Source organism: Diadema antillarum, unplaced genomic scaffold (assembly GCF_040938485.1).
Source record: "Diadema antillarum isolate AM-2024a unplaced genomic scaffold, OU_Dant_1.0 scf00000107, whole genome shotgun sequence".
Lineage (NCBI taxonomy): Eukaryota > Metazoa > Echinodermata > Echinoidea > Diadematoida > Diadematidae > Diadema > Diadema antillarum.
In genome coordinates, this window is record NW_027270996.1 from 1,849,918 (window position 1) to 1,922,006 (window position 72,089).

The following is a 72,089-nucleotide window of genomic DNA, read 5'->3' on the forward strand; positions in this document are numbered from 1 at the left end:
GTTAGTAAACCATGGCCTGATTTAATCCAGCAGAGCATTACTAGCTGCATTGCCGCATTTTACTATCATCATGTTCGTATAGCAATTTTTACTAACCGTGCTCGACTAGTTTAATGCTAGTCAGGCCAGGAATTGACCCATTTAGGTTGTGTGTGTACATAAAAGCAAATAAATGACATGAAAATGTAGCCATGCATATAAACCAATTCCACATATACCGTGTTTCAAGTTCACCAACTATATGAACTACATTATACTGTATTGTGTAGCGTACTGAACATTTTACAGATCAACGTTATCACAGCACAGCAACATCATATTTCTCTTTAGCCCTTTTTACACTTGTGTTTCTTAACCCCGTACTTTCTCTGACCCAAAACTATCGTTAGTCCCGCACCATTTTTTTCAGCTTTTTACACTCGCCAATTAGTCCCGTACTAAGCTCTTTTCCGGGGCTAAGGAGAAAATCGACCTTTTTACACTCGTATTTCTTAGTCCGGTACTTTCCAAACGACATGAATATTCATGATTACGCTGTGCACTGTACACGTACACGTACGCACCGGCAGCACTTGATTACCTCGTTTCTGATTGGTCAGTGGGGGTCGGACTTCGTCTCCGTCGCTTAAGCCCGGATTATATTTTCGTTCTGTTTACACTCACTTGCTTGGCACCGCAATTGCGGTGCTAACCCTGCTATTTTGCAGGGCCAGATAGTACCGGACTTTCGGTGGGGCTAGCCCACTTTGGCAAAAACAAGTGTAAACAGAAAGTGGGCTAAGGAAAGTCCCGTACCAACGGTGGGGCTAAGGCCCCCCCCCCCCCTTAGCCCCACCGTTGGTACGGGACTAAGCACAAATTTGCAAGTGTAAAAGGCCCTTTTGATAGTCATGGGCGTACCTTAATCCACTAAGTGACATTGCTTTGATATGTGCAGTTGTGGCAAAAAAAAAGAAATGTGTGGAGTGTTTACCATTTCAAAACTGCTTGAACAATGCTGTGGTATTTTAGGTGAGAGACCGACATTTACTTATTTCGGAATTAGATCAATGCAGACATGAGATATACCGAACACAGGTGAAGCTTACATAAAAACAAGCAAACGAAATGCAAATACATGCATTTAAACCAATTCCACACAGTGTTTTAAGTTTACCCTTTACATGAAATAATAATATACAGTATTGTGTAGCGTATGGAACATACTTTATGATTATGATCAACAGTATACTATCACAGCACAACGCACACCTCACAGCACTATGCACCTTCATCACTACATAGTATGAATTATATCGTGAATGACGATATATAGTCGTATTTTTAAGATAGTGTCATTTTATGTCGTACGTTTATATCTGATGCAATCTTCCTCGTCAGGCTCTGCTTACGAAGATGGTCCCTGCAATTTATGGTATAAAGTTTCATTCTTTCACCAAACAGCCGCGAATTGGAAGCGGTGGCGTTGTAAAAAAAAAAGAAAGAAAAAAAAAGAGTTATCAAATTCACGTTTTGAGTCTATTTAAAGTTTCATTGTAACTATACAAACTCAAGGTCGAAAAGGTAATGACGTTATCACCGCACACAAAAATACCAGTGGTTAGTAAACACAAAACTGTCACATCTTGGTCAATTATTTAGCAACTGCAGACTCTTTCCCCCTAAAAAATAAGGAAAAAAAAAAACATTCTCGGCAGGTTATTACTGGACTACAAGGATTCTATGTGGAAGACACATCTTATTGTTGAAAACAAATTTGAACTTTGAACTTTTAACTTTGTTATCTATTTTATGTCAAAACAAGAGTTTTAGTGAAGGTGAGGGGACTTTATTTCCTCTACTAGTCGGAATCATGCGATATGAAAAATTAATGACAGGTATCACTGATTTCAATTGAAGAAAAATTGGCAAACTTTACATTCCAAAAATCTATTGTTATGAGTATTATTGATATTATCAATAGTAATATAGTAATAGTATGGTAATAATAATAATAATAATAATAATGATAATAACAATGATAATAATACTAATAATACAATACATTTATAAGGCGCTTAATACAGATGTTTCTAAGCGCACACTTTACCAAAAAAAAAATAATATTTATACCAGAATAATACACAAATACCAAAATACAGGTACAAAAATGCAAAAAAAAAAAAAATAGATACAGTGTATAATTATGATAGATAATGAAAATCAAAATCAATGTGTACCTCCATCGACCGACCCACAACCGGACTATTCCAAAGGACTAATACTATTATTATTATTAGTAGTAGTAGTATTATCAATATCAATTTCATCATTATCATCATCATCAGCAGCTTTATCATCATCATCACCGTCATCATCACTCATTCGAGACTTTTCAATTTTCCCCTCCTAGACTTCCTCAACCACACAATCGAAAAGTCCCTATTATTCTTTGAAAGTCGCTTTTGTCTGAACAGGAAGTGAAAAATCGACCTCAAGGCCTCACCACGTAAGTGTTTGGTTTTTTGTGTGTTTGACCACTTCAGTGGGAATTTTCCCTACTCTTTACGATAGTTATATAGTGTATCAAGTGCGATATTTTACATGCGTGGGTAGGTTATGACTCTCACACACATCCTGATATCATATTATTGCTTTGTATGGAAACAGGAAAGTCAGAGAAGTAAATCAGGGGAAACCATGGGGAACATTATAGGACACGTAACAAGATTAATGAATTTTAGAAATCAAATTGACAAATCGCACGTGATCTCGGTTTTGAGCAAATTTCCATTTGTTTTGTGCAAAAATAACACAATAACAAAAATAATTTTACTTTTCATTTTTCCCGAATATTCGGGCACAGACATGACGGACAAAACTTATCCGGTGGTGAGGATATGCAAAAGTAAGTCTGAAGCGAAATTTCCTGTAGAGTAAAATGCTGATAGATGATATTTTTCTAATGTACCAATTGAATGGAAAGCTACCATTTACTTTATTTATTTTATCTTATTATTTTTTTTTTTATTGTGTGTCCATCTTTTTTTACAAAAAAAAATCACTAGTCTTCTTCTAAAACTTGTCTGCTCTCATACAAAAGCAATTCAGTATCGCATAAATTTCCATTTAAAGTCTGCTCGGAAAGACTTTATAGCAATAAGGATAATGTCTTGCTATCAAAAGGGCGCTACTACCGGGCTGGGACTCGAACCCGCCTCATGCATCCACGGATCCAAGCTTATCCGCTATAGGCCTTAATCGCTCAGCCACGGCAGGTCGTTTGAAATGGAACCTCGACCGTTCTGTTTCTCATACTTTGTTCTATTGAAAATTATTTGAACTTTTAACACGTGGAATTGCATTCATATAATCATTTTAACAAGCTGTGCAGTCTTGATGCTTTTGCAAAATTATCACTGGCACCATATCTATACGTAGGACCCTATTTACATGTTTTGATAGAGCTGCATTCCTGTTATATTTATCATTACTTGGGAATGTACCCACAAGGGCAATAAAGTGTAACAACGGTGACAAATCGGAAACAGTATACTGAGTAATTTTATTAAGTAATCCACTGATTGACACTGCTGAGTAAAATGAAAGTGATGCCACTTTCTTATTTTTGGTTTTGTTTATGTTTTTCTCTCAAAATAAATGTACTTTCTCTTTAATTAGGCCATTGGCATGTGAGATAACTGTCATCGTACCTATCCTTCGTCAAGCAGAAAGTTGAAACCATCGTTATATAACACCAACCATGCATGACTCGGTCATTTAAATTTTGTATAAGTGCTTAAAGGGACTTTACGGATGTGACGTCACAACCACGTGACCAAACAGGTTATACATCGCGTAAGGCTAATAATAATTTATGTCATTGATGAATATCAGTTCTCGTGTTCATATCAACTCGTGATTTATGAGCAAATTTAGCTAATTCAACTTTTTTTTCCAATTTCAATCTTTTTCTGCAACATTTATTTGCAAGAATACAATTATACAAACGAAAATATTCAAGCATAACAGAGAAATTTTGGTAAAATAAAACTCCCTAAGGAAAATCATTTTTTACAAACGCTTTCTTCACACTTGATCACTCTCACTCAACTTGTTGTATTGCAATTTTCCCCACATATCATCAATTTCATCACAAGGAAACGGGAAAACAGTTAATTGGAAAATATTTTCTTTGGCTACAAAAATATTATCATAATTATACACATGTGATTTGTTTTACATGTATTCTTAAAAATCGTGATTTCCAGCAATTTCCAGCAAATTTCCTGCATTTAGAGTTTCCGCTTTATATTGCGATATCATTTTGTTGTTGTTGGTAGTAGTAGTAGTACTAGTAGTAGTAGTAGTTGTTGTAGTAGTTGTAGGATGTACTGTGAACTGTTTTGGAAAATTATGCGATACAACGGAGGCATATTAATTACAAGGACATTTTTAGTTGATTTATTTATATATCAATATGCTTATATCATTCATTGTAACTGTCGCTGAAACAAGTAACTGTGATGTGTGATGTGTTTACATTGTCATGATTGTTGTAAAAATGTAATGGAAACAATTTTTTTTTAACGTCCCATCATAGATCAATAAAGATGAATCTATAAAAATCTGGATATTTCTTTGATATATATTAAGGTTTGTGATCATATACATCCAAGAATGACATCTGCCACGTTTTCCTCAACCGCTAATTTAGCTGCCAAAATAACATGGTGACTGCTTCCCTCCGACCATCCAGACAGTGAAAGAGTTCTCAAAACAGGGTCCTTCAAGAGGCTCATCGTGTTTTCTATCTTTGTTTACCAGAGGGCTAAAATGAGCTTGCAATTATAAGCAACGAAAAGGATGAATTCATTGGTTTCACCGTGGATGCTGATGTTGCCTGCCGTGCGCAGTTACCGCTATTTCAATTCCAACGCTATTCCCCATCTCTCCCTGTTTCTCTTGCGCGCACGGACTTTCTCTCCCGTCTTTTATTTTTCTAACCGTTTAACCTTTCTGAACTCTTTCCATGCAACCCTTTTTGCATTACACCTTGGATGTTCTGCATGATTTTTGTTACCATCACGGCGGGGAAGGTTTCTACACGACCAGACCATAGTAGACCATGGAGCTAGCGTTGTAGTTCTATAGATGGACCATACTACAGAGATCTCTGTATTTTCATAAAGAGGAGTGTGAGAAATCGAGGGAATCATGCTGAGAGAGAGAGGGGGGGGGGGGAACAATACAGTACAATGGAGAAAGGAATTGAAGTCATTGCATCTGTAGGCAGGAATGAAAAAAAAAGGAGGTAATAAAGAAATGGAAAGGAATCATATAGAATGAAGGGTCCCTCCGTTTATCGTCCCTCCGTCCCTCCGTTTTTCGCAAGTGCACATGATATTTCACTTCATTTCATTTTACTTCAGGCATTATGATGTATCTTTACTGTAGGTATACAAGTGCATGTATTCTTTACACTCTTAAATTCACATTGTTTTGTTGATACTATTTCTATCACTGAAGAAAGTGAGATTATATGTTATGTTATTCTTGTTGTCGAAAACGGAACTGAATTTGAATTTGAAGGCAGAAAAAGAGGGTAAAAAACGAACTTTACGGGGAACAGCATTGAAGCAAAAATATGGACAGGAAGAGAATTGAAAAGGAGAAAGAAAACAAAGTAAGTACATGAAAAACTGTTTCTCCTAGGGAGAGATTGGAGGAAGCACGCATAATCATCTATCATCATCACATTAGACGTGCACATGGAAGTTAAATAAGTAAGGAACTTAGCAAGGAATGAAAGAAGGAGAGTGGAAAAGAGATGAACAACAGTAAGGACAAAAAAAGAAGAAAAGAGACTGTTGACAGAAAAATTGCACGGACAGGAAATAAAACGACATGTTGGATAATGAAAAAAATAAGCGAGATAAGGTTAAAAAAAAGCACGCAAGAAATAAAGCAAAGCAAGATTGTAGGGGACAAGGTAAGAAGAGATGCGGCAATAACGGAATATGTAATTTACATACACACACACACACACACACACACATATATATATATATATATATATATATATATATATATATATACATATATATATATATATATATATATATATATACATATATATATATATATATATATATATATATATATATATATACGTAAGCAGAGTGTGAACTGCAATATGGCTGACAGTGCTCAACTACTAGCATATAGGAGCTCATGTAGTACAATATACATGTATATTAGGATAGTTGCTGACGAGGCTTCGGCCGAAACAAACTGTCCAGCTAAGTCACTAATAAAGCAACGCCTTCCATCCTTATATATATGTATATATATATATATATATATATATATATATACAGAGGGAGATGGAGTGAAACAATGACAACACAACTCTGTTCAGGGAAAAGCCGAAGTATAATTATAGAGAGCGATTCTGTCTCTTCGTATTATGTCTAACGGTCACGAGGGCGACGGATGACAATGATACACTAAAAAAAAAAAAATCGATAACAATCGTGACAGACAATAACAAGTTATATAAACTTTTGGAAAAAAAAAACAAAGAAAATATTCCATGAAAGATTGATGGAAGGGAAAGGAGACCAAACCAAAATGGAAATACCACAATGGGAAATTTTAACCTCCCTGGAAATTCCAAGTATGAAGCTAAAGTATTTCAAACTTATTATTTCAACAACAACAGAATCAACAAAAAAAGAACATTTCGTAAAGTCAGTGTCGCAATTGAGCAAACTTCAATTGCGAGGGGCATTGAAGGGCAATGATATCAGCACCATGTCGTTGGGAAACAATTCTTGTTAATCACATCAGGTGATTTTAAAATTAGCATGTAATGCAAATACACCGCGTGGCAACAATGAAATTCGGGAAAAATTATTTAATGGAATATTCTCCCAAACACTTCTTACAATGTATTCAACTTAATTATTTAAGTTCTCCTGCGGAAATACGCATTCAATAATGTGATGATTGATTGCCGAGTATTTTATACATCACTGCATGGTGTCTTCCCTTTCACTCATAACTTTTTTTGTTTGATTTTCTTTCTCTCTGACCGACTAAAAAAACGTCTCAAGGGCTATTTTTTAGGCGTGCCTGAGCGCTCTAGCAGCTTTAAAGGGATCGTATAGTTTTGGTTGAGACCTAATTTGAGGTTTCTAACATTTTTGGTGAGATAATGAGAAACCTCGTATGAAATATGAAAGAGCATGTAATTCTATGAGGAATTTAACGTTTATTTGATGAAAATTGCTTTTGAAATGGCTGAGATATCCAAAAAACAGTAATTCTAATAAAGTGTGGGACCCACACTTTATTACGATTGCTTTGTTTTACTTTGTTTTGAATGTTTCAGTCATTCCAAACCCGATTTTCATCAAATAAACTTTGAATTCCTCTTGATTTGATTTGATTTTGATTCGATTTTATTGGTTCCTTCATTATATCATTGCTCATGCAGATACATACACATACATCATTGATGGTACCATACATATAAATGGACTCGATATACATAAACATAATTGCTAACAAGGTAAGTTTCTTCATTACCTTTAGAATATACAGCAATACAGTTTCTTCATTGCCTTTACAATGTACAACAGAACATATCAGTGATTCAATGAATAACACAGAAGGGCTACAGCTGAAGAATTGCTTGATTTGCATGCAGCCCTCGTACATGTATGCTCTGTACTATACTATCATAAGTGTTATCTTGGTATCTCACAAAAAGTTAAAAGCCCAATTCTCATCTCTTCCAATACTGTACCATCCCTTTAATTATTGATATTGTTGTTATCGTTGTTATTGTTGTTATTGTTATCTTTATTATTGTCATTATTTTCATCATTATTGTTATTCTTGTCATTATCTATATCATTATCATTTAGTAATATTATCATCATTCATCGATCATTATCATACTATTACCATTAATGTTGTTATCATTGATATTCACACATTATTTTTTCCTAATTCTAGCGGCATACCTGCAGTTAAATGCATTTGACAATACAACTGTTTTTTCGCTCCCCGTTACCCGCTATATACGCTGCATAATAAGATAATGTTTTAACGCTGATTCTGTTACCTTTTCAGCCCCCCCCCCCCCCACCACAAAGATGAAATTACAAAACGAACTTTCCCTTTTAACAGTTTAAAGCGTTAATATGTATATGTTATATTCGTTTTCTAAAACCATGTTTCCTACATTTCATGCATACATCTAAAGTAAAAACAGTATTATGATATTAATTCCTTCACTTAACTTTGTATGCGCCATGCTTTTCAACCCTCCTAACCCAATTTGAGCTCAAACATCGCCAAGTGAGGTATAATCCAATCGCTTTTCGTCGGGCTCACGTCGTGCTTCGTCCGTAAACGTTGCACATTTCCTCCTTTTATTTTCATTTTCTCCCAGGGTCTCATTTTCAGTAGGCCTACTAAAGGTGGTCACGATTGTTGCCGACGACAAATATGACTTAGTCATGTTGGTTCTACAAATCAGCTCCACATCTAGATGACATACAACCTAGTTGTATTGCATGTCCATGTTCTTGATAATGTATTATTTTATCAATGGCATTGAGGGTGAGTGTACGTTATAAGTACAAATAATGATTAAGTCAAAGTGATATACCCTGGCAGAAACTTGGCGTTCTTATCTTCCCCTTCCGAATTCGTGACCAGATCTTCACCAAACTTGCATGATTCATTAAAAGGGTAAGTGATGTAATAATCATAATTTATTTTTCCCTTTTCATTTATTACACTCAGAGATACTTTTTTAAAGACTGTCTAGATAATAAACAAGTTGTATGCTTGCATCAGTCAACATAATTCCAATGAACAAAACATCCCCTGGGGTGTTCCACAAGGATCGATTCGACGATCCCTAAATTGTTTGGCTTTTGTATGTGGGGATGACCTTGCATTACAAAACCGCACAAAAAATTACACGCCCCGATTCTATGTGAGGACTCAAAATAGGTGCAATGGGAAAACCTGGCCCGTCCTCATATTTTTTTTTTTTCTGAAAGAACAATTCTTCTTTCACATCATACTAAAGTTTGGAATCATAAAGCGAATTGGACATTGTGGGGGTTTTGCAGATTTTCTAGAACACTGTTTGAAGAATATGGTGATTAGGTATGTCTCACAGGCCCCGTTTCATTTCTTTAAAATCCTTCACACACTCTTCACTTTTAACTCTAATAAACTTTGAAGGGACGATGCTACTTCATAGCAAGTGAGTATTAGTCATGAATAGTATTTGCTAATAAAGTGTGCACAGTTAAAGGGTGTGTACAGTTCTGGTCGAGGTGAGGATTTAGCCTTTAACATTTTGCGAGACATTCACAAATCACTCTATGAGATGTCAAAGAGCATGCAGTTCTAAGGGGTATCAATAGTTTATTTGATGAAAATCGGTTTTGAAGTGGCCGAGATATCCAAAAACAAGGTGAAACAAAGATATCCTAATGATGTTGTGGCATGTAGTCTTTTATTATTATCACTTTTTTGGATATCTCAGCCATTCGAAAACCAATTTTCATCAAATAAACGTTGAATCCTTCTTAAAATTACGTGCTCTTTCATATTTCATAAGAGGTTTCTCATTATCTCACTAAGGAATGTAAAAAACATGAATCCCCAACTCAACCAGTACTGTACAGCCCCTTTAAAGCTTAGTCTGATAATCCTTTCACTGAGGTTGTTATGGAGATTTACTGGCTGTTTTTTTTTTTTTTTGCTTCTTTTTTTGTTGTTGTTTTTGTTTGTTTGTCTGTTTGTTTGTTTTGTTTTTGTTTTTGATGTTGTTGTTTGTTTGTTTGTTTTTTTGGTGGTTTTTTTTTGGCTTTTTTTGGGGGGGTCTTTTTTTGGGTTTTTTGTTTTGTTTTGTTTTGTTTTGTTTTGTTTTTTTGTTTTTTTTGTGTGTTTTTTTTTGTTTTTGTTTTTGTTTTTTTGTTTTTTTGGGGGGGGGGGGTCCCATTCATTGTATAGCGGAGCTTTTTGCGACATAAGCACTTGAAAAGACCCTAACTTCAGAACCTCTTTTCTCAGTTAACAACCAGAGTGTATACTCTCTTAAAAAATCGAGTGAAAATATTCACTCTTGAAGGAGTGAATAGGCCTATACAAAAAAGAGTGAATTTAGAGTGAAATTGGAGTGAATTTTTAGTGAAAATGTTCATTTTCACTCATTTTGGAGTGACCTCAGGGATCACTCGAAGATTTTGGAGTGATACCTGAGGTCACTCTAAAACGAGTGAAAATGATCATTTTCACTTAAAATTCACTCCAATACTCGATCACTTTAAATTCACTCTTTTTTGCATTCACTCCTTCAAGAGTGAATATTTTCACTCGATTAAAATGTTGCGTTAAATTATCGGTGTGCAAAATCATTTGTTCATGTGGAGTAATAACACAAACTCAAGCTGAAGCTGAATTTTCATTTATTTCGTTTATAGAGGGCGGTGGTGTGGCTCAGTCTGCATGTAGCGCGTCTACCTCGCAATCAAGTGGATCGGGTTCGATTTCATTACATTGGCCCGAATTCACGAAGGTGGTACAATAGAAACCATGGTTTAAACCATGGACAAAAACCATGGAGCGCCAAGTGTCGCATGGAATATTTCGTTACTTATGAAATCAGTCATTTCGTCGATGAAATGATTATTTTGTAGCGAATTTACAACATTTTGTAATTAAATGAACATTTCGTCCACGAAATTATAATTTTGTTAACGAAACGGTCATTTTGTCAACGAAATGACCAATTTGGTAACGAAATATTCTTTGCGACACTTGGCGCTCAGTGGTTTTTGTCCATGGCTTAACCCATGGTTTCATTTTTTTTTTTTTGTACCATCTTCTCGATTTTGGGCCATTGAGTCTAGCTGGGCAGTGTTATGTGTAATCAGGAAGGCGGGAATTCTATTCCCACCTCCCTGATGTATCATGCCATCGCCTCTATAGTATAAGAGGCCAGAACACTCTGTCACCCAGATAGCACAGTAAAATGGAGATCCGATGTGTAAGGGAGTCACGACTCACGCACGCAAAAGAGTATTCATCGTTATTTCATTTTACAAAAACACATGCACGCACAGAGAGAAAAGACCCATCCAAAGTCAATCACTGAATCATACTGTGCAAAATGTACGGACAAAAAATAAATGAAGCTATATGCGAATCGTTACGAATTATGAGACAAAAACTTGCTCATAGAAACTCGAAAAAATGTTATTAATTATTATTGTTATCTACACGTATACTTGTAAGTCGTTCGCTCTATTCTGTTTTCCTATTTGCATGCGGAAACAACCTTGAAGACACAACGATAAAAAGTGCAGAGGGGTCAGGGAGCGACTTGAATTGCTTAAAGGCTTTATCTTGAGATAGTTCACTGCGACATGATGACGTCATCTGATGATGTTGCGCATGCTGCAGTTTCTTAAAGAGGAAATTCAGTCCAAATAGAAGTTAGTCTGATAAAAAAGAGTAAAATCTTTGACTTGAATCTAATGAAAAATAAGGAAGTTACATGACAATTTGAAGTTTTGCTAATTTCTGCAAAACAGTTCTTGCATAGTGGAAATGAATATGCAAATGGGTGAGCTAACCATGTCATACCCTCACAATATTATTGATCATGCACACACAAAAAAATGACCAAAATTCAATGTTTCTGTCATTGAAATCTGAAACATGATATTATACAAGATTGAATAACTTCAGAATAGTGATCAGTTAGATACGAGGATTTGACCCCCTGGCATAATTGCGTTTGAATGAAAAACTGGAAATTTCAAAATTGTATGTATACAAACAATATGGTAAGTAGTGGGGGAATGACAAGCTCACTTTGCCATTTGCATATTCATATTGACTGTTCAAGAACTGTTTCCCCAAAACTAGCGAAACTTCAAAATGTCATACCTTCCTTATATTTCATCCGATTTCGATCAAAAGTATACCGCTGAAGTCGTAATATTTTACTCTTTCTTATCGGACTAACTTATATTTGGACTGGATGTCCCCTTTAAAGCACGTCCAACTCCAGGATCGGGTACGCATCGTCGGATTTCATGGTCACTTCCATTCTAGGACGGGGATGACGGCCTTGATTTTAAATTGCGCGCCAATCCAGTTGGGAGGAGGCGGAGCCATGACGTCATGACGGGGCGTGGTGAACGACGCTCACTGAAAAACAGTTACGTGGGTTATGATACAGTGGGCGTAATGACTGAACCACAACAATTTGGCACGGCTCGAGAACGAGGATGGGATCTTCTTTCACAATCACAAAAGTCCCTTTTATTCTCCCTGATCTGTCCAGAAAGCATTTCAATTGACATTCAAACTGTACTGACACTGGTCCAATACTTCTAGCCATTCGCACCGGAACATCAGAACAAAAACTTAACAAAGACGAAGAGTAATATGAAATGTAATGAACATTCAAATTTAATAGGCTGATAACTTGTTACATGGTTGCAACACGGTTGGTGTTTGTATCGTGTAACACGTTTCCTGTCATTGGCATATCAACATCGCGGCGAATTGGGAGAGATGTTTTCTCTCCTTTTCTCTCTTTATCTCTTTCATGTTTCCATTATTTCCCCCATTTTAACATCATCTATCACATACCGCATACTTTACGGTTGTGCGGAAGCTAATGAGACATTCTGATCCCAATAGATCTTGCCCTTTAATTCAATTTGTCCTTCCTAGACAAACCGATAAAGTACAAAAACAAGCAGTATAACTCTTAAAGATTTACGCATTCCATCAATCACGCATTGCTGCAACTCTCTCTTCACTTACCACCATAGTTATTGATTTTGTGTTCTGTCCAAAAGATGTAGTATGACAGAACCGCAGCATTCATTCTAGATTCCATCACTAGCGGCAGGAAATTATTATAATGTCTTTTTATTTTGTTTAGCTAGCGTGCTTATAACTCCCTCAAAGTTGGCAAAGGATGGTTAGAAGTAGTCTCCTCAAAGTTGGCAAAGGATGGTTCGAAGCAGTCTGGTTTTCAGACACTTTGCCAATTGCAGCCCGTTCCAAGAAATCACCTCACTGAAGGCAAAGACAGCTCAATCTGCTTGCTGTACCTGTTTTGGTCATAAGAGGGCGTTAATATTCTGGGAAGCAAAATAGTCCACGCAGTTGGTCTGGAATCCAGAATAGGCTCGAAAGCGTGGCATGGCGATGCCAAACATCTGCGAGACGTTACATCCATGAAATGATATACCTTAACGTACTTCTTGTACTGCAAATACGTGGATTATGTGTATATCAATCGACGATTAAAAAAACAACAACAAACACCCAAAAGGACATTTTTGTATGCAGCAATTAAAATAATTCACCTTGGAATTGGCCTTATCATTATTGCGTCCCTTTGAAAGTTTGGGTGGTGGAGTGTTTTATCCCATCCATATCTGTCTTTGTTTCTGTACTGTGTAAAAATGTCAGTTACGTCACTATTTAGGACAGCCCTCGTAAATTAACGACATCACATGTCAAGATAATACCATTGTATCCATTCTCGCTACATCCAAGCAATTATGTCTTGGTTATTTATTTATTTATTTTTTTTTTTTGCATTTTTGACTTCCGATGTCAAAACCGCCAATCATCTTTCTCTCCACAACGTAATTATCCCCCTGTGACATTGTGGAAATGAAGAAGTATCGTCCACAACCAGGATCTGAACATAATAGGAGGCAACCTGAACGGTTGAAGATCAGTATACTGTATCATATCGGGTGATGGTCAGTTTATCGGGCGATGATCAGTATGTCAAACCGCGGACTCAAATCTTGGCCAGCCATGTTATATCTTGGTTTGATACCGCAAACACCACTTAGAGTTTAAGTTTACATAACTTGAAACGTTTCACAGCACTTAACGGTCAGCCGCTGTCTATACCTCGTCCCTTGTGATGCGGATGTCCCACCATCCACGGAAAGTATGGGAACCATGAGACGTACAAAAAAACTGACCCGGGTGTACACACTCGATCTACCTAGGCATAACATTTAATTGGAGACGCGATCGAAGTGTGCGCGTCGCTATCAAGTTACCAAGTATATGATATTCCAAGAGTGCGTCTTGTGTTCTACCTTGGTCCTGACCACTTTGGAAAGCATTCCCATTGGTGCTGTTGTAGTACTTGGCTGATGCAATTAAACCGCGACATGTGATGTCTGGGAGAACCTTGATGAGATTTTTCTATCCCCGATCTGGCATCCATTCATAACAATTCTATGCGAAGAGATGCACGGAATATTAGTGGGGTTTTAACATACTGACCTCAAATAAAGTCAAGATAGTAAGAGTGGAAGTGGCACTGGACTTTCAAGACACCAGACTCACCGTTTTGTTCCAAGAAAAAAAAAATAAGAATGAAAAACCATGCACGTGCCACTAAATGAAGAACTTACACAATATTGAATCCAAAAGGAATGATGATAATCTATGTCTCATTTGCTCGTCCACAACGTGGTCACTATCATTATTACAATTAGTGATGTGAGAAGCCCACACCGAAATGATGCATTTGGAACTGTGCTATGCGTTCAAGGCTTAAGTATTCGGAAATAGAGTGAACTACGTAATAATGCAGAGAGGTATTGTCTAAAGGCCTGCATATTGGGAACTTTTAGCAGATATCAGACAAGATGCAAGTAATAACTTGGATGTATGTACTCACTTAAATGGCAAAACGTTGTATATAGGTCCGACCAGGGAGGTGGAAAAGCTCTTTCGCAGTCCACCTTCCTGGTCCTATAACGCATTCTAATCACAATGAATGCACAATACACAAAGTCCATTGTCATAGTCAGATCAGTATAGTTTTTAGGTCTACCTATAACCATTCAATTTTATTAGGAAAGCATGTTAAGCACAACCAGTTTAAACTTGTCCTTCAGCAATAAAAGAAAGAGATAAACATATAAACGCTAGTTTACCACATATACATAAAAAAAGAAATGACAAAGCACGAAATAATCAAACTGAAAATGCTGAAAGAAAAATAAAACAACACAATGAAACCACTTGGTTGGGTTTTTACGCAAGGAGTATAGAGAGTGAAAGTTCCTTGAAGTGAAGTGAGTGAAAGATTTGAGTTGGTCTGCTACTGTTAGGTGCTTTTTTTTTTAAAAGAGATAAGTGTATAACACTCTTTGTTAGCACGAGCTGAAGACCCCGCTTCTTCATTTCGCAGAATGCAGAATTTGCACGTGCAAAAACAAGCGGGAATTGTAGCCTTTAATCAAGACTCTTAGGAATTTGATTCCTCATCCACAATTGCCACTTATACTGAAGGATCCTCGGCACTCACAGACCAAGCCAAGAAGAAAAACAAGCTCCAGTAAGACTATCCTATCGAAGTAAGACTATGCGATGCTGAGAGAGGCGAGACGTAGTAGTGTTCAGCGGGTGCTATCAAAAAAAAATGATATTCACAATCAACTTGCAATCACCTTTAAATAATGGAAGTGTCCATCATCGTCACAGGTTTATGCAATATTGACTACTCTTGGTACACTTTGGTCCTCTCCATAAATATTGTGGGAGGCAAGGGAGTTTGACACATTCATGACGGAACGGCACAGCTCCAAACTTTCCTGACAGATTCCAGGCCAGCCAGGAACAAGATGAGGTGTTTGATAATGATAGCTATCGGTCTTAGTTTTGTTTGCATCGGTACGGGTGATCAAGAGAAGGGTAAGTAGTTGTTAGTTTCATCAATATTCAATTTGGGCCTCTTCCCTCTCCTTCTTTCATTTTATTTTCTTCTTCTTCTTCGTTTATTTCTCTCTCTCATCCCCGAATATTCTCCGATTCCTTCACAAAGAAAACACTATCATGTGTGTGTGTGTTTTTTTTTTTTTCCTGATCCACCAGGAACATCGCCCATAATACAAAAGTGTTGATCCTGGAAGAATTATTATGATATCGACTTTTTGGCTGTGCTCAATATCACACTCGATACTCTCTCTCTCTCTCTCTCTCTCTCTCTCTATATATATATATATATACATATATATACATATAAATTAATTATATTTATATGATATATATATATATATATATACATATATATATATATAAATCACATTTATATAATTTATATTTTATTTTGATTTACATCTGCTTCAAAATATAATCTACCATTGACGTGACAAAGCCCTATGGGCGAACATTCGTCAAAACTAAGTCTCACGGAGCTTTCATATTGAACTACTGTTGTGAATATATCTTATATATTATAGATATAATCAGTTTGTTTGTAGGGTACATAGGTCTATCATATTTGCTTTTGTCAACATATCAAGACAGTCATTTTTTGTTTGTTAATGAAGCTGGTATTATGTAGCTTGAGCTTGAATGAAGTTCAAGCATGCAACTGAAATTAATTTAATTTATGTGCAAGTAAAATCATTTGATTCAAAGCGTGTTGTTTTAGAGTAAAAAGATATTGTCATTGCATTCATTCACCTCCTATATTTTCAGTATTATTGATAAATTAATCCAACTACCCATGACTTTCTGAATTTTGACAATTAGTATTTTGTTGTTTTCTTCTTGAGGAACTTCGTAAGAATATATAACTTTAGAACTTTATAAAGTGAAGACAACACGAATGTGTGTGTTTGATATGTGAAATAAGCAATTTTTTGTTCAGGTTGACCATAGTAAACAGAGTAAGATTAAACAGACAGAACTAGAGTCATATAATCCTATAGTTCGGTATGGATAAAAATTAACAAACAAAGAAATAGTAAGATCGGTCGATCATCGCCTCACAGCTCACCTATGATTATGTTGATGTTCCACATATAGTAACATTGCAGAAACCACGTGTACATTAGATTTAGCAACTAAACCCCAACTATGACGAGCAATAATTTCTTACATATTACAACTACACAACCACTTAATGCAAGTACCATATATTCATACATACATTATGATCATTATAGAAAAGGGGGCATGGCATATAATCACGTGCAGGTAAATTGCCCATTGTTGAGACGGCGAAACGTCATCAGTGAATCACAACCACGAAAGCCCTATAAGGTTTCCTGACAATTAATGGTTTTCTGGGTTTTTTTTTTCTGATTAAACTTCTTTGTCACTCACCAAGCATCCTTTGCTTAATATTTTTTTCCCAGTAAATCCTCACATTGGTCGTACTTAATAAAATGTATATACGTAGGTAAATATATGCACATGTACATATATCATATATCTTGTATATCATTAGCTTTATCATTATCATTATTAGCATTATCTTTTTTTATTCAAGGGCATGACATGGAATCACAGGCAGGTAAATTGTCACCTGTAAAGACAACGAATTCATCACATGAGTTTATTTGTATCGGCTAATGTGATCAATGGCATTTTGCTGTTGTGAACATTTGAAATACAAAAATTCCATCAGTCTTTTAAATTTACTCTTTCATTTTGGAAAACGCAGTTTGCAAAGGTGGTTTGTGACCATTCCCACAGACATGGAGAGAAATATGATATCAGTTGTTTTTCGTTTAAGTTGGCAATGTTTGGACAAACCGTCCTTCAAATCAAAACACCTATAAAGCACACAAACGCGCACACTCGCTCTCACTTTCCCTTTCTATCGCTTTCTCTCACTCTTTTTTTTCATTTCTTTTTTATTTATTCATATCATATCCTCTGTTTCTCTGCTTAAAGTATCTCTTTTTACTATACCAATCGCATGCTTTGCTTCTAAGACATATCCAATATCAAAGATTGTGGTAATTTGACGCTTGAAATCTTAAGTGAGTTTATTTTTTTTCCCATAACACCAACAGACCTGGAGCATAGCAGGAGAAAGAGATCAATGTATGAACTTGGCACAATGGTTGCCTGCGCCACCGGACTGTCCCCGATGGCCTACGCCGACTACGGCTGCTGGTGCGGCCGAGGAGGACGAGGAGAGGCAGTCGATGATATCGACGGGTAAGATGAGAACATCGGCTCAGCCTTTTTTTATTAAATTTCATTTTTCATTTCTTATAATTCATTTCCAACAACAGTGATACAGCAAATAGACATTTGAATACTCATGATAACACAAAATCAGTACAACATTGTAACCAAGGGCAATACCTTGATTCATCGTAACAGCCCTCTCCACACAATGGCTTCCTCTTATTGTATGGCCATTATTGGTTGGGTTACTTTTCTTTCTTTCTTTCTTTTTTCGTGGGGGTCGATTTATTCGACAATGACTAGGGACATTCATACAAAATACACGTGTCTATGATTTATGATAACTCAACTTTTCATGTATAGAAAAAAATTGTAGTATGTTCTCAATTAGATGTGGTCTGTTTTTATTTCATCTGCGCACTAAGGTCTTTTGCTATCCTTAAATATGCAAAGAATAAATGTCTTACCTGGTAAGGCAGAGGTATATCAACAACATGGGAACTTTCAGACACGTCTTGTCTCTCAGAAGTAAAAGCGCTTCATGGAGTGTGCACTTTTGGTTTGTTCATCTGTTCGATTTGTGTCTGTGGATTGCACTATTGAGACTCCAAGTTGAGAGTTGGTATTGTAAATTCCAGGGGAGAGCTCACACCTCATTGAAGATTGTTTGAATGATGAAAATGGAATGAACATTTCATTGCGAAGCTATCACGGGTGCTCGAAACAAAATTCAAGAAATATAATCAGAAACGAAGTGAGCAATCACCACGAGGAGAGCAGGAAGTGATCAAGAATGACACCACTATAAATGGCGACCATGCGTGATGCCGTGACCTGGCCTTGGTCATTTGTGTCATTTTGGTTATTAGTTCAGCATACCCAGACTTTTATACTGTAGTTCCCGTTTTGAATTTTTTTCTTTCTTTTCGGGGGTGGGGAATCATTAGTTATTATTAGGACAGCAACCTCTGACCAACAAACCGGTGGAGATCTTATCTAAACCAGAGAATAAAAGTCAGATGAATTAGGTAATAAAGAAAGTTTCCCCATTCTTGTTTTTTAAAAGAAATCAGTCAGATTTGTTGCAATTAAAACTCAAATTATCTGAAACGGGGATGTCATCTCACCTCACAAGTCTCTGATTGAACTGTCCACATATCTTCACAAGATTTTTTTTACAATATTGTGAAATATAAAAGAGTCATATGATCCGTTTCTTTATATTATTACACCCTGTTGATAACATGGAAACGATGATTATTAAAATACAATGTAGAAAGAACTAAGCTGACAATTCATATTAAACTCTAGGTTAAAATCATCAATAAAAACATGATATATATATATATGTATATATATATATATATATACAGTTTTAAAGTAATAATATCATCGCCCTTTACAGTTTCATCCTATATTCAGCTAACATACATATTGAAATACGTGAAATTCAACAATTCCATTACTTTCTCATTTCGTATTTAACGTTGATTGAATCATTTTTCATCAGTCTTTTCATCCACTTCTCATCCCCTTTGAATAATTTCACGTATTGTATCGTCTCACTAGTAGTGTTCATGTTTCTCCTCCCACTCTACTTACTGTACTCTAGGAAAATAGTACTATTGCGTTGAATTATGACGTCACTCGATGAACAAACGTTTGTGGGTCTATAACCCTCTAGCCGTTTGCGCTAGCGTGTGTTCGTAATGTGTCACCACCACACGTCCTTTGCCTATTTTTAGAAATATTTTTAGCCTCAAATTGGTGGTACCACACATTATATATATATATACATATACATATATTATACGATACACTTGTGATTAAGAAAGATATGCCGTAAAACTAGAAGGAACGGTGAGATTCCCTTCAAGTTTAGCAGCAGTCCATCAGTGAAAAATTTCATTGGATGAGTAGAAAGCATAGCATGAAATTAGGAATCTTAATGGTGAATACACATGGAGCATGATATTTTATAACTCTCGATGTTGTGTCCTTTTACGTGTTCCGTGCTCCAGATTGACATCCGCAACATTCGGGGGTGGGGGGGGGGGAGAAGTATGGGTACTAACGTGAAAAAGAACTGACGGAAAAGGGACTATTATGACGAAAACTTTTGACAAGTTTCTAACTCAAGGTATACACAGGCTTCGGAATTCTGATAGGCTGTAATTAAGAGATAAAATTTCTGATTTTTAAACAAAATTCCCATTCTTTCTTTTTTTCCGTTATTAAAGTTGCCTTTAATTAAAGTTTTGACACTTCAAACGGTCACATTAAAGCAGCACGGAAGAATACGAAATCGCAGGATAATCATAATTATCCTATGTGTTTGCTATCAATATGTTCATATGTCGACAGGCGTTTATGTTTTCAAGTTTCACGTTCAAGTTCTCAAGTTCTGCATCTCAACATAGTCAATGACATAATACGCTGAATGTACATGAAAGTAAAGAAATAACAACATAAGAAGTCAATAAAAAAGGGATACATTACACTTTTGATGGGGATTGCAGAAATAGGCACTTTGGTGAAAAAAAAAAATAAAGAATATTGGTGGTGGAGGGAGATGGGGTAGCCACTGATGTTTATCTTATATTCGACAGCAACTTTTCTCTGCGGTGATTATGACATACACGAAATAAGAGAATATGTTCTAATCTGTTAAAAGGTACGATATACCTTTGGGAGCAGTGATTTAAGAATGTTTGAGTTATCACATTTGATACATAATGTGTCTAGGTCAGTTGTGTCACAGAACATCCTACTATATATTTAAAAAAATTACAATAAAACGTAAAATATAGGGAGATATCACTATTTTTCTCAATAAACCATAACTGTGGACGGTTTAGTCTATAGGAACAATTTTTTTATATCTATTGTTCACTGTTACATATTTTACCAATACTTAACATTGATTGTCCTAACTAAATTTTTTACAATGGTTGTTTATAATGTCTAACTCACATTTAAGAACTATTTTGAAGCGCTAAAGCTGGGTTTTTGTTTCATCTGCAAATGGTAAGTAATGTCTTCAAGTGGAGCGTTGACGAAGGGAAAAAGTAATGGTTATGGTAAAGTTACTACTGGATCGATAGTTTCACAGTAATCATGGTTGGTGTACATGTAATTACCAACATTACCATTAATCACGGCTTAAGTTATACAATGATGTCATTAAAGTTGTCATCCAGTACTGTCACGTGATCTTTCCCTTCAATTGTTATATATATATACATATATCTGTATATATATATATATATATATACATATATATATATATATATACATATATATATATATATATATAAAATATATATATATATACATATATATATATAACATATATATATATATATATATATATATGTATATATATACATATATATAGTGCGAGAGATAGTTCCCTTCCCAAACGTACGCGGTGCCTCATTGTGGGTAGCGTATACTGAAAGAAATTAGACTGAGGCGGACGTTGAGGCCGCCTCAGTCTATTTTCTTTCAGTATATATATATATATATATATATATGTGTGTGTGTGTATATATTATTTGTATATACATATTATAACAATATTCATTTTCATTCATTCATTTTTCCATTTCCAACAGATATATATATAATGGCAATATATAGGCCTATATGCAATGTTCATAATATATATACACACATAAATATATATATACATATATATATATATATATATATTGCTGTGAACAAAGTAGACTTAATCAGTTAGGAGGCATGCTAAGGCGTCAGTCGAATCTGTTCTTGTAATTCCTCTTTTCTCCCGCTATGTCCAGGTGTTGTCGAAGTCACGACCTCTGTTATCAAAGGCTACGTGAACAAAGGATTTGCCGCCGATGGCAGCTTTACCTTCTTCCGTACGGCTTTCAAAAAACGTGCTCACACACGGGCACTCCAGTTTTAGAGTGCAGTAAGTATCTCAGTGATCCTCACGTCCTAAGTAGACACGACCACTCGCACATAACGAAAACTTTATGGGCCTTGCCCATATAAGTTGTGTGTGTGTGCGCGCACACATGCACACACACCCACGCACATAGATATAACATTAAGAGACGGTGCATTTGCATGTGCGTCCCCCAAACTGTTGAATTACTTACCATGAAAAGCTAGGAAATCCCCAATTAAAGCACCATGGATTGAATTAAAACTCGTAACATATCTTTCATTATTTCACTGTCAACTATTGTTTAAGTTTATTTGGAAGTCTTCACGTGCAGTTATATAAATGGACATAGGTTCTGCTCTTTACTTAATGATAAGTCATTATCATTATTATCATTATTATTATTATTATTACTATTATTATTATTATTATTATTATTATCATTACTTTATTCTATTTAATTTTCATTTTATTTCCGGCCAAAGCATAATATGACAATTGCATATAAACAAATTAAGTACAATGTAACTTGTACATATCCAAATGAAATTCCAATACACGTCATTTGTTTACATGAATCAATAAACATACTTTGGTTGAAGATATACTTGGACAAAATGTGACTGAATCACAACAAAGAAAAGGTCGGAAATGGAGGGGACTGCTAAAAAGCCAAGCTTGTAGATCGCAGTCCCCTCGTGAGTCGTGAAAATTACAGTAATAATGCAACGAGACAATTTGACATAATCCTCGGGGAAACATAACATGAAACGAGTTCGCACACAAACGCACACACAGACAGAACCAAAGCTGCTCTCTTACATACGCGTGGAAAGAATAAACAGGAGGTCAAAGGCAAGAAGGGGACAGGAAGACAGAGGAAAGGGAAAAGGAGGAAGAGTTCAAGGGTCGATGCCAGGGCACATGAGACTTTGGTCTTACCGAGAAGTGGACTATATATGAATGATATATTATAACGGTTATGAAATAAATTGAACAAAGTAAAGACGTTAGCAGCAAAGAAATCAGTTAGCAGCTTTCAAAATGCAAATTCCCAGTGATAAGAATTAATAAATATCTTCTTTAATTACAAGGTGAAAGTGTTGAAACTTATAGATTCTTTTATGCTGCTGTCAAGGGAATTCCAGAATTTAGGTCCAGCGAAGGAGAATATAGACTTTGCAAAAATCGTCCTAAACAGTGGTAAATGGAATTCATTGGTTTGTCTAGTGGGGTATGAATGTACAGTTTTGTTTTGAATAAACATGGAGTCAAACGCAAAAGGAAGGGAATGATTAATTAATTTATACATAAACTGACCTAAATTCAAACAATACAAATCCTTTATTTTTAAGATATTATCTTAATAAAACAAGTCATTAGTATGACATCTCCACGATTCTCTACAAATAATACGAAGAGCTTTTTTCTGCAATAATAATATTCTTTCTAGATATGAGGAGTAAATGTTGCCCCAGGCGAGAATGCCATAGTTCAGATAAGGTAAAATTAAAGATGAATATAACATTAATAAAACATTTTTGGGAAAATGAAATTTAACTTTATTGATTATGCCGACATTTATAGAAATTATACGGCAAATTGAATCAATATGAAAATTCCAGGTGAGCTTATTATCAAGAATCAAACCTAAAAATCTAATTGAATAAACTTCTTCTCCGGCTATATCATCCAAATAAATGTTCTGAGATAACTTTTCCAAAGAATTATTGAAAAGCATACATTGTGGGTTTTTTTTTAAGATTAATTGACAATTTGTTGGCTCTAGTCCAATTAAGTAACTTTTTTATCTCGATATTCATAGTATCGATCAAAAACACAGGATCAGAACTAGAAAAGAGCACATTTGTATCATCAGCAAATAATTTAAAAGGAAAGAATACTTGAGGAATTTTTAATATCATTGATGTAAAGAACAAATAAAAGTGAACCAAGTAAACTTCCATGCGGTACACCACAAGTGATATCATGCATAACAGATTTATGACCATAAATATAAACAAATTGTTTGCGATTGGTAAGGTAATTCCTGAACCACTCCAAGGCCATGCCTCGAATACCATAATGGGGTAATTCTTAAAGGAGTATTTTGTGGTCAATAGTATCGAAGGCCTTTCGAGAAGTCCAGGAACACACCTATAGTATGATGAAATTTATCAATGGCTCTGGAGACTTTATCTATAAGAAAATAAGGACTACATGAGATGTGTTGTGTTCTTGCCGGAAACCAAACTGATTATTAGAAATAATTTTATGTTTATTAAGAAAATCCAAAAGTCTAAAATGTACAACTTTTTCCAGTAATTTAGAGATAGTGGATAACAAAGATATTGGTCTATAATTACTGATGTCTTATTATTTGTATATTATTATTACCATGCATCATGAGATCAAAGAGAACATTCATTCAATGCTGTGTTTACGGAAACCTTTTCATTAATATTTGATCAAAGTTTCATTAATATTAATTGGTCAAAACTGGGGCAATTATGGAATTTGATATTATGGAATTTGATGCCCAATTTGTTTGGGTTGTTGTTCTTTTCGAAACATGGTATCGGTTACAATAACTTCATGCAGCTTATCAGTACCCAGTTCATGAAAGCATAGTGAGCTTTAGTTTTATTTTTGTTTTAAGTTTTCATCAATTGTAATCCTCACAGACAGTCATCAACGCTAATTTGTTTTTTTATCTCCAGAACATGATGTGGAAGATACAATTTCTTCTACTCTTGAATTCTGATAAAGTGCATGTAAATGATAATTATCTGTATATACATTCTATATAACTCATACTATGAAAATAATTTGTCTGCGTTATATATTATATACAATATATATATATATATATATATATATATATATATATATATATATATTATACATATATCTCTGAATAGAAATATAGAAATAATTATGATGAAGATCTGTAAGCAAGCAAGTGGTGGGTTTGTAAGGCCATAACATCAAGACATCATGCATGATTTGCATAGTGACTAACGATACATCTGCGTTTTTAAATGTCATCACATTCTTATGTCCACATTTGTTTTCACTGAAGTACTGTTTTAATTGCTTACTCTCTGTTTCGCTTTGTCTGTTAAACCGCCCCCCCCCCCCCCCGCTTTCCCTCTCCCTCGATCTCTCTCTCTCTAATATCTTTCTCTTTTTCTTTCTTTCAGCCGGTCGCCGAAGATGTGCGTTCGAATTGTGCCAATGCGATCGAACTTTCGCCCTGTGCGTTCGGGAGCATAGAGAATCGTTTAGTCCCGAGTACAAACATTACAACCAGCGAAGCTGCCTCTAAACTTATTGTGATTGCAACTTCTACTGCTGTTGTTTTTTTTTTCGCTTTATATGTCTATGTCTCTATAATCTGTGTCTTTCTCTCCTACTCACTCTTTCACTCTTTTTTTTTCTCTCTTTTTTTTATCTTCAGCATTCCATCCTTAGGTGTATGTGACATTGTAACAATGATTTGTAAATGTATGAAAAGGTGCTACGCCGATTTCGGCCATTGTAAAACTCAGGTTCCAGGTATAGACTGGATATGTGTGAGCGCTTATGATTGCCATTAAATGTATTGTTAGATGCGATTATAGGTACTTGTACCTGATTGGTATTAATGAATACTGTTTGCGGCGTCATTCAAATACCAATGCTTACTTCGTGAACTTAAAAATAATGATCATACTCAATGTTAGTGTAGGCTTCGTAGTAGTCATAACCTGTTGTGTGTTGCCCATAATATATAGTATTTGGAATTTCTCGGGTAGTACAATGAATTGAGTACAATCTAAGGGGTCTAGGGCAATTACCCCCTGGGCAATTACCCCGGACCGTTCCCCTGGCCCTAAACCTAACCCTAACCCTAATCTTAACTCTTACCTTACCACTAACCAGTATTTAGCCGGGGGGTAATTGCCCTCTGGGGGTAATTGCCCGGATACGCAATCTAAGTGATGTTACAGCTTGAGATCTACGCCTTTTGTACGGATTTATGTATGAGACATTCTCAAAATAAATGCGAAAGAAACTGTGAACTCTTTTTTTGGTATGTTTTCTTTACGGTGTCAAGTGCTAATGATGAAATCACGTATAATCAAATACTTTCTAATCTTGATTTTGTATTTCGTTAAATGTTGGTGTAGGTCCTCCCAATGTCATTTTAGTACATTTTGGACAAGTATGTATCAACACCGATAATACAGGATATAAGATAAATGAAATCGTAGTCGATTATCTTATCTTATCTAACATTAGATTCTTTGGAAATAAAATGTAAATCATATATATACAAACATGTCGACATTAATGTGAGCTTAGTCACATTTTGAAGACAGAATAAATGCAGCTTGCTGTCGATTTTAAGTGGTGATTAATGATGGCAACAGTAAAGAAATGATAAAGTAACATTAGCCTTAATGTGAAATTACATATTGGAATTTATAACAAGGTTCGGAGTTTTGAAACATCACCCACTTAGAAGTACACCTGATTTTTTTTTGTAAAAAGCAAAACAAAACAAAAAAGCCTCATAAGCTATTTTCATTGTACACCTCATAATAACGTCAAATTTTCCACAGCAAGTAGGATAGTCACACATAATGAATAGCTTGTTAGTATGACTTATGATTATATTCAGTTTTTCAACGATTTTGTTTCGTCGGAGAGTCAATTGTGTAGACATAATACTCAGCACACCTTTGCAACGTTTTCCTTTTTTTTGTCTCAATCTAAAAAAAAAGTCGAAGAATTCCAACTTGTTTTGAAATTAATCTGCTAGCTTGTACAGCGAATATTTATCAAGAGGTATACATATACATATACATATACATATATATATCATATCATATATATATATATATATATATACACGTAAATATGTATATGAAATATTGTTAAACACATCGTGAGATTATGCAATTGACATTCCCCCTTATATCTTCCACACCACTCACATGGTAGACCTCAATCAAATTCCGCGTAGCCCTACACGATCATGATGCTACTGCCACCCAGGAGATACTAAGTACAAGCGATATTACTTTGCCCCTATATAGACCGATTCGGTTTCAAACCACTGTAACTTTATGCCGGTCAAAACGGGGGGGGGGGGAGGGGGGGGGCTTCCAAAATAAGAAAAAAAAAGATGATTAAATTTGTACTGCAATGACTCAGGTGAGGTGTATTGATATGTCAGTGCATTAATCAACTATTATTTTTCAGTGGCGGATCCAGGGAGGACCGCAACCGGCGCACGCCCCCCCCCCCCTTTATCTTTTGTTGAAACAAAAGAAATAGAAAGAAAAAATGGGGGGAGGGGGGCGTGCGCCCCCCCCCCCTTTAATTTTGTAAACGCGCCCCCTCTTTACGGAATTCCTGGATCCGCCCCTGTTTTTGGCATGTTGAAGCCCCCCGTTATGACTGAAATTGATGTCAGCATTAAAAAAAAGCATCCAAACCCAACAGGCATAAACATACATACATACATACATACATACATACAAACATACATACAAACACAATATCACAGCGGAAGAATGTCATTCGACATGTTTTATCGAAAGGCACTTTCATTCTTCATCAGTGTCATTGTAAAGTGTCATTCCATACCGTGTTTAAGAACACAAGACCACGCGAATCTTTCCCTTTATCCTATATACCATTTTTTTTTAATTGATAGTTATTACAATATTATGCTACGGCATTCATGAAAGCGTTAAATTTAGTACCATCTTTAGGTTGCGTTTAATAAATACAGAAACATCTGTGAAAGAGGTGGAAGTCATCATCAGATTTTGGGAAGATTCTGTAGGTTAGACAATCTGAACAGCTACATAATGTTCTAACAAATTCATAGAATGTACAAATTCTCTGAGCTATACCTCGACCCAACTCTCATTTCTCCCAATTTCAATAGAATGATAACGATTGAAAGGTACCATAATTCTACCCTGTGTTGTGTTGTTATAAGAAATATTTGTTGTGGAATGCATTCTGGTATCTGACAGCACGCTTCATCATGGGATAGTAATATATATTTATAGTTGTATACATCGGTATATAAGCATATGAAGAGTTTGTATGCAAAAAGCGATAAGTCCATATTTGTCAAATAGAGATATTTGCCATTAAAGGTCAAGAAAAATAAAGAGAATAATAAGAAAAATTTTGCTTCTTTTGACCATAACTTAAAAATGTACCTTTATATGTAGTGACCAATACATCATTTAAAAGGTATTATTTTGTACTTTATGACAGAGACCGTACTTCAAAATCTTCGAAAATGGACTTATCGGTTTTTGCAAACAAACTCTTCATATTATCCATTCAACTTGGCTTGAGCAGCACTGGTCAAATTTCTAAGACCACAAGCAGATTCAGTCTGAAGAGGCAGTCCCGTGTGCTTCACGTGCTGGATATTATTTGAATTTGGCGGACATACAACACCTGCGAATCGCCGCCATGCAGTACGCGATAAAAGAAAAGGAGGCCAAATTACTGTGTTATCTGTTGTTGGATCCACTCAACTGCACAAACCCGGATGTGGGTGGCCAACACATCTGTTGCACGTACAATTTACATTTCACGTTGTTTGGGGTTACAAAGTATATCAAAACATGCACTAAGAGCTTTAATGCACCGAGAGTTTTTAGGAAGTCCATAATGACATTGTTTACCCGATCAGTTGTCATCGAAGTTTTTCCTTGTGATGTGTTTTTTTTTCCTGTCCCCATACACCTTTGAGATGAAACAACATACACACAGATGTAGATATATCAGAAACTACAAATTTAATAGTAACAAATAGATGTTAATTGGTTCGCTTCAATCAATAACCACAAAACTTTAATGATAACAATGATATGAATGATAGTCATAGTGCAAACTACAATGACGACAACTACAATGATAGCTTTTATTTATCATAAACAACAATCTTAAAGGGATGGTATGGTATTGGTAGAATAGAGGATTGGGTTTTTACCAAGAAACCACTGATGAAAGAGTACAGAGCATACCATCCTAAGAGGAATTCAAAGTCTCTTTGATGAAAATTGGTTTTGAAATGGCTGAGATATCAAAAAATAGAGTAAAACAAAGCGATCATAATAAAAGGTGGGTTCCACCTTGTATTAGGATCGCCGTTTTTGGGTATCTCGGCCACTTCAAAACTAATTTTCATCAAATCAACGTTGAATTCCTTTTGGAATTACATGCTCCTTCACATTATTTTCATGAGAGGTTTCTCATCTCACCAAGAAATGTTAGAAACCTGAAGTTAGTTCTCAACCAAAACTATACGAATTTGATTTTGAAAAATTTTGGTTCTGTGCCTCGACACAGTAAAGAATGAGATTTTTTTTTTTTTTTTTTTTTACATCTGAAATACTATCATTAGGGCTCGAGCCATATCATGTTCATGCAATTCTACGGTCAGCTCTATAAAGACCCATTTCGAATACAGGCGGGCGAAAAACTTCATCGTTCTTTCAGCTTTCTACGCAAGTATATTACTTAAGTTGACTTGATGAGGAAATGATAAGGACCGCACTTGTAATTGAACCGAATTCAGTGATCCGAAAGTTGTAGCATACAGGTGTTCTTGGAGCCGAGATTCCACTGCATTTTATGGGTATGGAACCGAGAGTGACCTGTGTTATCCCAGGCACTAGTGTGTAATTCGACCCAAAAGTGAGAACGTGTCGGTGGACTGAATTACGATTCGATATTTTGTTTCACATTATTTGTCTACTATGAAACCATTGCAATGTGATCCCAGCCGGAGTGAACAGAACCTTACGAAAAAAGAAGAGAGACGCTATGTAGCCAGTATTTTCGGTTTCTGAATTGGAAATGCGATGTTGGTTTGTGGTGTAACCTGGTTTGGTCTATCTGTTTGTTTTTTCTTTTTCCTTCTTTTTCTCCAGATAAACGTATTCAAGGAAACTAGAAAGCTTACACAATTCGACATAAAATTTGTCAATTTCGTTACATCAGTACTATGTTAAATAGACACTCTTGCCCATGATATAACATAAAGAACAGTAGCAATATTGCATTATGTAATCATAAATAGGAGAACGAGAAAGCAATTCAGGAGACGGCCATCTTAAATTTGGTGGGGTCCACGTAATACATAAAAAAAAAGATTATTATTATTATTATTATTATTATTATGCATTCGGCAATTCAATATACAATATACAATACAAGCTGACATAAAATACAAACAGAAAATCGTAAATACATGATATAAAAATTGTGGTGGTTCCAGGTTCATGCTGCTGGTTGCCAGGGGAGGGAAAGGCAAACTTAATCACCGAGGCTCGAGACCTTCCTCCCCGACCAGTGCATGCACCCAGAATCAGCTATGTCAATGTAAAACATATGAAAGAGATAGGACATGTATTCACTAAGATACAGGATGAAACATTTATAACCTTTGACCCTGGTTTACATACCCAAAATAGTGTCTAATCAAAAAAGTTGTTATTTTATGAAATAATGTATGTGACATGAACTAAACATGTGCAAAATTTGAGGGTGATAGAAACTGTTTTTCTTGAGTTATTGCAAAGAAAGTTGCAAAAAGAAAGAAACATCTCAATACATTACAGATAAACTTGTGATGAAAATTGTGATTGTGTGAAAATAGGTGTTGGATTGCGTGGTTTAGATGGAATTGCCTTATCATGTTTTTGATAAATACATGTGGGAATACTTATACGTGCGACAGTGCAAGATAGTGTAAATTCTGCGTGTTCTAAGTAGGCATATCTGTGTTGTAAAATTTAGCGCATGTGTAACCGTGATAATAATGATAATGATAATAATGATGATAATAATAATAATAATAATAATAATAATAATAATAATAATAACAATGAGGTCTTATTGCTCTACCAGAGGGCTCTGCCATTATCATTATTATTATCATCATCATCATCATCATCATCATTATCAATATCATTATACCCTATCGTTGCCAGGTACCCATATACACCAACAAGGGTCGAGAGAATGGCCGGCGGAACCGTGGGGGCCGTGGGGGCTCGGGCCCCCGCACTTTTTGTGCACCATACAAAGGAATACATAAGGTGTCATCACTTTGGGCCCCCAGGCCCCCAGACTTTTTTTAACCCGGAAGTACGTAAGTGGCACTTAATAGAAATAGATAGAGATCTTGAAGTGTGAGCGCGGTAAGGTTATGTTTTTCCACTAAAGGCCTTTTTTTTTTTTTTTTTTTTTTTTTTTGCTTGTCAGCTGAAGAAACCCGGAAATGGAAGGGGAGAGATGAACTGAGGACCTTTTGTTTCTTTTTATTTTTTATTTTTTTTGCTTGTTAGCTCATGAAACCCGGAAGTGGGCCCCCACACTTTATGAAAACGCCCCGACGGCCCTTGAGAGGGACATGGTGAGTAAAATCATCTTGTCCATTTACGCGTCCTCCAATTGTGAGTCAGGAATCTTAGCCACTGTGCAAACGCGCCCCCACATATAATAGTATATGAATAATGGGCAGGTGAGAGGGCGTTAGCGGAGATGCAGCACACTCTCGTCTTATTTGCAATGGTGTAACATCCACGAGGAGCAGCCAAATGCATGTAACATTCTGAATACCGGAGAGTGAGCTGTATCTCCACTAACATCACGAACTTAAACATGTGCATTACTTGTTTTATAAAATGGTTCTATGATCTATCAATTTTCATTCACCTTCATTGGTAAATATCAGTCAGCTACGTGCAAAACTTGCTCCAATGACAAGATGTCAAAAGAAATGTTGCAAATAGGCTGAACACGAACTTACAGTATTAACATAATTAACAAAGGAAGTGATTGAGCGCACGCTTGTGTCTGTTTGAGTTATGCGCACTGCTTACAAGAAAGAACGCCCTCTTACACAGGTAAGAGGGTGTTAGTGGAGAGCACAATTGTGTAACATACACAAGGCGCAGCCGAGTGCATGTTGCATAACATTGTGAAAACCCGAGAGTACCTTACATCTCCACTAACGTCACTAACTATAAACCTGTGCATTATTTGCTTTATAAAATTAATGGTTCAATGAACCATTTCTCATTTGGCATACCTTCATGGGTAAATATCAGTCAGATCCTACACGTAGAACATTCTCAAAAGTGAAGAAGAAATGTTCCGAACAGACAGAACACGAACTTGAAACTTGTTTACAATAAATAGGTGATTGCGTGCACGCATGTAACGGATTGAGTGCTAAAGTTTGCAATTGTGACGTCAGTGAGCACGGCAAGCCATTGTCACGCGCGTATCATGAGCCGACTGCGGTCGTTCCCGATTGCTCTCAGCTGATCATCCATATCCATATCACCATTTCATAGTAGACGACAGCTGCTGCCATTTTATAACTTTGATAAGGAGAAAAGGGACAATGTCTGAAATCGGTATAACATTTCTATCACAGTTGTGGAGTGCAATGGCCGACACTCTTACCCAAGAAAAATCATTTGCCTCTAAGACGCTATATAATTATGTACTCCCCCCATGTATAGTTAACACATGGTACACACTGTTTTTCAAGTAAAAATTGCGAGTTCTTATATTTACAGTACTGAGTATACAGCTTCTGGCATTCTTTATCCCAACATAAAGGTCAAGGTATAAAGGTAAAGTTGCCCTTCGCCTGACAACCCTACTCGTTGGGAGACCAAAACGCAGCATAATATTCAAAGATGTCCAGAGCATTACTTTTGCCCCTTAGGAGCGGTACCAAAGCAACATGCAGAATATACAGCTATGATATCATGAGAGAGATGCAGGTTTTGCATAATCGAATGGACCTCCTCAACGGACTTAATAATATAATCAGGGTGAAAGAAGAAGAAAAAGAAAAAAAAAAGAGAGCCAGTTATACAAAAATCTTTTTTTGTACTGATCTATTTTTAGTACTGATCATAATAGGCATGAACATGTTGTAATCCCTGGCTGGCTGTGTATATTTTCAACGACACGCATGTCAAATTTCACGTATTTCTTTGTACATTTTGTTGGAAAAAAATGAAAACAAAGTTTAAATCATTGAAGACAGAAATAACACAGATAAGCTACTGTCATCAATACATTAACATAGTAGACATGTATAGCTGTCTTGCTGAATCACTCTTTGATCTGTAATACCACGAGTAGAATTATCGTAATCAAATACAGACGTCTCCACACGCTTCGCTCATTCATCTTGGAATTGATAATCTACTAGTTAGACTTCGGCGATTTCGACATTTTGATAGATAGTGTTCTGTGCTGGTGGAGGGGGATGCACCTCTGGCCACTCCGACGGTGAGGGCGCTGCCTCCGGTCCTCCACCACTGTAGCCAACGGCGACATTACCATAGAATGGTTCATCGCTGGTCGTCTCCGGAGAGCCGGACGGCTCGTAGTCGATTGCGCGCAGGTATCCCGCCACGACATCGTGGATGAAAGCATACTCTTCCTGCGGTATTAAAGACAATAATGCGCAATAGCTTAAAATCTTCTTGCTTTGTCTGCGCTCATCAGTCAACGAACAGTTGCGAAAGCCAGACTGCACGGGTATAATGCAATGGCAACAAAGAAACGTGCGATACGTTTCTTCTTGGCGATTTTACACTGCAGTATTTTAAACTGCAAAGTTTGAACATTGCAAATTTCAGTGCAGCAATACACAATTATCTCATTTAGAATATTCATTTTTTTTATGCAAAAGGTGCGTGTGTGCATGTAAGTCTGACGTAACAATCATCCTGTTTTTACAGTTCATAAGCAATATAATACACTCGCCTCGGTTTGAACGAAGTGGGTCCGATCAGCTCTCAGCATCTTTACTGTATGGAAGACGTCCACTGTTGTTCCCTCTGATACCTGGGCGAGGCACTCCATGGTAACACAGAACGCCCCCGTGCGACCAACACCACTCCTGTGTAACACAAATTAGATGGGATGTCGATTAACCCTCTGCGTGTCATATCAATCCACATTACCCGTCCACAAGTTTGCGTTAGCTATTTTTCATTTCATTTCATTCCACTTTACTTCATTTCCACAAATAACATACAATACAAATGACAATTGCATGTACAATGTGACTTTTCAATATTTAAGTGAAATTAACGCAGATCATTTTTATAGTACGCGATCAATGGAACTTAAACGTGATGACATCATCATATTCACTTGTTTGCATATCCATTTTTGACTGTTAGAGAGCTGTTTGGTGAAAATTAGCTAAACTTCACATAATTTCATATCTTCTCTAATTTTAATGCGATTTTGATCAATATTCAATTTCCGCTGCTATGCTTATGTCATGAATATAGTCATATTTATGTACGTAACATGACATGTTATGGGCCCAAGGAAAAAAATGGTGGCACTCAACACGTCACACATATCATCAGTGACACCAAACAAATCACCACCAGACTTTCTTTGAGTAACAGCAACTAACATCTTTATTCTCGTCCTCAAGGGCCATGTCTCTCTCGAAAAACCCTCGAGGTTTTCTGCGTCACGTGGGCTGAACATGTTAGGGCCTATACTAATTTACATGATTTATGTACATATTCATAACAGCATTAAAAAATTCACTTTTTCTTTTCAGACTAACTCCGTCCTGTTCTGCCTCCTACCTCCAGGTGACCCTCATCCCACCCCCCCCCCCCCCCACACACACACACACTCCTTAACCATCATTACATTCCGACTACACATTCTGCATAGTTGAACACTCACAAGCAGTGCACCAGAAGGGGTAGGTTACCATCGACCTCGGATTGTCTTTTGGCATCTCCAATGAGTCTCAAGAGGGCGTCCTCTGCCTCTCTTCTCCCCGTGGTGGCCTGCGCGCGCATATCGGTGGGCCAACCGCGAAACTGAAACTGCCGGACCACGTGGTTGACCTGCGATGAAAAGGGATATATGACTCTGCAGTCAGATTTACTATTTTGTTGACATGGTTAGAGGCTGCAGGCGGTCGACTGGCGCCCACGTAGTCAGTTGCATTTCCTGATTGTGTCAGGTTCATAACCATTTGCACGTGTCGTCATGTTTCAAGAGGAAGAATAATCCATCAGCTTCGATATTATCATTTCATTCTGCATGCCATCATGATACTGAATTCAGGCAAGTATAAAATTATGACAAAGAAGATGAAAGGTAACAAACATTATTGGAGCATGAATGATTGTGATTGATTAGGAATAAATTTTTTTTTTTTTTTGGGGGGGGGAGGGTTGCTGTTGCTTTTTTGTTTGTTTGTTTGTTTGTTTGTTTGTTTGTTTTCCGAATAGGCTGCATTCCTACACCATTCCTGAGGCAGCCGTCTGTTTCAAAGTCAACAGAAATTACTAAAAGAGGACATGATATACACGTAGTTTTTTACAGTATCGTTTTATCAAAGCTTACAGAGGTGAGCTAAATGCTTGTTTATGTCTATACAGATGGAATCGAATAGCTGTGAGGGATATATCAATAGATTGATCAATTGATTGATTGATTGATTGATTGATAGGTAGATAAATCAATAAATCAATAAATTAGTTGAGAGAGAGAGAGTGATAAAAGACCTTTCTACAAAGGTTACCTCTGATGACGTCGACTGGACATTAATGGTTCTAACAACCATGTCATCATATTCCGTTTCATCCAGCGTCGAAACTGCGTAGGATCCGAAGGACACCGCGTCTTGATCCTCGTCGGGCCAATACTTTGCACAGCTCTGGGGGGAAAACAAAATGTAGGTTGCTTCAAAATAGGGCCACATAGTATACAGAATTAACATAGAGGATGCACTACGACCATAGATTCTCGATCGTAAGGTCCCTTGTTTGAGTCTATACTGACTGTACTGCAGCGGTTGTACATTTAAAGGGATAGTATAGTTTTGGTTGAGACGGAATTTAGATTTAAACTTTTTGGGAGATAATTAGAAATCACTTATGAAATACTGCAGAGCATACATTTCTAAGAGGAATACAAAGTTTATTTTATGAGAATCGGTTTTTCAAATGGCTGAGATATCAAAAAATTTTTGATATGATATCGAAGGCGGGGAGGAGACTCTTCATTCTCTGCCGTCTGCGTAGGTGTAGTGTGAGCCGGGCTGACCTGGTAACTGTATACATATCTTATATTCGCCCTCTTCTTGAGTATGCGTCACCTCTCTGGGCACCTAACATAACCAAAGGACAGGCTAATGCCTTGGAAAGAGTTCAGAAACGCGTTTGTCGCATCATCCTAGGCAATGAGTACACCTCATATGAAAACGCTCTCAGTGAATTACAAATCCCACGTTTAACGTCCCGGTATGAGCAGCTCCTCCATTCATTCGGACGTGGTCTTCTCCATTCCCCCCGCCATAGAGACTTCTTGCCACCTCCACGGAATCAGATCTCCACACGTCAACTTCGCAATTCTCATGCCCTGAACACTCCTTTTTGCAGAACTGAACGTTATCGTAGATCCACTCTTCCATCTGTAGTTCGCCTTCTTAACAAACAATAAGTTTTTTTTTTTTTTAATGGTATTTAGTTTGTTATAGTTGTTGTATGTATGTTGTATGTGAAAGTTGAAAGACTGGTTTTTTCCTATCTTCTTTCACACATGTTTGTTGTATATACTCCCTATGTTTCTTTTTTCTTTTCAAATTTCTTTCCCTCAACCACAACACCAGTCACTGATTTATGAAAAGGTCATCTTTGTTTATCTATAGAAGCCTTTTAGGCTTAACTTTCTTTCTCTCTTTTTTCCTTTTTCCTTTTTTTTCCTACCTTTTTATCAGACTGCATTTTAAGGCGCATTTCTCTCACTCTTCATGACTTATAAGATACATTGAAATGTTGGTACATACAAGCATACAATTATGAGTATATATGACAGTGCAATTTTGAATCTATTGTGGAATCACATGTTTATAAATTTTGTCAATGGCATTTTCGTAATTGTTTTATATATTTGTATGTGAAAGCTGCAAGATTTGATGTCCCCAATTTTCTTCCACACGTGTTTCCTGTTCTTTCTATTTTTATACTCTTTTTCCTTTTTAACTACAAAACCAGTAACTGATTTAGGAAAAGGTTGCTTTTTTTTTGTCTAAAAGCCTTTTAGGCTTTATTTCTCCCTCCCACCCTTTTTATCAGACTGCATTTTAAGGTACATTTCTTTTTATGACGCATGATGGTATATGGATATCTTGATACATACAACTATAATTATATTACGAGGAATATGAAAGTGCAATTTTGAATCTATTGTATACATGTAATCATATGATTTTATTCTGGTAATACATGTATGTGGAAAGAAATGAAGTGTAATTCTTATATAGATTCTGTTATGATATAATATAGTAAAATATAAATGCAACATTTGATGAATTATACTATGTTAGGTGCTTTTGGTGTTTAATAATGTCATTTATTTTTTTTCAATATTTTGGTAATTTTAGCTCGAGGGTTGGTGAAAAGTTTTGTAATTGCTGTGTAATAACGTCTCCTCATTTTTGTACACCCCTGCATATGTATTTTTGTTGTTGTTGCTTAGATTAAGGGTTTTTATAGATATTCATAATCCAGAGTTTTAAAAGAAAGTGATTGTATTGAGTAGTTTTTTTTTCTCCGTTGTTGTACTGTATACATGTATGTAAGTTTTTGTTGTTTTAGATTAACAGTGGTGTGATTTTTATGTATAATTTCTCAATATGTTTATTGTAAACACCTTCAAATGTTATTTGTGAAGCACTGTGATTTTTATCTATATACACACTGTACATGTAATCTGTAAACTGAATGTATTTCAGCCTTTGGGCTGCCAATTTCAGGAACAATAAACCTTATCAATTCAATTCAATTAAAAAAAAACAAAATAAGGCAATATTGTCCTAATACAAGGTGGGTTCCGCCTTTTATCACGACCTCTTTGTTTTTTTTTTTGACATCTCAGCCATTCCAAAAAAAAAAATACTTATCAAATAAACTTTAAATTTCTCTTAGAATTGTATGCTCTTTCATATTCATGAGAGGTTTCTCATTATCTCACAAAAAAAGTTGGAGACTTGAAGCCCCATCGGAACCAAAACCATACCATCTCTTCAAACGGGAAAGACACTTCATCCTCATTACTTAGTCCTTTCTGTGAGGCCTGGAAGCCGACCGACGCCTCCATGTCAGCATACTCATAAGTATATATATATATTTTTTTTTCTCATGACCACCAAAATAATTCCAAGAACACAGAAGTTACCACTGGAAATGTGACTTGCCTCAGGTAGCAAACGATAGCTGTAGGAATCTGTTTTTTATTTCAAAATCAGGCACAGTCCCTATACGGACCGCTTCCAAGTTTTGTTGAGGTCTATTACGTGCAAAATTTGCTATCAGCACCGTGGCTGCCGTGACATTTTTTTGGACAGTTTAAAATTCTTACACGGCATCCACGGCAATTACGGCCTGTCACGTTAGCCCACTCCGTCCCCCCCCCCCCCCCGCGTTGTCTCACGTCCATCCCGTTTTGTCCAAGGTGACCTGAAACGTGACGTGATTGCCGTGGCCGCCGGGAACATGATGTAAACGTCAAATGAGTTTACGACGCGTTATCACAAGTATGTTTATAAGTTTTCGGAATAATGTAATGAAGGAATTATACATCCTGCTTGAATCAGACAAAGGGTAATCAATATTGAATCCTTTGGATCTATGTTACGCCTATGCCTCTGGTTTACTGCGTCGTTGATGACGTCACAACCTTTCTAAAAGGAAGAAGACATACCTCGTCTATATCATTCAGCATGATGACGCACGTGGGCGTATAGGTTAGTAGCATAGACAAGAAGGCGGTCACCGTGTTTGGGAGCGGCATCTGCGTGGTGATGAAACTGTAGTGGGCGCCCTATGTTTGAAGACACATGTATGTGATTAATGTAAACACGATCCGGCGCCACAGGAAACGATAATCACAAGGCAGGACAGAAAACAAACAAACACACACACACAGACAAAATGGCAAACAGTGAAAATGTATTCTGCGCAATATCAAGCGTAAGATATATGTTACAAACTTTAAAGGGATTGTATAGTTTTGGTTGAGACCTAATTTCAGGTTTCTAACATTTTTGGTGAGATAATGAGAAACCTCTTAAGAAATATTAAAGAGCATGTAATTCCACGAGGAATTTAACGTTTATTTGATGAAAATTCGTTTTGAAATGGCTGAGGTATCCAAAACAGAGCGATTCTAATAAAGTGTGCACGGACCCACATTTTATTATGATCGCTTTGTTTTACTTCGTTTTTGAATGTTTCAGTTATTCTAAACCCGATTTTCATCAGATAAACTCCTCTTGGCATGCTCTGTACTATTTCATAAGTGTTTTCTTGGTATCTCACAAAAAGTTAAAAGCCCAATTCTCATCTCCACCAAGACTGTACGATCCCTTTAAATGATGCGCTATCATTTTCATGGTCGTGCTCAGCGAAATTCCAAAATCGTCGTTGAACTTTCAACTTTTACAATCATACATGATATTTATCGATATGGGTGTAAACATCGGATTAATTAACACTTGAGGTTTAGATTTTGAAACATTCTGTGACGCCTTTAAAAAGGGGAATACCATAAAAGGGGAAATATACATTCCTGCTGATGTAAAACATGACACAAGTATAGGTAATCGTGCGATTTATTGTATTTCAAATTTGAGAATCACTTTGAATTAAAGTGATGTGAAAATGGTGAACAAATCTATGAAGAATTGAAATCCTCCAGTGAGAAAATGGCATTACTACTGACAAGGGTGCAACTATTCATGCAGGAAAGTGCCGTATCTACCATTACTGATACTATAAGAGCATGAGAGCCTGTAAAATGCAATACACGCTGTGTACACATAAACAGCTAACAGTGCAACTCTTTAAATCCAATCCATATCTAATATTAGATAAAAATTAACCAAAACTACATATTGAACAAATACGATATGAGGAGAGTCTCAAAATGAGAGTATGAAGTCTCCTGACAGAAATCGGCAACGGATAAAGTATAGGAAGGCGGAATTTTGTTTCCGCCTTTACCACAGTGACGTAACAATTATTTGTATCTCTGTTGATAATTTACCTGTATCTCTTTTACAATGTTGTTCTGTTCATCGCATTGTGGAACTGATTTCCTGACATCTGTGTATACGAGCGTTTCATTGTATTTCTAAAATGAAATAAATCAACTTGAACTTGAACTTGAACTTGAACTTGTACTTGAACTGTGAAGCAGAAATGTGACACGCATCCCCGTAAACAAACCTGAACGAAGCTGGCATTGATGTAGTCCTCATCTGGATCGTTGAGCATCACTCGGTTTCTCTGGACTAAACACACACAAAAAGTGGAGGAAATGTCAATATTAACCTTCTAGAGACTGGAGTCCCCTCTAACACAGTGTCTTGGGCAGGTATCAACAGGAAGTGCGAGTTATATGAAAATCTGTTCGTCCTCAACAGCTTAGTTGGATGTGAACAAAATCAAAAACAAGAAACTAATGAAGGAAAGGAGGGAAGTACAGGAAAAAGAACAGCCCGCAAATCACAAGTAATATTAACTGCATATTAACTTCATGGCCCACGTACAAAAACCCGTTATGGTGACCGAGCCTTCTCTTCCATTGCTCCCACTCTTTGGAACAAACTCCCTCTTTATATTCAGAATGCCTCATCTGTCGAATCATTTAAAATTCTTCTTAAAACTTACCTGTTTAATCAGCTGTAATTTCTTTTTTTCTGGAGGCGCACACAGTTATCAATTATTGTACCATTGTATCACATGTATTTTTCTTTTCTTTTCTTTTCTTTCTTCTTCTTTTGTTACTGTTAACGTTAATTTTGTTAATGTTATTGTGTTTTCTAGTCTATTTGTATGAGTAGCAAAGTGCGCTTAGAAACGTCAGTATGAAGCGCCATATAAATGCAATTATTATTATTATTAGTATTATCCCAGCCTTATGTACAAAACAACAGTTCATGCCTGTCTAATGTGGGAGCTTTATCACGTTTTCTACAATGAATTAATCAATATCGGAGATATTTACTGAGATAGCGAAGTCACGGTTAGAGACGAATTTTGCACTGGTTTGTATAATCAAAACTATACACGATAACAGGAATTTTGTGTTATCACTGCATAAACTATAAACGGAAGAAGAATATAGGATAATATGAGCAGAACTTTAAATGTTTGATTCCTCGTCGATATTACTGTAAAAATAGGAATAAAGCTTTGTGGAATCATAAGGTATCGATAATATTTATCTATAACACGCATATTAGGGCAGCTTCGAGATGCAGTCACTTACGTGGTAGAAGGTTGCCGTATCGATTCTTTGGCTGGTTTTCCGCCATCTTTCCCGACCGAACATCAGTCTCAGGTGGCTCCGGGCACAGGATCTGTAGATTCTGTAAAGCGCATGAGATCACAAGGAGAACCGCAGGAGTTGGTTCACTCATCTTCTTAGACTGATTTCGTATTTCATTTTATACTTTATAGGTTTATGTTTACTTTGTTTCTGGGTTGTTTCTTTAAAGGTGATGGCTAGTAACTGGTCAGTGGGAATGATGGGGGATGATTGTTCCAATCATTGTAGGATTCATTTAAGAGTACATTATACACTATGTATATCATTCTACTGTTGTGTGAAAATTATTTGCTTCAGACTGGTCTAATATTCAAGTAATGTGCAGTTCAATGTTTCCAGGTTAGCATGCCTGTACAGTGACGGGGCGATTAAACTGCGCATTACTTGAAAATGAGACCACTCTGAAGCAAATAATTTTCACACAAAAATAGATATATAATGTACTCTTAAATGAATCCCACAAGGATTGGAACAATCATGTTCCAGCATTCCCACTGATCAGTTACTAGCCATCCCCTTTAATTGACGGAGTCTTACGAAAAATGATTTATTTTGTCAGTCTGTCTATCCACATATCCAAATGTGTGTATGTATGTATAATTGTTATGTATGTATGTATGAATGCATGCAGGTACAGCTGTATATATATATATGAGCTGAGCATTGTTGAATGGGTCTTCAGGAGCCTTTCCAATATGACACGTTTTACATGAGTGACTATTGTTATTATTAACTATAATCACTCACCTCAAACTGCCTGGCGAGGAGCGAACGATTGGTGGCGCCTTCTGCGGGAATCTCCTGGAGTTCGCGGATGCGGTCGACGAACTGAGAGAGAGGAATCTCGGTGTCTTCCCAAAGAAGATCTTCCAGGACCGCCTCATACAGGAAGGCATATTGCTCCTAGAAGACAAGACGATACAATTGAAGAGTTTGTTTGCAAAAACCGATAAGTCCATATTTGCCACATGGAGATATTTGCGATTAAAGGTCGAGAAAAACAAAGAGAATAATAAGAAATTTTTGCTTCTTTTGACCGTAACTTCAAAAATGTACCTTAATATGTAGTGACCAATATATCATTTAAAAGGTATTATTTTGTACTTAATGACAGAAACTGTACTTCAAACTCTTCAAAAATGGACTTATCAGTTTTTGCGAACAAACTTTTCAATTGTAACGTGTTTTCATCTTTTAACTTGAAGGTTGGATGTCGTGTGCATAAATGCACGAAATATAACATCCACTGACGTTGCTTCTTCAATAAATTTCAGATTTCCACTTATTCTGATTTCGCTTGTTGCCAAAAATCACACAGCCATGGAAAGGTCGAAAGCTTGGCAAATTTAAGTGCCGTGGAAGCAAGGTCATTGGATTTTAACTATATAGGCCTATAAGCCCATATAATGTTTATGAGTTTATACATTGCAGCAGTCGTACACTGTCTGTATACATTGTACATGCATAATCTTAATATGCAACATCTGTGTGGGCAGGCTTGTATATGTCCGCACCACTGATTTTGATGTCTAAAAACGTAACGCACGTAACGCATGTTACACACAGGCTAGTTTACACCAATAACCATTAGAGGCAAACAACAATAAACAAACAAACGTAAAAAAAAGAAGAAAAATATGTAACGAACCGGGGTCTGAACCATGTGAGGGCGTTTTTCTCTCATCGAAGCCACGAAGTTGTAGACTTCCACCATCCCAGTCTGCTTGGCGCGAGACACGATACTATCGATACCGATCACCACTCCAGTTCGTCCGACTCCAGCACTGCATGCATGAGAAACGACCATTAATGCATGGTCGAAGCATAATAGTCATTTTGGGGTAGTTTTGTTTCCCTTTATGAGACATAATTTTATTATCCCTGTGTGTAACAATCAATGCATGATGTACTCCGTAGTCTATGGTATTTCATGTTGCTGTAACATCCGGGGCAACCTCTCTAGTCAAGGTCTGCGAATGAAGAATGTCCTCGTATTTCTAATTATTTTCTCAAAACTTTATTCGAAGTCTTTGCTCTGTTAGAGCACATTCAATATGATATGATTTTTATATTTTTACTTTATGCACTTTCCCTGCGACAGTGTTCCATACAATGTATAACAATGCATATTATCATTCATTTCGATATTATTATGGGAGGATTTTTTTTTTACTTTGTTATAGTATTTTGAAAATGGAATGCAGGGATAAAAGTGAACTTTACTTTTATAAATTGTCACTTTTCCGCCGCGTCTCTTTTCTTGCGTTTGTTTGTAATACTGTAGTACCCTTTGCCTATACACACAAACACACACATACATACATTATTATTATTATTATTATTACTATTATTTATAGTGCGCTTTTCCCACAAGGCCCAAAGCGCTTACAATCAATTCAAAACATGTACGACAGTATGTATAATTGGATAAATGTTATATATACAGCTACGAACTAGTTGCTACTGAAAAGATGTGTTTTCAAGGCTTTTTTGAACACACTGACTGATCGGATGGAGACTGTCTAACGGTAAGTGGTAAATTGTTCCAGTGCTTTGAAGCAGACACAGTAAATGTCCTATCACCGGCTAAGGTGCGAGTAACAGAGTATGTGAGACGAAGCGGATCACTAGATGACCTCAAATTTCTAGTAGGTGTATATAAAATCAAACAGGCGTCTAAATATTTCGGAGCTTGATCGTTAAGGATTTTATAAACAAACAAAACTAATTTGAAAATTATCCGTTGCTTCAAAGGAAGCCAGTGCAACGACTTCAGAAGTGGCTGAGATGGGTAGTCCCTAGAAACCTGAAACACTAATCGGGCTGCCCAATTTTGAAGTCGCTGCACACGATCCAGTTGAGTTGAAGGAATGGAAGAGAGAAGCCCGTTACAATAATCTATACGGGATAGAACTAAAGAACGCACTGCGTTATGACATGCAGATTGATCAATAAATCTCCTAATCCTAGCAATATTTCTTAAATAAAACGTAACAGTACTACAAATTTGAGAAATATGTTGAGACATTGACATTCGACAATCAAAAATAACACCAAGATTTCTTATTGTTTCTGAGGGGCTAATTAGTGTGCAACCAACATTGAGCTGAATGTTTGAAAGACCGCGCAGATTGTGGGCTGAAGCTGCTACAAAAAACTCAGTCTTCGAATCATTCAGTTTCAACTTATTTGCTACCATCCATTTCTTAATATCTAAAATACACATTTCAAGTTTAGTGATGGCATTAAAAGAAGCTCCTGGAGTCTTCGGGTCATAAGAAATATATAACTGTATATCATCAGCATAAAAATGATAATTAACATCATAATGTTGGGCTATCTCGCCAACTGGAAGAGTATAAATTGAGTATCCTATGGGTCCTACTATTGATCCCTGGGGAAGTCCAAACTCTAACACAGTGGGGTTTGACAAATTACCGGCAATGTCAACTTGAGAAGACCATCCCAAAAGGTATGACTGAAACCAGGACAAAACTGTTGACCTAACACCTGTTCGTTTATATAAACGGGAAAGAAAAATTTGATGATCAATCGTGTCAAATGCGGCTGACAGATCTAAAAGAACAGCAAAAACAACCTTGTTTGAATCAATGGCAAACATAATATCATTTTTCACTTTTACTAAAGCTGACTCAGTACTGTGCAGAGACCTGTAAGCAGATTGAAAAGAATCAAAAAGATTGTTAGACTCAATGTGATGAACTAACTGTTTACAAACTGCTTTCTCAATAAGTTTACCTAGAAATGTTAAATTTGACACTGGTCTATAATTCTTAAATTCGTTTTGGTCCAGGCTGGGTTTCTTCAAAAGTGGTTTTACTATTGCCGAGTGTGCTCCTTTGGGAAAAACACCTGTGGAAAGAGATTGATTGACTATGTTTGTAAGCAATGGTAATACATGATTGAGGTTCTCTTTCAGGAGCCATGTTGGAATGGGATCAAGTTGACAAGATTTAGTAGCAGATGACATAATGATTCTGGATAAATCTGATTGTGTAAGCAACTGAAAATTCTCAAAAAGAGGAATATTTACGTTTACAGTATCACAAAATTGGTTTACAGTGATTCTGTTGCACGCATCTACTTCATCTCTAATTTTTCTTATCTTTCCGACAAAAAACAAAGAAAATTGATTCGCTAATATGGATGCAGAATCATACATGGGGAGATAACTTGCTTTCTTATTCAAAAGTGAGTGGATAATGCGATATACCTCCTTGACAGTGCATGAACTCAACTTGTCTTTCAAAAATTTCTCTTTAGAGACATTAATAAGCCGACATACATCTTTATTTGCTGCAATGAACAGTTTACGATCTGAATCAAGTCTTGTTTTCCGCCATTTTCGTTCTGCTTTACGACGAAGTTGGCGAGCTACAAGTGTGTATGGACTCATTAAACCAAGGCATACGTGATTTCAAAGGGCGAGATTTTGTCTCAGATGGAGCATAGGTATCGAGTACCTTAGTAACTCCAGAAACATACCAATCAAACAAGGACTCGCTATCTAATCCTGCGGGTTGAGACGACACTAATTCCTGCAAAGCATTAGCAAATTGAACTTTATCAATTTTGCGATAATTGCGTAATGAAGAAGTAATAGAAATTAACTCTGATTTCTGTTTAGCCAGTGAGAAACGGATCATATGATGATCAGAGATACATGTTTCAAATATATTACAATCTGATATTACTAAATCATCTCGGGTAAAAACTAAATCTAAGGTGTGACCCAGATTATGAGTTGGACCTTGGACGTGTTGGATAAGCCCAGCAGATGCTGTACTATTATTCATATGAAGCACATCGCTTTTAGACATGTCTTCCCAATGGATATTAAAGTCTCCTAATAACACCAATTTCCCCGGATACAAGGATATCTCACTTACAAATTCATCAAATTCGTTCAGAAACTTAGAAGATGTGAGTCTATTTACTGAAGAGGGTGGTGGTCTATACACAATGAAAAAATTGACCGAACATGACAAATCAGTAATGTGTGCCCACTCAAAAGTGGAAAAAGACAGAACAGAATTTTTCATCATCAACTTAAGAGTAGACTTGTACAATACACCAATTCCACCCCCACGTGTACTTGTATTTCGTGGTGAATTTATAAAAGAATACCCTCTAGGAGTCAACTCCCCAATTATCACATCATCCTGGGGGTTAAGCCACGTTTCTGTGATAAACATGATATCGAAGTCATGTTCGTGAACATATTCAGCAATGCATATTGTTTTGTTTCTAACAGAATGTACATTCCATAAACAGACATTACAATTGGACTCTACAAAAGAATTACTTAAATTTGGCACGACTTTAAGATTGTCGACGTTCATCCCTCTCAGTTTCTTGTAGGTCAGTTTCCTACATGATGAGGTGATCACTGGTATATGTGACAATGAAGGGGCACTTAGTATTGTGCTCACTCGTGTCCGTGTCTTAACATTCTTCCGACGTCCCCATCTCTTCCCTCGAAGATGTGTCTGAACACCTAGCTCTTTGATTCTTCTCCATACATTCTCATTGAGCATGCCCCTGTTCTTGCCTGTTCTATGAAGAAAATTGGGCAAATCATTAGTCACTGTCTCCAGACTCAAATGTCTCCATGCAGGGTTGCACAGCAGTAGAATCTCCCTGTTGTATACAATGCGTTCCCCAGTACCAAGTCTATTGTAGGATGTAGAATGTATCGGAGTGCGACAGCTCAAGTGAGAATACTCAGCTGTTGGTCCTGGGTTAGGGGCGACATCTCCGGCTTTCAGTAAATTGAGCTGAAATGTTGCAGAGGAATTCCTGTACTATGGCAGCCGGTATTTAAAGTATTTACAATGAAGAAAGGGCTCTCTATTCCCTGAATACCCTTGTACACGTACATGATAGTTTGTGGTTGAGACTTGACAAACAGATACAATGTGAATGATGAGCCAAAGTCTCAATAGATCCATTATACTACCAGAGTAACAATGACTTAGAGTATGGCGGGCACTCTGTTAGAGTTGAGCGAACATGAATAAGGCGCAGATGAAAGTGAAGTGCATAGTCACTGTGTACACAAAATGGTTTACAAATTCAGTGTAGCTCAAATCAGAACTTGTAAGAAAATAATGCATAAAATATCTCACCAAATACAGCAAAATACAGTTCCAGATTTGGCCACCTGTATCCATGTACGTTACAAAATAGGATGATACAATCGAAAATCCAATATTTCACAGAAATACAGTGAAAATAACACAAAATGTCAGAGCACAAAATAAGAGCATGTCAACCACGCAGGGCGACTTACAAACATACATACAAACACATACACACAAACACACACAGATAGGACACAGGCACGCCCGCCGCACACAATTGCCTTGAGTTCTTTATCCAATCCTTAATCATACCACACAAAATAACACACACTTACGCATACACACACAGTACTACGCGCGCGCGCACACACACACACACACACACACATATATATATATATCCACAGATAACAATTTTTCTGTCCGTCACTACTAAAGAGCAGTAAGGCGAGATGCAAGCCATGGGTCTGACCTGCAGTGGATGAGGAGGGGAGACGAGCTCGACCCATGATGACCTTGAACCTCCTTGATGAAGCGCAAAAGTTGAGACTTGTGCTTAGGAACATCCTTGTCCGGCCAGCTGGTGAAGTGGAACTGGGTAAGCGTTCTAGTTTGATTCCCCTTAGAGTGAATTGAAATGTTATAAGTGCCATAAATAATGACGAAGAAATCTTAAGCGATTGAACATAAAGTTATTGAGTTTATTTATCGACTATTTTCTTTAAATTTATATTAAAATATTTAATTTAATTGATGCAACCTTTCCCAGAATACGACCTGAGAAAGGAAATACTAGGGTAAAAATTTATATATCTGCAATAAAGTTTTCTGAGAAAAGTTTACTATCACAGATCTATATCACTACCTTATTATCATGAGTTTAAAAAAATCTGGCTGTACAATACACGGAGAAGAGAATAATATGAATAGCTCACACGTTCTATACTACCTTGCTTTGAAATCAATCAAGTTCAAGTTTATTCACTATTGCTAGGCATACGACTCAATTAAAATTTTCAAGGTGATATATAGATAGTAATCATGGTTGGAACTAAATTCTATAATTGCAATCTTTTCACAGATGGATATTTTCAAAATTTTTCTTATACATTAATAATGATTACATAATATACACACTATATATAAATATATATGTATATATATGTATATATATATATATACATATATATATAATCTCAAGATAAATAGATAAATAGATAGATATTCTACGTTTGTAAGAGTAGGCTTGAGCGGAGAAAATGCTCTGGATTAACGTGGCGTAACGCTACCTTTATGACGATCAATGAGCGTTTCGTCCAATAGGAGAATGTGTCCTCTGACGTCATACTGAGTCGAATGTCCCCATAGGCAGGACTGTCTTTAGTGTCACGAGGCCAGTACCGGATGCACTTCACCTAAATGTCAAACAAAAAGGACGGAAAAAATGCTTGCAATTTTGAAAATAAAATGGATGTGAGGTTCTGGTGACTAGATAAACAGCATTTTATTTTCATGCATATCATATTGGATAAGATAATGCAAAACTACCAGTCGAATAGCACGATTAAAGCTATGAATAACACTTGAAAGTATCTGTAGAATTACACTGAGTCGAATGTCATAAATGATTATGACACATTACATTTAAGCTTAGATATAATAGCTTAGAGTAATAGAATGTTATGTCATGCATGCAAATGATCATAAAATCTTTCCATTGTCATCTGTCTTTATTTTGACAGTAAGAGAAAATTGCACTGAAGAAAGATTTCGACTCAAAGCTAGAAAATCATTCGATGTTTCTTCCCGGAATGGATTCTCAGGAAACGTTTTACCATGCATTGTGATCGCGATGTCGCTCCAAAAATATTCCCTAATATTTTGCCCAACTGTCACTACATTCACCTTGTTTCGAAGGAATTGTTTCTTTCATGATGCTTTTTGAGCAGTGCCAAGAAATCTGCATTCTTATACATATTAATCCGTGGAAAATACAGAAACTTCCCGATTCTTAAGATGGTAAAATTTCTGGTCTTGCCATTTCAATGCGAGAGATGCCTGCAGTTTTTGAAAGGTCACGAACACGTACGCGATCATGTCAGATTCTCGTGGGAATCCAGTTGAAAATACAAACCGACTTACTGGAGCTAACGTCGACTACCAAACTAGTTGTCAACATTTGCTCTAATATTTGTTGATATCTAATGTCAGCTATAATAATTTCATTATCGTCGTTACTTGTCAGTGTACAGAATTATTTGTTGTATTTTGAATAATGAATTGCCGAAATTATCTTCATGGTTAAAAGTAATATACTGGCACTGAATTTAAGCAAAACTAATTTCATTCATTTTAAATGTAAAAAAGCTGATTTACCAGAATATGAATTGTATATTGATGATACATCTCTTGAAAGGAAAACATTTAATACATTTCTCGGCGTGTATATAAATGAAAACCTAAAATGGGATGATCATGTAAAACACATTATTTTGCCTGTATCCCAAAACGTTGGCCTGTTAACTAAGCTTCAGTATTTTTTACCAACCCGTGTATTGTTTACAATATATAATGCTTTAATCCTGCCATATATATCGTATTGCAACATTATTTTGGGCAACCCACAAATGTAACACAGACCGTATACTTCTCCTGCAGAAAAAAGCAATTCGAGTGTGCAGTCGAGCACGCTCTCGAGATCACACCTACCCATTGTTTTTCCAGCTTAAATTCCTTAAGATAAATGACATAAACTTTCTCCAAAAAGCTGTATTTATGTTTTGCCTCAAGTCAAATCTCTTACCTCCAATATTCAACAGAATATTTCGGTCAAATTCAGAGATTCGCTCTTATCCTACCAGACAATCCACAAATTTGCATTTATTTAACCCCAAAACCGCACTCGCGCATCATTCTATCAGACACTCCGGCCCTGACACTTGGAATTCCCTTCCCACCGAAATTAAAAACATGACCACTATGTATTCATTTAAGAAGGCTGTAAAACTTCACCTCCTCAAGCAGTATTCCCCAGGATAATATTCTGATTTCTTTATTGTATTATAATGAAATGTATATGAACATGTACGTGATACATGTTGCATGTATGTGTGCATACATATATCGATTTATCTATCCATATAATGAATATGGGTATGGGTATGTATGTGTATTCATAGGATAGGTACATCATGTATATTATTATGAGCATGTATATGTATGTATACGGTGTGCCTTACCATGACTGCGCACATAAAATAAGTACGATATATTTTATTTCATGTCAGATAACCTTATGTATAGAATACTTTGTATTCACACATTACTATTTTCATAGTGCATATTCGGTCATTACTCCGGCAAAGGCAACTGAACGTGTTAACTTTAATATCATTATCATATTTATAATAACACTTTTACGAGAATAATATTTCTGTCAATGAAAATTCTTTTTAAAAAATTATGTCTCAAAGGCCTCAAACAAGAAGGAGGAAGGATGGAAGCATAGTGCACCATAACGTGTACATATGGATTTTAAGTCTCTTGTAAAACCATCACCTTGTCTCCCTCTTTCAGCCGGGTTGCCATGGCGATGGTTTGCACATTCTCCTGCCAAATCATCCTCCAGAAGTCAGTAACGGAGACTTTATTAGGTCCTTGTGTCGCAGAAATCAAAGCGTGGAAAGCACATTTTATGAGGAGCAACATATACCTGAATAACATTTATTAATATACTTTCTACTACAGTTATTTACTAAAGCGTTACTCTAATAATCATTATAACAGTATAATGCAGCTCTTACTTCGGTTTAATTTTTGCTCGCATAGTATTGGTGTTCAGAAACATCTAAGCCTCATATTTTATGCATTGCCTATGGGAACCCTGTGTGTTCTGTACAAAGTTTATGGGTATCTAATATTCTTAAAGAGAAGTGTTAAATAGTCGCAAATATGCTTAACTCTACATTATGCGACGTTTAGCAACGGAACAGAAGTATTTAGTTTATATATTTTTATTTTTTTGTTGAAAAACAAGTAAAGAATACAAAACTTAATATTCTCCATAATTTATGCTTTTATTCAGTTTATTTTGTTCGCTTGTTTGTGTTTCGTTCTCCAAGGTGAGAGTCTGTTGCTCAATAACTTACCTTGTGATGCAATATAGGCCTTTTCTCTCTCGAAGCTCTGAAAATTTGATTGAAAGAGGTCAATGACATTGTTGCGTCGACTAATCACATTCACGAAATACTTTTTAATAATGTCTACGTCGAATAGATAGGTAATTGAAGAAAAGAGTTATTTTTTTCAATGAGAAGATGAACACAACTGTTGGAAGAAGCTGAAATGACGTATGGGCACTGATAAAAAAAATGGAATTGCAATATTTTGCATGCTTGCGTCATGAATTTAAAAAAAAACATCCTTCAAAGGCGTAGGTTTTCAATTTTAGCCTTTGAATTCTAATTAACTGTGATTAATTTATTCACCTAACTCCTGAATAACTATTCGAACCTTCTGTTATTTCCTTTAGGAACGTGGTATAGCCATTATCAACCTGCGTCTGTGAACAATTAAGTGTATCTAACCATTTGCGTGGCGATTGGCACAGGAAACCCCATAGCAGTACGCACATGATGACTGTCAAAAGTCTGTGTCACAGAAAGTGATAGGTATATAACATCGCTCCTATTGACCGATTCGGGTTCGTTGAGGGCAGCAGACATTTCATGGCACTGGGCGCAGCCATAGTGGGTGTCTGAGCCGACCCCCCCCCCCCCCCCCCCCTGCTCTTCCCCACCCCCGGGCAACATGTTTATCACGCACTTGTAACAAAGGTTCGCGCACTAAGCAAGCATTCGCGCACTCAGTACGAGACGCCCATTGGCTAAAGCAGTTTTTCATTCTGCGCGCGTGCTAATGTAGGGAGAGGGGTGGGGAATGGGAAGGGGGGGGGGTCGGCTAAGACACCCACTATGGCTGCGCCCATGCCAAAAATACACATAGCGCGTCACAGAATCGGTCAATAGTGGCAAGCCAACATGAGTGAGAGAGAGAGAAAAAAAAAACACATACCGATATGAATGACGCATTGAAGTAGTCTGATCCCTTGTCGCCATTTTGTACAGCGAGCTTTACTCTGGTCGAGTCATCTGAAACAAATCAATTGGCACCAAAAGTGATTGCAGCAGTTTGTTGGCTTCTTAAAGTTTTTCTTCCTTGACGTCTTCATCATCACTACATTCTACCATGCGTAGATCATATTCCATCCACATGTTCAATCGCCATCCCATCAGGGAATCCCACGTCCATTAATGAATACTGGATGTTTGTTTGGTAAAAGTATTGTATTGTGACGTTGTAGTTATCATGTACTGTTTGAAATGTTCTAAGGTGTTAATCTGAATGAATAAAGAAGTTATATGAAGATGAAGGAGGAGTAAATGCAGAAGATCAAGAAGATGTTGATAAGAAGAAGAGGATTTTTCTGAACGCTGAACCTTTCATGATAGTATAATATGGGATTTATTCAAAGTAACCTATATATAAGATATATGTGAGATACCCCATAAATATTGTGATCAGTATTTACCATTTTCAGCAACAATCATAATAGAAGATTTTTGTTTGTTACATGTTCTCTGTTGTGTGTTATGCATATTTATGATGTTCTTTGAACAATTGTTATTTGTGTATATCTCTTGTATGTAATGCTAGTCGAAGGCACGTTTGCACTGTCGTATTTGTGGAAAATAAAACATTCAATGCAGTTCAATTTACTTCAATATCTCCGTCGGTTTTTTTTTTCTTATTGCTCAAATACTGTCGGAGGAACCTTTGATTTCACAGCATCCTACATTTTTGTTGTCGTTGTTGTGATGTTATTTAAGACCAAGATGGCGGATGGCGGTACATTTGTATCATCTAAATATTTAACGTTTAATGTTGTAACATATCAATCATTACAAGAAAAGATGTAACTCCCATGAGTGCAAGAATATCTCTATCAATATTTCGCTCAGGAGCAATGACTGTTAAGGTCAAGTTAACTACTGTGTACTTTTTCGAAATTCAATCCCATGTTCTTGGAGTGTTAAAAAGAAACCATAAATTACGTATCTAATATGTATAAGTAGCGGTACTTTACGTCTAAAGACAAGTAGTCGTACATCACAAGCAGCGTGGCAGTTGCATGTACATCACTATAAAATTCTTGAATTAATCGTGTATCAACTATTACTAATCCAAAAAGTGATTCGAGAGAAGATGAAAGTGATCGACTACTATCACATAAACATATGCTCTAAAAGGGTTTAGGTCTTTAAAAAGAGCTGATTCCTCGCTGCTTTTGAGCCTAAGAATGTAACTACTCAAAAGACAGAACAGGTGTGGGCGTGTGCTAAAGATCCCCCCTCCCCCTTCAAAAATCCAAAAACGAACAAAACAAGAAGCAAAACTGAAAAAAAAATAGAAGAAATGTATATCCTGATGATGATCATTAAATGCGTATAAATATGTGTTGTTTAAAGATAGTCCACGAGCTTTTAAAGTTAAATGAACGTTGGCACGTCTATAGGTAGTTACATTTGAAAATTAAATGTTCCACTTTTCTCATGATCTGATCATAGAATGTTACAAAAATTTACCAACATGCCGACTTACAAGGCAAGACGTTCTTGTAACGATTTTTATTGAAGTTAACCTCCTCCCTTGCACTTGTCTGTGGATGAATGTCCTCCTTGGGAAGATCCTGAAGTAGATTTCAACACCCAGGAAAGTTATCGGAAGAACAGTGTTTAAATCCACGAGATGCCTTTAACTTGGTTAATGGCTGCTTTATTTTACTTACAACACATTTACAGATGAGAAGAGAAAACAAGTATATATATCTTTTCTTTGCCTTACCAGAAGTACATTGTTACATGATAAAAACATGTTTTATATGCAAAGGTACAACATTATATTGTTTATCGAAATTTCGTAATCACAATGGCATCATTATAGGCATAACAAAGATTTGAAAAGAAGCTGTCGCAAAACATCTTAATCATCATTAAAACAAGATTTCTAGCCCTCTCCTCCCTTTAAAAAATGCTGTTATATGCATTCATTTATCTATCTATCTATCTATCTATTTGTCTGAATTTCCATTCTTTTGAAAATTCCCTTTTGGTAGATTAGTTTCGAAGCAAGTTTTCTTTTGTCTGCTCCTGCAATATTCCGATTAACAATCAATCTGTAGTCCAAACACCAACAGAGGATTAGTAAAAGTTATTACATTCTTAATCTTTATTTGAGCAAGTGTTGGATACTAAAAGTCAATTGATTTTCTTTTTTTTTTTGGGGGGGGGAGTGGGGTATATATCATATCTCAATATTTCTTTTGGATATATGAGAAGGGAATCATTTAATATACATTCGATAAGTGCGTGACTTATCCTCCTTAAAGAGAATGTGTGTGATATACGAGTAATATACATACAAACTTGTATAATGTATATAATGTGTGTATATAACGTGTGTGTGTACGTGTGTGTGTGTGTGTGTGTGTGTGTGTGTGCATGTGTGTGCAAATCAATATCATCACTATCATTATCATCCTACTTAGATTCGGTAAATGTGGAACTTTAAAAAAAAGCGTTAAATTTTGTTTACATGGCCATAGTCTATGAACACTGCCTGAAAAACACTGCACTCACAAAGAACTCATCTTTGAAGAAACCAGTGTGTCGGTTAGTCTGCACGAAATTGATGAACTCGGCCGTTGGCATTGGCGCCCTATGCGGCGGCGATCTTGCCGAGGTTGGTGATCGTGAAGTTTCGGAAGCCGACCTTTGGATGTCGGCTAACGGTGATGTCCGAACGTCTGATCGTTTAACCGGGTCAGTTGAAGTTGCATGGGAAGGAGGAATACAACATTAATACCTAAGTTCTATGGTTTCTCCAAATTGTTGAATTAACGAATTATTCGTTTAGAACACGATTAATTAGGCCTACACATATTCTTATATTCTATTGGCATTAGAGTGTCTTCACAGTGCAGAATATATAGCGTATTCATCATTGATAATGCCGATCTCATAGAAAATCGGAAAAAGGAAGGTAAGACACTCACGTTTGCTCAAATGTCTTCTTTTTTTTAGAGAGAGACAGGCAATAATATAGCCTAGTATTGTAATTATTGGTTCCTAGATCTCAGAGGAAGACGATAATGACACGAAAATCCATCGCACACAGACAGGATACTATCTCTAAGGGAAAGAGTAAAGTTGCATCGATCTCCACTCAAACACGAAATCTTCCTCTCTCACTGATGAGTCATGCTCCTATGAAGGCAGGCATTCACAGCCATATCTATATGGGTTCATTACTTGCACAAACTGTAATCGGGAAGATAATCCAAAAAAAAGGAAGTTATTTATGTAGCTATGCTTTCCCTTTAATTTTAGGGGTTTTGTATTTCTTGAAAAATGATTCCATTTCATTTTCATTTCTAAATTATATCATTTTTGACAAAAGAATAGAATTCAATATGACAATGCATATAAACACAATAGAGTAGATTGTGATTTTTGCTTATTCAAGTGAAATTAATCCAGATTATTGTTTTTTTCAATAAAACAAACCAATTTTTTCTACAATAAAACAAAACAATTTTTTCGTTAAAGAAATGCATGGGCAAACTGTAACTGAATCGTAACAAGGAAAAGATGTCGGAAATAGAGGAAACTATTAAAAAACCTAGCTTGTAGAATTTCATGAATTTCTGCTCGTTTTGCTTATGTTCCCCTTGCATTCCTCTCTTTCTTGATCTCTCTCTCTCTCTCTCTCCTTCTCTTTCTGTTCCGTTTTGTTTCACAATGCATGTAGTCCAATCGATGCATAGATTACACATTATATCGAGGACTTTTCATTTCGACATGGAAATGTGACAAAAGTGAGAGATTTTAACCGAATACCCTTTTACTTACCTGTAGGATCATCTTCCTTTGATGACCCCCTGTCCTTAAGACTCAAGAGGGCGTCGTGTTTATGATTAGCATGATGTCTACACAAAAAGAAAAATATAATCGTAAGGAATACATACATTTCAAATGAATTTACTTCTATTTGTGACCGTGCATCACAAAAGCAACAAAAAAAATCGCACCCCTTGATTTTACATGAGGACTCAAAAAAGGTGACATGGGTCACCCAAGTCAATCCTAATTTTTTCATATTTTTTGAAAGAACTATTCTTCTTCAACGCCATTCCTAAGTTTTTTGGGTCATAAAATGAATGAGAAAGAGCGTTTTCAGCAGTTTTTCTACGAGCTTTTTTTTTAAAGTAGTTAAATCAGATATGTCTTTGAGACCCCTTTTCATTTCTCGTGTTTCTTGAGAATCCTTTGCACACTCTTCACTTTCAACTCATATAACTTTTGGCAGGATAAGGCTACTGCTTTGAAAGTTAGCACTAATCATGGACAGAATGTGTTAATAAAGCATGCTTAATGTCAGCTTAATCTAATAATTGCTTCATTGTTGCTGCTTCGGTGGTTTTCATCCTGTTTTTGTCCCATTTCTCGCACGGCTAGCACGGTTTGGGAAAGATTAAGCGCTTGAATAGACCTTGCACTTCAGAGCCTCTTTTCTCAGTTCACATTTTTCTAGTGTGTGTGTTTTCTTTCCAATACTTAGATAGGTTAGGAGAGTCCATTTGACTTGAGTTATACATCATTTGACTTGAGTCATACATCATTTTAAAGCTAGAGTCTGCTCTTTCAGAATCTGCCCCTAACTAATAATCCACATTTGACGACTTTTTGTTGGTTTTGTGATGCAAGGGCACATTTTATATCAAAAAATGCACAATGGAGAAAAGTATTTCGTCCTACCCACACTAAACAGCATCTAATAGCGTATCTCATATAAATAATTGTATATATTATATCATTATCAAATTGTTATACTCTCTCAATTCGTTTCCAGATAAATCATCACGTCTCAATTCTTCGCTCCTTAATTCACATAATTACATTGCATGTCATACTGATTAAGTTCCTTGCAATTTAAGGTCAAACAACATACCAAACTGATTCGGAGGTTAAGAATCAACTGTCGTATCACCATGCATCATCAGATCTTTTAAATCATGATGATGTCGTAATAACGTCTCCCGTGGTATAGGTTTCACGTGTGTTCCAAATTTACAAAATTATACGATATACATACAATATTTAGCGTCTTTCACAGGCCTTGTCAGAAGGGAAATGGTGGGCAGTTAATGAACTTGAGAGATGGCATAAAATGATGATAATCATGAACGATGACAACGTGGAGACAGTGTGGATATTACTAATGTGCTCAAGAACATACTTACCTTTTACGACGTCTCAAGATGACGATGATTACGATGACGATGACTAGAATAAAGACGGCGGCTCCGACTCCCCCTCCGATGGCAGCAGCGATGAGATCGTTGGTCATCAAGATGCCAGGTGTTGTGGGATTGGACTGAGTTACAGCTGTCACAAAATATGGATTAATACAATAAGTAATCTATAAGATTAGTGACTCTTAGTATAAAGGTGTTAAAATTTGTAAGGACATGTAAAAATCCAACCGTGATTGAGATTGTATGAAGAGTGTAAGTAATCAATAGTTCTAGATGAACATTTCGTCTCTGTCTTGTTTTACAAATAAAAAAAAAAACAGGAAAACGCTAGTGTCAAGGAAACTAAATTGAGAAATACTAGACATGCACGTTTCAAAACCAATACTAGTATTCCCCTGACAAAGATCTTCGCCTTTTGACGATTCAAGGCTGTAATGATGCATTCTTGAGAAATCTGCTTGAACAAATTACATACAAATAGTCTTCACAAATTATGATCTACGTCAGCAGAACGTTTTGCTTGTTCATGTTTATAAGATAAATACACGTATACAAATATTCATACGCACAGACATACACCTATAACTAAGTCATGTATGTTTATGTTACTTTACCTGAATTTGTAGACATTGGGTTCGTAGGCAATGGAGTCGTAGGTAGTGGGTTCGTGGAAACTTCGAGGGCTGGTCCTGTTGGACCTTCCCCCTTGGCCCCCTCGCGGACCGCGGCTAGGCTCAGATTGTAGTTGGTGGCTGGCTCCAAGCCGGTGATATTGAACTCCCTGGTCAGGGAGGTAAGGGGGGTGTCAGTGGACGTTGAGCCGTTGATCCATTCCTTTCTGATGTCAGAAACGTACAAGAAGTATCCGATCACTGGCCCGTCACCTGTGTCCGTCAGTTCGTTCCATTCGTTCCATCGCAGGACGATGTGGTTTGGCCCAATGTCTGAGACGTTAACTGCAGATGTCAGCACAGGTAATTCTAGGCAGAAGAACAAACAATCGACGGTAAAAGAGAATGGTACAAATAGGCCTGATAGATGACATTGATATTTGTTCACAAGGTTTTGTTAATCCAAGTCATGCACAATCATTAACGCTCGAATAGACGACGGAGATACAAGGCGAGCTTGACTAGTACGGGTAAAACTGATACGCTAGTCGAGGGTTGCATGGGTTTTAGGGGGTTGATTCATTGCCTGAAGGGAACATCTAGAGCCCCCAAGCCAAAAATGGGAATGTTGTCAGGTGATGACATCATATTTTGTTTGTTTGTTTGTTGAATTGGATGTGCGGTTTCTAACAATATCCTTTAATTTGTGTTCTTTTTCGTCGTTGGTATTTTTTTTTCCAATTTTGTGCCGGAGTTTGATAAGAATAATTTTGTATATAACTGCGTTCGTCTTATTCTAACCTGCTGATAAAAATCGACTGTTAAACATGGCGTGAAATAGCTCGTTGACTTTGCTGTAGACGAACACTTGTCCTAGTACACATTAAAGTGTTAAAGAATGATCATCTGGATATTGATGATCAGACCTATATCTGTGTCTATTATTATCACTTCCTCAAAGGCTTCATAATCCCTATTGGGCTTGTAGTTAAATTCATCGAGGTATTGACACCACTATCAAATACGACTTCGTGACAATAGTAACTAACCTATGTTGGTGATAGTGTTGATTACAATCATCGCGATGTTCCTAGAGATTAATATATCATTTACACAGAGAAAAGTTACGCATTGTGAAAACGAATAGAAGAAACTGACATTTTGCGCGTCATAAAGTTTAAAGGATATTTTCATTCTAGTTATAAAAGGGCACCACTTACGATAGAATTGCCTTCCGAGGACTCGAGCATATAATAACTGAGATGATGTAATCACAACGCAGTAGATGACCTCATCATCATCGATGTCGTCAACAACAAACAGCCAGTGTCCCATCAAATTCCCCGTGGTATTATATTGTATAATTTTGCCCTGCATCACTCCGAACTGGAGATAGACATTGCTGTTTGTATAATCGCTGTCCGTGACGTCAAAACCGCAAAGGATTCGAGCTGTACCAGGGTTAGTCTTCTTTGACGTAATGCTAAAACGATCTGCAGAATAAGGCAAACATATAAATAATCATCTTTAATGGAAAACTGGAAAATCATCGTGGTCCTATTTAATTTGTGAGACGATATTTTTGGATGATTTTGATGATATCCTTTATTTCATTGTCAACATTTATATCCCCCCTCCCCGACTCCGTCAAATTTAAAAAGTTCAATCCCACTGATTGTGTAATTACCTCCGCCAAGGGAGGAGGTTATATTTTCTTTACCGTTGGCTTGTTTGTTTGTTTGTTTGTTTGTTTGTTTGTTAATCCGTGTGCAAAATAAAAAAAAAAACAGTTAACGGATTTGGATGAAACTTACAAGAAAGGTTGAGAATGACACAAGTAACAAACGATTACATTTTGGTATAGTGATCCGAGAATTTTGGGGAATTTATGAAGGATTTTGATATTTCGACAGGTAGGGTCAATGATCTTGGGAGTTCAAGCTGCGCATTTTTGAGGTTTTCAAACTCGCACTCAAGTGCGTACTCTATAGTTTCTGCCAATCAGCGTCTTTGGTTTCTGGTAGGGCGAGGCGCGCCGCGCAGCTGAGGGTTTATGACGTAACAAAGGCTTCTATATTGGGAAATCGGGCAAGTTTTTCAGCATGTACCGGTATACCTATGCGTGTGGAAATCACTGATCTCTATGGAAGAGCCCGAAGAGCTTTTCCCGAGTGGTGGAGAGGAGAAAAATCTCTTTGGGAAGAGCAAGATCATTGGTGGAAAGTAGCTGCTTGGCTGAGGTCTGCACTCCCAGAGTGCTTTTCTAGTTATTTACTATTTTTGTTGCCATGACAAAGTGCATTGTTTCTTTTTTATGGCATCATTCGTGTATATACTCTTTATTGAATTTGAGAAAAAAACTTCCCTTATCAGACGAATGAAAGACAAATCGACAATTTGTACAGCTTTGAATCATGTTCTTTTTTTTCTTTTTTTTTATGATGGAAATAAATAAACTATTGAATTGAACTGAATTGAATTGGAAAAGATTTGAAATGCATTTTCTCTGAGGTTAGGTATCTAGGTTTGCTTTTTTAAAAACACATTTTCTGTTTTCTTTTTTGTTTGTTTCCTGCTTAATTTGAACGTGCAGCCCCGAGAAACATGACAAAGAACATGAAGAATGTTTTATTGAAACAGCAATTGAGACTTTTGAAGTTTAAGGAAAAGATGTCGGTTAATTATCTTTAGACATTCGTAGGCAATGCACCATTTTGACAGGTGTCACCGGTCCAGCGAGGGTGGCACTTGCCCGAGGCGCAGGTGCCAGTAACAGAGTTGCAGTCTTCACGGTCGTCGGCACAGTGGCACGTCTTCGTGCAGTACGCGTAGCACCCTGATTCTGGTTTCAAGAGGGACAAGACACAAGCAACACGAAAAGACCGTTTTAAAACATACAGAGCCAATCAATTTCAATTTATTTTCAGTTTTTATTCATTTCATTCTCTTTTTCCACAGATCATACATGATAATATACGAAAATTACAAATCACCTTGAGTACAAACTAGTTGACTGTATGATTAAAGTTATTAGTAATTAACGAATTCAAAGCATGTATACCTAGTTACTTCAAACCAATCTTGTCATGTATTACTTTATCCATGCTTTGAGGGTGGAAAATGAGGAGTCCACTAAAAAGCAGAGTTTGTGTACTGTGGACAACTCATAAAATCAATTCATAAGCTCACAAAAGAAAAGTACAAAATCATTCTGGACAAGGCAGACATTTCATGAAAGACCGGACAGAAACAAACAAACAAACAAACAAATTGCAAATATAGATACAAAATCACAGCAACATAGTATGACTGTTGTATAAGGCCTATGAAATAGGAATCAGACCAAGGATGACCACGAAAGTTGCTTGAATATCTGGTGATTCAGTGCAGCTGTGGTGATAAAATAAAATATGTATTTCACTATGGGGATGATGATATTTATATCTATCATGAATTAATTAGAAGCAGTGCCTTGGTAAGACTCAAACAGACACAATTTATACTTGCGCTTGAAGAATACAATGAGAGAACCCTTTTTTTTTATTTTACTGTTGAGAGAATTCCAAAATTTATGGCCTGTGTATTATATGAATACATTTATTTTTACCCAATGAAGTTAACATGAGAGAGGTGAATGTAAATGATGAGACTGCCTACCAGGACACTTGTGAAATTATTGGGTTTTTTTTTCTCTTCAACATAGAATCAAAAAATAAACGGGAGTGTAGGATTATTCTAATTAAACATGAATTATCTCAGCTGAAATAAATACAAATCTCGAAATTGTTGAATAGTGAAAAACAATGCATCTGAACACTTTGTTACGATAGCAGTTCGTCTAGCAAATTTTGAATGTTGTTTCCCCATGCTATAACAATTCATAATTTCAGTAAGGTCAAGGTAAAACAAGGAAGAATATAAAGACAACAAAGATGAAGGAATATGCAGCTTGAGTCTGTCAATAACACCAATGTTATGTGAAATTGTTTTACAGATGCTTAGTGGTCTCCAAGACAATTCATTATCGACGGTCACACCCAGAAATTTAATTTCAGATGCATTTTTAAGGAATGTCATCAAATAAGATATCTGTTGGCAAACCTTCTACTGTATGACTAAAACACATGTACTTAGTGTTTTGAAGATTTAGGGACAATTTATTTGCTCTGATCAAAATTAATGAGCAACATCTGGCAACTCGTATGGTACGCACAAGAGTAATTGGATTTTGGTGCGAAAAGAAAACATTTGAATCATCTGCAAACAGTATAAATGAAAGGATTATCAAAGACCTGCAAAATTCATTTATATAGATAATGACCCAAAAAAATGAAAAGTAGAAGACATAAAGAAATTTGGTTATAATTGATAATTGTGTTCGATTATAAAAGTCAAATAGAGATGTTTAATGCTTTTTGTAACTTCTGAACGGATTCTCCTTTTTTTTTTTCCTATACCTATTGCTGTGAGTTTTTTACTATTTTTTTCTGCATATACTGTCTCTTCATCATGTAATATTTCTCCGGTAAAGCAAAATATTCAAATAGACTTCACTTTTGTTATAATTTAGCTAAAACATTGTGTAATGTACAGAAATATCAGCGCCATCTTCGTACTCACGAATATCACAATTATCCCTCAGACCAGTGATGTTATTCATATAACCTGGACCACAGGTGCCGTTCGTAGCTATGCACAGTCCAGTCTCCTTCTCGCACGGCCCGTTGTTGGAGCAGTTACACATTCTCGTACAGTTTGTACCATAAAGCCCCCAGGGACAACTCGTTTGATCTGTCATGGCATATATAAATATCAAAATTTAATACAGTCATATCATCATCTATTCAAACATTCAAACATGCACTCAAGAACGAAAGTGGATCAAACCATGCAGAATAAAACTCTGATCAGAGAGCAGCACTCACACGCGTACAGAATTACAGCATTGTACAGATACAAAATTGTTCGTATCGAGGAACAATTTCTGTAATGCCCGATTGTTTCTCGCCAACTCTGGACAAATCGAAAATTGTCAGATGAGACTTTTGCAGAAGGATTTTAAAATTGCAACCTTTAACGCAACCTAACCCTTAATAGAAAGGTATCGCGAAAATTAATCTCCCATAAATTTTTCGTCATCATAATACGAATTTTTGGAAAGTTATTTGACACAAATATACGGTTTTCCACAAATCTGTAATATTTGTTACAGACGACGGACCCACGGACTGCAGTAGGACAGACGCCATTGGTAATCGCAACTCCACATTGTCTCGTCGAGACAAAAAAAAAAAAAATCTGTGCTTTTGCGGTTTTAGCACTTTTAATTTTCACGAAAGTCTACACCGCCCTCTATATAAACTTGATACACAATCTCAAGTTTCAGTATAGTAATAGCAGTACCATAATCACAGCGGTCACATTCATTTATAATCGTTATCAATATCTCTATCACTGACATTTTTGTCTTCACCGTCGTTAATGCGATAATCATAATAATATTAATATCATATTAAACACAAAAAGGGAGAACATCAACTGTAACACTGTCTGCAGAATTCCCCAGCGAAGCTCTGTTAGCCTTGTATGTTTTATTTACTGGATGGTTCGCTTACTTTCACCTTGTTGGCGGGTTGTTGTTGGATTTTTCGATATTATCACAAAAATATAAAGCGATATTGGACTCCTCAACGGCACCATAATGGTCCTTGACATTACGCAGGCTTTTTTTCCAAAATTTTTATCATTAAGACATGGAAAAAACAAAATATCACACCAGAGACATTGGTTTAGGTATAGGAGACTATAGTGAAGGAAAACCAAGCCTATTAGTTCAATTAATAGGACTCGGAACATCTATGTGAGATTTCCATTTGAGAACTTTTTCCAAAATCGATTTTTCCAGTGATGCTTTCATATCTTTTTTTACTCCACTCCGAAACAGGTAGTAAAAAATAATGTCGGTCACTATAGACACTTGACCATTTACACAGTATTACAAAAAAAGAAGAAGAAGAAGAAGAAGAAATCGGTCTTGAGATGAGATACTGTCAAGCATACAGGGGATAAGACAGTTTAGCACGACAAGCAAATTACTTTCACACCGCGATATAATGCTTCATAAAAGCATTTCATTTACTTTCTTATAGTAAAAGAAAAAGTTAAACATCTCGTTCATTAGCTAGCTTTTAGCCCAATCAAGTACTCATTTTTTCACTTACTCTTGGTGACTTTATCAGGGCAACGGGTCACAATACGTTTCTCCTGTCCACCAATCAAAATGCTACTTACAGTGAAAATGAAAATTAGTACTAATGGTACGTAAGACATGCTGGCCCAGATATTTGGAATGAAATTCCCCTTGAATTACGTGACATCAAGTCCATACATTCGCTCAAGAAAGCATTTAGAACATATTGATCACACGGTGCCATCGGCCCATGAAACCCTAGATGATTCATTCTTTGTCCCAGACATAATTTATCCATATTATTTTGTTTTTGATATTCTGAACATACGGGATGCACAAGCCATTGCCTATACTGCGCTCTTCTTATAGGATACATTTTTGTATATGTTGTCTGTTATTTAATACACCGGGCAAATTATGCTTCTTCTATAGTTCCTACGCCCTGGTAGGGAGATGTATACTATCTTAAACTATATAAGTTTCTCAGTTGCTGTTTTTTATTCTTTCCAACGCTAATGCAATGCAACCTTTATTAAACACTGTTTGATAATGTCTAACTGTACGTAAATACATTACTGTAATCTACTATAATCATGTACGCAGTATGTATATTGCGAGTTGATCTGGCAAGACTAATATCGGGAGGTTTCTATCACCTCCCTCTCTTTCTTTCCTTATCCCTCTATTCCACGAGCATCATGTTGTACCCCTTCTTTCAGTGTATTAATGACATGTATCATTGGTTGCCAAAGAGTCAGGCTTTCAGCTTACTATTGGCAGCCGTTCTATATGGTCTAATTTATAACGCGCTGTGACTGTGTCACAGATGTATGTGCATTAAGATAATTATTGCTGAAATCGTAGAGAATCTTAGAGAATAACCATATGTGTATAGTATCATAATATGATTATTATGTTTTTATAGTATCATAATATGATTATTATGTTTAATAGTATCATAATATGATTATTATGTTTAATAGTATTGAGGGGAAAAAAGTGAATTGTCGGAGTATAGATAAATCAAATTAAATCCAATCAAAAGTTCGTACCAATGGTCTCACAGAAACTAAAAAATTTCATCACGTATTTTACAAATTTATCACACATTTCACCAATATTTCGGCGTATGAAATACGGCGGAAACAAAAAGCCAACAGTATTCATTGAGCTTACTATAAACTCTCTCGCAAATGTACGGCCGTTCCGTTGTTGGGGTAACATAGCTCCAAGTGCCATGCTTGTTTGGAAGGGCGTCCGATAAGAGGCAAACCCCACGGGCAGAATCCGTATCCGAGAACATACTGTCCGGTTCCCAAATCCCGTTGTCTGGAACTCTGAGTATAGTAGAGACACGCAAAATTTGAAGCGAATATCATTGCTACAAGTATTGCATGGACGCCTATAAAATCGCGTTTCCATCATTTACTCTCAGGACTGAAAGACTTGTTGCAGGTGTACATTTGGAAGTAAGTAAAAAGCTCTATCGAAAGCAAAAAAAAAAAAAATCATTAAGTTCTTTCTATCCGTGCAAATTACATTCCGTGTAGATTACATTCATAATGCTTTTGCAGTTTCCATTCCGCTGACGTATTGACGCTGTATATTTTTATACACTCAGCAAAAAAAGAAAGTAAACACTTTTTCGAGGTCATATTTTTCATAGAAGATTTTTATGAAAATCAATGTATTATATACCATATTAAAGGTAATTTAATTGCCTATTAAGCTGATAGGTTAATTAGAAAGAAAACTTTACGCATGAGTAAGCACATTAGATTTTGTCCTCCAAGGCACAAAATTAAAAATTGCAAAATTGACAAGTTCTCTTTTATTTGCAAATGCCCTTCACGATAACATTGACAACAAAAGACCAGTTTAAGACAATGAGAGACATGAATGAAATAGGAAAAATAAGTTTTTGTTCTCTTTATCTCTTTATAACCTCTAAGAAAACAAAGTGGGAAACTAAGGGGGAAAAACAACAATTTTCTGTCAAGTCAAACTTCAAATGACAAAGGGAATAATAAGCATAAAGATGGTTAAATGAGCAGAATTTCTTTAATTATTTCTTTCAATCTAGTGATTTAAGAATCCATGTGACAATTTCAAGAACCGAACATTACTTACAATTTCCAAATTTGAAAAAAAAACCTCAAATTTCTACCATTTTTGTTAATTATTACTTCTTTTGTCATTTCATTTGAATTTAGATTTGACATAAGATACTTTATTTTTCCCCTTTATTTTTAGTCTTCATTCATCTTTTGGTCTTTAAAGAGATCATAGAGATCAAAGGTTTATTTTTGCAACTTAATTCATGTTTCTTTTCGTGTGAAATTTGTTGTTTGTTCTTATTGTTCTATGGAAGAGCACATACGCATGAATGGCAAATTATTCAGTTGTGCAATTTTTACTTTTGTGCCCTGGAAGAGAAAAACAATGGTGTTCACTCATGCGTAAAATTTCCCTTTTTGATGATCTACCAGGTTGATAGCCAATTAAATTACCTTCAATATGGTATATAATACACTAGCTTTCGGCCAAATATTCTATGAGAAATCTAAACTTGAAAAAACGTTTACTTTCTTGTTTTTGCTGAGTGTATATATATATATATATATATATATATATATATATATAAAAGAAACAGAAAAGTAAAATGGCATTTACTTACTGGCCAAGCGTGGTATCGTCGACCCACCGGAATTCTTCTGAAGGGGGTGCATAGAGTCCGAACCATATGCATCGATCAAGGAACGCAGATGTTGGCTTCGGGAGCAGAGATGTGAGGAAGATCTGTAGAGAGACAAAATTAATGGGTACAAGATTATTACCATGGAGCGTCTGGGGGTTTAGTAGAGCTCTAGATTTTTGAAGTTGGGCAAAAGCCACCTCTGACCAGCAAACTAAATAAAAATAAATGAAAAGAGAATCTTCTCAAGGTTGTTCTCATTTCATTGTATTCATTGATCTTTGTATCTTTTTCCATGAACAAAATTTTATAAATGAAACATGTTCTAGGTTAAAAATAATTTTGTTACACAAATCAACGTCATGTAACAGAGGTTCATCATAAGTCAGAAGCGATACAAGTTTTCTGTTACGGAATTTTTTTATGGGTTAGCAGGGGTTACGATCAGCAAAAAGCTTGAAAGCTCGATAACCTTGAAATAAACTTATATAAGAATCACCTTACTTTTTTGATACGAATGGTGCAGGGGCAGGTGCATGAGAGGCCGTGACCCTTAAAATGTCTTTTGGAAATTTTGGTAATTACAAATACTAGATATCAAATGAATATACAATTGATTTATTAGCATTTCTCTTGTATTTCTTTTTGAAAGAAGGTCAGAGTGTTTGCAATTCATGTACCTGTTAATACTGTGATTGGTTCTATGTATTATCAAGTCAGTGGAATCTTAGGCTTTTTGTGTTAATGATATCCCAGCATTATTTAAGTGGATACTGTTGCGTGGACAGGTACAATTAAATGCCAACCAGAGAATATTGACTTAGGCTTTTCATAATGATATTTAGAAATAAAACTGGTTATTTGTGGAATATCTATCTCATATATCTTGTACAGTCTTCCAAATAAAGGATCCGTTTGACAGAGACATCACGACTTCTCCAAATCCCAAAAGCTTTCATTTTTGATAAATTATCACAAATTACGTTCTGGTCTGAGTGTAATTCCGCAACATTATGTTGCAGTAACCAATGTGTGGTAGAACTCAAGTATTGATTATCATCGATCGAGTTCTGTGGCCGAAAATGCAGTATTCGGATTCTTTTAGCGGTTGCGAAAGACGTATCTTTTACACTCTTTCCCAATGACAGGTGCCTTTCTATTTCATATCTTGATATTATTGTTTTTTTTTCTTATACGGGGGAGAGGTTAAGATAATATGTTCAATATGATATGGGGGGAATAAGTTAGCAATTAAACGCCGCAACCAATGTATGGGGTGAAATGGAATATTCCCCTCACACACGAGGAAGCGTATTTATTTTTAGAATTGAAATTTAACGATCTGGTGCACAATTTGGGTTGGATATTGGAAAATATCCAACAAAAATGGAAAAAAATCCTCCTTCGAATGGCATATCTGGTTGAAAAATATACTTCCTAGAGAAATACTTTAACTAAGATTATACGGTTAGAAAAGAGGAAATATTATATGTTTCAGTTAGAAAAATATAAACATGATATGAAGAATACATGGAAGGTTTTGAACCAGGCCATGAATATATCAAAAAAGAAATCAAATATTACAACAATAAGATATGGCAACAAAATATATGAAGATCCAAGTGACATAGCTAATATTTTTAACTCTTATTTTTCAATGATTGGGGAGAATTTGGCTAGAAGGGTACCACAGTCAAATACGCATTTTTCAACATTTTTAGGTCAACCAAACCCAAGTTCTATCTTTTTTGTTCCAACTACGAAATATGAAGTTATTGATATTGTTACTGCAATGAATGACAAGCGAAGTGCTGGTTACGATGACATAAGTAATTTTATTTTAAAGGGAATTATATTTTCAATCGCTGACCCACTTTCACATATTTTTAATAGATCTATATCATGTGGTGTTTTTCCTGATTTTATGAAAATAGCTAAGGTTTTTTCTTTATTCAAAAAAGGCGATAGTTCTGATATGAGTAATTACAGGCCCATTTCTTTGCTTTCATCTTTATCTAAAGTTTTGGAAAAATTGATATTTAAAAGAACAATTAATTTTTTAACTTTTCATAACGTTTTTACAAATTCTCAATTTGGGTTTCGACAAAAACACAGTACCATTCATGCCCTTTTGAAGTTTATCGACCACGCAGCGCATACTATTGATAATCATTCCCATCTTATTGGTATATTCCTGGACTTCTCCAAGGCCTTTGACACAATAAATCATGAAATCTTATTTTACAAGTTGTCTCTTTATGGGATAAGGGGGAAGGCCTTGGAGTGGTTCAGGAGCTACCTGCAAAACCGCAAACAATACGTATCTCTGAACGAGAACGTTTCAAGTCTCGAATTCATTAAGTGTGGCGTCCCACAAGGTAGCTCATTAGGTCCTTTACTTTTTATCATTTATATCAATGATTTTTGCAGATCATCCGACGTGTTGTCATTTATACTTTTTGCTGATGATTCAAATGTTTTCTTTTCACATCAAAATCCAGATGAACTCGTGCACATTGTTAATTCCGAATTAAAAAAAGTGACCCAATGGATAAGAGCTAACAAATTATCTCTTAATCTTTTGAAAACTAAGTATATGTTATTTAGTAACTCTACAGAAGTTTTACGTAAAGAGATTATTTTTGATGACATTCAAATAGAACGCGTATCTCATATAAAATTCCTGGGGATTACAGTAGACGATAAATTTTCATGGAGGCCGCATATTATTAACATAAGTACAATAATATCACGTAATATTGGAATCATTAATAGACTTAAGTTTCATATTCCATTGTCTTCTTTGCTGACGTTATATTTCTCTTTAATTTCACCTTATCTTAACTACGGTCTTTTAGCATGGGGTAACGCTCATCAAACTTTACTAGATAGATTACTGGTATTACAAAAAAAGGCACTTCGTGTTATTTGTGGCGTCCCGCCACGTTCCCATACAGATCCATTATTCACTAAATATAAGATTTTAAAAATTAAAGATTTGTATTTTTTTCAGCTTGGACAGTTTATGTTTAATTTCAACACAAATGCACTTCCCTGTATATTCAATTCAATGTTTGCAAGGAATCAATTTTTCCATAATTATCCCACCAGACAATCTTCTGAGTTTCATCTACCTCTTCTGAGAACATTATTGGCTCAGAATATATTTATATACACAAGCCCTAGATTCTGGAATTCATTAAGTAGCGAAATAAAAAATTCTCCTTCTTTGTATTCCTTTAAGCGTAAGTTGAAATCCTTTCTGTTAAACCCTCTCTGATGTTCGTTTTTGTTAATCAAGTTCCAACAACCACAGAGTTTATCATCCAACCATCAATCAATTGATTTCTGAATTCATTAATTTATGAAATAGCCATTATAATTTCTACACAGCTGTATGCAACCACCGGCTGTTTAAAGAATTTCTTCAATTCCCTCTTCAATTCTCTCTTTCGTTTCTTTGATCAGCGTGTAGGCATTCTCCTTCTTTCTTCCTTCCTTCATTTCATTTTCCACCTTTCTGTCTAGTCGTGTCATGTTATTGTGTGTCTCGCGTTTGTTTCCGTCTTGTGTAAATCATACTTGTGTCCAGCATATACAAATAAGTATTTAGTTAGAGTTTCTTGAGTGGTTCACAATCTACAAGCTTGCTTTTTAGTGGACCTCTCAGTTCTCCTTTTTTTCAACTGAAACAAAGACTTATATTATTTTGCGTATACATAAAATGTTACTTTATTATTGTATCATTTGATATCATTTGTAAGTTGTGTGTATACGATTGTGATAATAACCTAATTCATACTGTGTTGTGTTTTGTTGGAAAAAGGAGAATGAAATAAAATGAAATGAAATGAAATGATAAACTTACTTCATCTGGTTTTCACGCGGGGTGGGCGTCATTCGCCGTTTTCTGATGTGACACATTATGATAGGTAGGCCACTTCATTATTTTAGCACCCTATGTTCTATATGTGGGCGAGTCGTGGCGAGTCCTGGCAAACTCACACACAAGACTTCCATTTCAATATCCTGTTCGGGGGACAGAGTGGTTTTCGCCTCTTACAAGAGTGAACATTGATTACTATGATTCCACACAACTGGATCAGTTGACTTAGTTGCTGAGTACGTTTTTTTTAATTACAAATGTACTTCTAAATCTACATCCGAGTCAACGGATTGCACGGAAGCGTGTTTTGTTTTGTTGTTGTTGTTGTTGTTGTTTTTGGGGGGGTGGGGGTACGGAAGGGCTTTCGTTGTACATTGTTAAAACTCTTTTCTTTCTTTCTCCTTTTTTGAGTTTGTCTAGCGTCCATTGCAAAAAAAAAAGACTTGTGAGACTGTTGAGCTAACAATATCTTATTTCTTTGAAAAAAATAGATGTCTGAAAGACTTTTCTGAACTGCTTTGAAACAGTGTCCACTTACGTTCACTTCTGTAGACTTGATCACGGCAAGATCTCCTCCGTAGCCCTGGCAGATTTGTCTGGCTTTCTCAAATCCTTCATTGTTTCCTTCGATGAGATACATCGAATTGCCGAATCTGTGCCAAGTGCAGGTCACGCTCTCTGCAAGAGTTGCATGAAAATACAATCTTAACCCTGACTGGCTTGTTTGCTCCTTGGTTGGTTGGCTGGTTGGTTGGTTGGTTTTCATTTTCCCCTTGACTAGATAGCCCATATTCAGATGAACTAGCTGGTCTCCAGTTGTGATTCGAGAACAACCAAAAGTGAGCATATCTTTCCGCTCAAATCGA

At 36.2% G+C, this 72,089-nt stretch overlaps 2 protein-coding genes and 1 long non-coding RNA gene across 3 annotated transcripts in view; 1 reads left to right on the forward strand and 2 right to left on the reverse strand.

Moving 5' to 3' along the window:
• LOC139719190 (uncharacterized) overlaps window positions 1-151 on the reverse strand; it is a 5,987-nt gene extending 5,836 nt beyond the window's left edge. Inside the window, exon 1 of the long non-coding RNA XR_011710074.1 lies at window positions 1-151. This exon is cut by the window's left edge and continues 536 nt beyond it. This is a non-coding gene — a long non-coding RNA (uncharacterized lncRNA).
• Window positions 152-15,635: 15,484 nt separating this feature from the next.
• On the forward strand, window positions 15,636-25,253 carry LOC139719225 (basic phospholipase A2 caudoxin-like). Its single transcript, XM_071630655.1, has 4 exons — window positions 15,636-15,771; window positions 17,886-18,033; window positions 21,816-21,949; window positions 25,129-25,253. The coding sequence occupies exons 1-4, from the start codon at window positions 15,702-15,704 to the stop codon at window positions 25,251-25,253; spliced, it is 477 nt and encodes a 158-aa protein (XP_071486756.1). The 5' UTR covers window positions 15,636-15,701.
• Window positions 25,254-32,821: 7,568 nt separating this feature from the next.
• LOC139719191 (receptor-type tyrosine-protein phosphatase alpha-like) lies at window positions 32,822-51,646 on the reverse strand. Its single transcript, XM_071630622.1, has 13 exons — window positions 51,615-51,646; window positions 51,025-51,122; window positions 48,756-48,881; window positions 47,939-48,087; window positions 43,011-43,146; window positions 42,110-42,265; window positions 41,303-41,402; window positions 40,258-40,322; window positions 38,732-38,851; window positions 35,550-35,684; window positions 34,700-34,866; window positions 33,749-33,884; window positions 32,822-33,422 (listed from the first exon to the last, which is right to left on the reverse strand). The coding sequence occupies exons 2-13, from the start codon at window positions 51,085-51,087 to the stop codon at window positions 33,189-33,191; spliced, it is 1,587 nt and encodes a 528-aa protein (XP_071486723.1). The 5' UTR covers window positions 51,088-51,122; window positions 51,615-51,646; the 3' UTR covers window positions 32,822-33,188.
• Between the last annotated feature and the right edge of the window lie 20,443 nt (window positions 51,647-72,089).

What these genes read in the sequence shown, in the direction of transcription:
- LOC139719225 (XM_071630655.1), top strand. Translation starts at nt 15,702, where the DNA reads ATGAGGTGTTTGATAATGATAGCTATCGGTCTTAGTTTTGTTTGCATC. An exon ending in TACGGGTGATCAAGAGAAGG is followed by an intron (nt 15,772 to 17,885) that starts GTAAGTAGTTGT and finishes TAACACCAACAG; the next exon opens with ACCTGGAGCATAGCAGGAGA. An exon ending in CACTCCAGTTTTAGAGTGCA is followed by an intron (nt 21,950 to 25,128) that starts GTAAGTATCTCA and finishes TCTTTCTTTCAG; the next exon opens with CCGGTCGCCGAAGATGTGCG.
- LOC139719191 (XM_071630622.1), bottom strand. Translation starts at nt 51,087, where the DNA reads ATGATTTGGCAGGAGAATGTGCAAACCATCGCCATGGCAACCCGGCTG. An exon ending in CTCACATGGTTCAGACCCCG is followed by an intron (nt 42,266 to 43,010) that starts GTTCGTTACATA and finishes CTTGTCTTCTAG; the next exon opens with GAGCAATATGCCTTCCTGTA. An exon ending in TGCTGAATGATATAGACGAG is followed by an intron (nt 35,685 to 38,731) that starts GTATGTCTTCTT and finishes TTTTCCCCCCAG; the next exon opens with AGCTGTGCAAAGTATTGGCC.